We start from the raw sequence: 72,089 nt of genomic DNA on the forward strand, positions 1-72,089 counted from the left end.
ATCATCCTTATATACCATGTAATAGGCTAAGATATTTATGTATTTGTATTTGTATTTGTATTTTTAATGGGCCCACTGCGACACTTCCAGGAAATCAGCATGACATCTGATTTGTTATTGGGGCCATTCGATAGATGAAACAATTGAGACTTAGAGAAGTTAAGAACTTGATTAAAAACATATGTAATGGTGTTAATAATGCTTAAAATATTCTCACGGTTTAACCTGAGCTGGTCATAGTAATAATTGCTTATCACTTATTAGCACATTTAATCTCCATAACGTTTTGCAGTAGTTGGTAGTACTATATCCATTTAAGCAAATTAGAACACCGTAATCAGAAAAGCAACCCAACACATATCCAGGATAATGATGAGACCTCGTTGTGTGTCTGCGGTGTGAGACGAGAGGAGTCCGATTCTAACACACGCACCCCTCCCCCAGCCGTCGCTGAGCTTTTTCACGTCTGGGTGTGGCAGTGACGCGGGCATTTCCGAAAGTGCCAGTGCGATTTTGAATTTAAAGCAGTGCTTGCCTACATCCACATCATCTTAAACCACCTGGTCTTGTAGCTCTGCCCTCCTTTGGCGTTAATCCAGGATTAAACAGAAGTCAAGGACACAGACTTTTAAAGACCCCAGTAAGCAACTAGGATTTTATCTGGAGTCTTCCTTCCCCAACTGCACTTCACACCTTTAATATCATCCGAGAACATTCATTCAGTGTTGACACCATTCACAATTGTGTAAACGACATTATCAGACTGTCAGGCAAATTGAAGCAATTATCTCCTGAGTCTTAAGGAATCCACACCTTGACATATATTTGCCTTTTGATAACAAGGAATGATCTGTCAGCTGAAAAGCAGGTCTATCACTGAAACGCTTCTGAGATATTTATTTCGTTCCCAAGCAAATGACAACTTTGGCAATAAACAGCGATACTCTTTCACTTGAGGTGCGTTTCAGAATCAGAGAGCTGGGTTAGTACTGGCAGCTTGGCATATATTAACATGTGAAAACACTCAGCATTTTGTCTCTTGGGAAGAAGGGTAATTAATCATTGACAAGCAAATTGTCATTCTTATTATGCATTGTGCTGAAGAAATAATATCTCAGCTTCACACAATCTGGGTTTCATTGTGGGGTGGGGAGCTGAGGACCACAAGGTGGGAAGCTCCGGAGCAGTGTCTGAACTTCAAGATCCCGAGTGATGTGCGTCTCAGAGAGAACAGAGTAGATCACGGTGGGGGAAATGATCACGATGAACAAACGGAGTAAGACCCTTTCCCGCTACCGGGAAGAGGGGTCCAATAAGCTCCGCAAATTGTCTCCAATTTGTGTTTTTAAGAAATGCAGTCTAGTTGTGTCACAGGTGGGCGAAAGTCACCAGGTTCTTCGTGATATTGGACAAAGAATTGAACCCAACACAGAGAGTTTGTAACAGAAAGAGAGAAAGCAGATTGACTAAGCAGTCGTACACTCCACGGAACGTTGGAGCGGAACAGGCTGCCTGAGCAGAGATTGACCTCGGAGCTGGAGGACTTCTATTTTTATAGGGTGGATGTTTCCTGGCTACATCAGGGGGCTTTTATTGTGCATGTACAAATAGTTGTATTACATCAAAGCTACTGCACATGAGTTTCCTTGATTGGCCACCAGGGAAGGGGACATCCCACAATGTTAATTTATTATAATGCTATTATAATGAAGCGGTGGCGGGGGGGCATGTAGCGCCTTCTGCACAGGTGCATTCGTGAGTCGCCATGATTGAGTGCTTTTCCAGAAAGTAGGAACAACTGGTCTTAGAACCTGTCCTCTGTCCTGTATCAGGGTCCTTTATCTTAGCCCTGGGGCACTTGCAGATGATCCTCTCTCCTGACTGTCTCCTGCCTCAGTGTAAGGAGAAAGGCAGGAATTGTCAACTTCTGGCCTGTAAAACCAGGAATTCATGGCTCTCAGTTTTAGGTATCCGTAAGTGTGGTTCCTGCCAGTATCTCTCAAATCTTCAGCCTTCATTCATTCTTTGTACAAATATTCACTGAGCCATGAACTTTGCTCAAATGTTGACCATTGGGGTGGCATCAGATGATAAATATATAAAACGGTGTGCTTGTTGTATAGACAACTATAAATCAGATAAGTCCGTTTTTAAAAACAATTGAAATGTACCCATGTGTCCCTAAAGGTAACCCAGGCCTTTGACCCTCTGCTTACTGTGCTAAGTTGGCCCTGTTCAGAGGTACCCTAGAGGCCATTTGGTCTTCCCATCTTTCTATAGTAAGAGAACACGTAAATGCTCTCAGATTATTAGCTCCTTTCCTTTTGTAGAAGTAGAATCTAAGGGTACATTTTAGCATCAGTTGCAACTTGTATCCAGGACTTACCACTGCGATTATTATTAATCTCTTGCTTATAAAAGTGTAACAGACAAAATTTATTTGGACATATTCCATATTATCAAATGATTCTGAAATTTCTCTTAGTGAAAATAAGAAGAAATCTTTTATTTTTTTATTAACAACAGAGTATTTTTTGTTTTCAGGAACGGATATTTACGGCTATAAGATAGGATCCAATTTGGAATTTATATTTGTATTCTGATAATTTTTACAAAATAATTTATATGCACTGTTAACTTTCCCATGAATGATCCTCTCGAATTTGTTCATGTAACAACTTTAACATTTTAAATTACCATTTCAGGTATAATTTTTTTGTCTCTGTGATGTTCAACATTACATGCTTCTGAAAACAAAATGCTCAGTAGAGGTTTGTTCCAATAATTTTAAATGTTGTGATTTTTAAAATAAATGTGTAGATAAATTAAGGACTTACTCTGGATCTGAGCTACATATCTGGTTGGCCGTAGTATAGTGACCCACTATAGTATGGGCCCACTGTGACACTTCCAGGAAATCAGCATGACATGAAACCTCTTCTCCTCCACCACTGCCCGAAATAATGGGCAGCTCCCAGTTACATTAAAGCAGAACACCAGGGAGTTACGTTTCTACCGTGTGTAAACCACGGCACAGTCAGACTTTAAAATGGTGCAGTTCTTTACGTGCTTTGAGAAATAAAGCATAGCTTGTTTTTGAAAGCAGTTGTAAGAAAAACTGCGGCTACTAGATTGTTATAGAATATGAAAAACAGAAGCCTGCTGTCAATTTAGCAACTAATCTATATTGATTAGACAATGGTTAGGAAAGAGGAAGACTTCCTCTCTTGTGTGTTCACAAAAGTCAGGAAAAGGAAATGGAATCAGATTATATAGTTCTGTATAAAAATATATAATATATATTTTTCTCTCTCCTGTATTTTACTTAGTTTTATTGAGATATAATTAAAAAATACAATTCAGCATATGATCATTGTAGAGTTGAATAAGTTTAGCAAGTTAACCCATATAGTAACCACTGCAATCACGACATTAAACATTCCCAGCACCTTAAAATATCCCTTAAACCAATTTGCTGTCATTCTTATACCCCAGCACTGACCTTGGCAAACACTGAAGTTTCAGCTCTTTATCATTTCTAGTGTTTCATATAAATTGAACCATTGTAGTATGTAATCTCTGTGTCTGGTTAATTAGCGTATCACACCTAAAATCTATTCATGTTGTTGAATGTATTAGTAGTCCATTATTTTATCGCTGAGTGATATTCTGTTATGTGAATACATACCATTCCTCTTCTGTACGTTCACTGATTGATGGTCGTGTAGATTCTGTGTGACTTGGGGTAATTATGAACAAAGTTCAGAGAGTATTCATTTGCATGCCACTTACACAAAACCATGTATCTTTGTGTGGATGTATTTATATTTTTGGGTGGGAGACCTAGGATGCAGGACTAATGAGCTGTACAGAAAGTGTATGTTAATTTTATAAGAAACTGCTGAATGGTTGTGAATTTTGATCAGTTGTGTATGTGTGTCAACCCCTTGTCTTTACCAATATATTTGATACTTTTAGATGTCTCTCCTTTAATTTTAGCAACTATACAATCCTTGTAATTGTCCCCTTTTTAATGGGTACCTACTCACATGGAATTGTGGCTCCAATATATAGTGCCTTGATGGCAATGCTGTTTGGCATCTTTTGTGCTTGTATCCAACTCTATTTTTCTGTTAAAGCTGTGGATTTTCTTAATTTTTAAATTAGTTTTCTATGTTTCTCTTCCATTAATTTCCCTTCTAATTTTTATCATTGTCTTTCTTCTGCTTGCTTAGGTTTAGTTCTTACTATTCTTTTATATGTCTTACATGGGAAGTGTAGATTATTGATTTGAGACTTTTCTTCTTAATCTCAACATTTTAGTGGTAAATTCCACTCTAAATACTGCTCTAGTTAAATCCCATAAGCTTTGGTGTACTGTTTCCTTGCTTGCCATTCATGTCAAAGCATCTTGCTGATTTCTCTGTTAATTTCCCCTGCATTGGAAAACATCTGATGTGGCCATTCTTAGCGGGTGCTTTAGAGAGGACAATTGTTGTAGCCTGCACCTCCTTCTCTCCTCCTCCGGATCAGCTCAGCCAGCAGGCTCCCCTTGTTACCGTATCGCTAATTTCTTTTTAGCCCTGGATAATATTCCATTTTCTGGATGTACCACCTTTTAATGTATCTTTCACCTGCTGAAGAACATCTCCGTTGACTCCAAGGTTAGGTAATTACAAGGTTTTGTGTGCACATAAGTTTTCAATACCTTTGGGTTAATACCAAAGATGATTTTTGCTGGATTGTGTGGTAGGTGTATGTTCAGTTTTCTAAGAACTCACCCCACTGTCTTCCAAAGTGGCTGAACCGTTTTACATTTCCACTAGCAGTGCGTGAGGATTTCTCTCGCTCCGCATCCTGTCCAGCACTTGTCATTGTCAGCGTTCTGGGTTTCGGCCATTCCAATGGGTGCGTAGGGGCATCACGTTGTGGTTGTAATTTGCAATTTCCTGTTGACATATGTGGAGGTATTTTTTAAGCTTCTTTGCCATCTGCATAACTTTTCTGATGAAGTGTCTGTTAAGGTCTTGGGTCCATTTTTAAATTGTGTGTTTGTTTGTTTTCTTATTGAGTTTTCAGAGTTCTTTGCATATTTTGCATACAAGTCCTTTATTCTATGTGTCTTTTGTGGATATTTTCTGCCAATGTGTGGTATGTCTTCTAATTCTCTTGACATTGCCTTTCCCAGAGCAGAAGTTTTTAATTTTAACAAAGTCCTGATTTTCAGTTATCTTTCCATGCATTGTGTCTGGTGTTTTATCTAAACAAGGCAAACTATACCAAAAAGGGATCACCGTATCTAGGGCATCTAGATTTTCGCTTGTGTTATCTTCTACTAGTTTTGTATTTTTGCCTTCTACACTTAGGTCTGTGATCCATTTTGAGTTAGTTTTTGTGAATGTGTGTGTGTTTGTGTTCTCTTCCCCCCACGTGCCAGTATCTGTTGTCCTAGCACCACTTGTGAAAGAGACAACCTCTGGTCCATTGCATTCCTTTTGTTCCTTTGTCAAAGATCAGTTGGCTGTGTTTATAAGGGTCTGTTTCTGGCCTCTCTGTTCTCTGCTATTGATCTATTTGTGCATCTTTCACTGGTACCATCTGCCTTTCTGAGTATGTCTCTTGATATTAAGTGTTAAAGTCAGGTAGCACCATTCCTCCAACTTTATTCTTCTCCTTCAATGTCCTGTTCACTATTCTAAGAACTATTCTAGTTCTTTTGTCTCTACAAATAAATTTAAGACTTCAGTTGTCAATATCCATAAACTAGCTGGCAAGGATTTTGATTTGGATTTTATTGAGCATTGATCAATGCTGTAGATGTTTTTTAATTCATTTCATCAGGTTAAAGAAGTTCTGTTGTAATTCCCAGTTTGCAGATAAGTTTGATCATGAATGACTGTTTTATTGATTGAATATACCTGGTCACGGGCCGTGTTTTCTTCCTAATTTCTGTACCTAATAATTTGTTGGTTATCAGATATTGTGAATTGTATGCTATTACTGTGGTTAATAATCCTTTAATGAGTATTGGCTTTTGTACGGGCACACACTACTAACTTTAGATCAATCTGAGGCTCTCAGGTCTTGCTTTAGGTTTTGTGTGGACGGGCCAGGGAGCCTTATTCTGGGATTTCTATAGCCCTGCTTCTGGGACAATACCACTTTGAAGAGTCTGACAAATGCCTCATCTTCTAGGAGGTCTTTTCACTGTGGCTTCTAGGATCACTGACTGTTGCCCAACTTGTTTGAATTCTGATAATTGATGGCCTCTTACCTGCTAGTGGTTCTTTCTGAGACCTCAGGTAGTTTCTTCTTATGTACGTATGGAGATCAGAATTCAGCCACAGTTTCAAATCATATGAGCTCTCTGCCTATGTAACCCCTTCTTTTCTGGTACCATCTCCTGAAAATTCTACTTGCTTCAACCTTCCCAAAGTCCCATCTCTAATGCCCCTACTCAGAAATCTCATCAGACTCTGCTTGTAGGCTTCCTCTCTCCGTTGCCTGAAAATTGCTTCCATGCCATAAACTGAGGCAACCATGGGCTTACCTAAATTTTATTTCTCAATTCAGGCTTGTCGTCCTTTTCTCTACTGTCTACATAGTTACATTTAACATAGTTGTTTAGTTATCTAGTTGCTCAAAGCAAGAGAGAAAACCTATAGCAGATTTTTTTCCCTTGGGTATGAACAGATATGTCTTTCCTATCTGAAACCATATCATGAAAAATATTATTGAAAGTTACGTATCTAAAAGTAAGCGCTACACAGTGTGACCATTTACTTAATTTCTCTGGCTTCAGCTTGTATTCCGTGATGCCAAAAGGTGTTTTGTTTTTTACTTAAATTATCATCTGTGCATGGCTTGACACGCTGTTTTACACACTGTATTCTCCATAAACACTGAGTGAAGGATGGAAGAATAAACGATGGATGAGGATACCATCTCCCCTAAAGAATGGGCAATCAGTTGTATAACAATGAAAGTATCAGAATACTGTCTTCATGGGGGGCTTTCTTTTTTTATTTCCTTGAAGCATGGAAATTACTGGCTTCTTGGGCTGATGATGAATGCCGAAGTGCTTATGGAACACGGAAAAGTATGACACCCATCTGTCCTACTTGGGCTGTTTCCCAGCCACTGCTGTCATAGGAGAGCTGTCATAGTAAGTTCATCTGATGGCTTGCGTTTTATCTTAATGTCACCCTTGAGTAAGTAAACATATATGTTTGGAGAGGACACTTCAGCTCATTGGGTCTAAGTGTACATCATATAAAATGAAGTAGTTGGACTAACTAAAGTATCCACTCACTCTTGAGAACTTGGTCAAAGCTATTAAAGACAATATTTCTTTTCTCACTTATTCATTTTTTATTAGAAGCACTTGCTAGAGAGGGTTGCCTGATATTGTTTCTTTCATCTTGCCTTAGCGAGAACATAAAAAAAGAAATGACTCAAAGAGAAGAAGTAACAAAAATATCAATAATACAAGATGCAATATAACTTTATTGTGTTTGATATGACTTTTCAGAGCAAAAATAAAGCTAGCAGAAAATTCTTTATCTGGTCATTAGTTCAGTGTTCCATTGATAAAGTACTTTAGAGCTCTAAAACTGGGCTGTATCATTTGATCTGAGAGAACTGAATATGAACTTATTAACATATATTACTCAATAGAAATTTTACGTCTACCTCTAAGACTTGCGTAATTAAGTATATGAGAATTGCATGTAATACTCTATTTGTCTCATTTTATATGTTACTTTTAAAATGTATTCCTTAAATTGTCCCCAGGATTGCCTTTGTATTTTGGGAGCAGTACACTTTCAGTAACACTGTAAGTGTAGTGTGTCATAAAGTGAGATAAGCCATATGCATACAATCTACTTGTTTTATAGTTAACTCTCTGATGAGTTATCCATTATATTTTATGATAAGACAAGGCAAAATTATTATGAAACTATAATTCTCCATATTTGAGTTCTATAGTTTTGAAATAAAAGTAACTACCACTTCTTACACTGTTGGGATATTTATGGGTGGGGAAAGAATGTGCTCAGATTATTTTCTTCCTAAACAGGTGGCAATCTAGTTAAACATTGTGATTTGGCTTAAAAAGGCTTCAAACTAACCCTTGATTCATTTATCCAAAAATAATTAGAATAAACATCAGTCACTATCCAAGGCATTGAAAATATTAAAAACAAATGAACTAGAGATAGTATCAGCCTTTACAGAACTAGTTATCTATTGGGGTAGATAGTAGACACATAGTATAGAAATAAACATGCAGAGTCATGTGAACTTTGAGGAGAATCACCAGCGCCAGGCAGAGTGACGTATGTGGGCTGAAGGACAGAGCTGGCGAGTTAACACCAGAGTATCATGCACAGATATGTCTCCCACTGGTGTAGCTGCTCTCCTTTTTCCAGAATTCAGTTCCGCCTTCTCTCCATCTCTGCCTGGATATAGTACAGGCACTTCAAGGGCACCATGTACAAAATCAAGTCTATCATTTAATGCCCACATTGTCTAAGCTTAGCCATATTCCAGCCTTGAAGATTTACTCATATGTATTTACCACCAAAATATCTCTTAAGCATATTCCTTCTCTCCAGCTCCACTTTGAAGTGCTTAGTGGGTATCAGATTCTATGCCACACACTTTCCCAAGTTATATGTATATAATCTTCACTCCCAGGTAGTTACTGTTCATGCTTGCCTTTTGGATTCCAGAGCTTGCTTTTTAAATCACTATTCTTTTAAAGTATGTTTTTTGAACTGATTGGCATGCCTGAAATGTTGGTCTGTACATGCACCAGTTTTCTGATCACCAGTTCAGATCACCAGTTCAGATCACCAGTTTTCTCTCCCGCAAGGTCTTCACTAGTTCAGATCACCAGTTTTCTCTCCCGCAAGGTCTTCTTTGAGATTCCCTGCGTATACATCTTCAATACAGAAAGCTGGCTGGTCATAGCGATCACCTTCGTCCTTGAGAAAACAGTGTGCTATATATGCTATACTTACAGCATACACACACACAATAGTTTATTATATACATTGCTTATGAGACATAGATGACATCTACCTACATATATCTATCTGCACATGCATTTCTTCAAGGACCCAAGTGATCACAATGGTAGGGGTGATCACTCTATGTATATTTGCCCTCACCTTGCATCTGCAGAATCATTCAAGACTAGAAATCTGTATTTTTCATATTTCAGGTGATTGCGATGATCAGCTACCCTCATGGGGCTGGGGGTTCCAGATTGTCTGAGCTTCGTAGTATGAGGCTTATCTACTGCAAATGTTGCCACAAGTTCTACCTTTTTTCTAACCTGTGCTCCTGTATCTCTGAACAAGATTCCGCAAACACACTATCTTTCTGTGATTCCATAATACTCCTTCAAAAATTAGTGAGTCTTTTCACGCTGTCAACAATGCCCATCTTTTCATTAAATTAGCAGGTTCCTTCCCTGCTAATGTCAATCTACATGTACATTCCCTCTTATAGGATTTTTTCCTCCTTGCGTGGCTTTACAGTTTCTTCTTCTATTATGTCCCGTGTAAAGGATTTGATCTGATCATTATAATCAGGCCTCTGCTCCCCACTGAAGAAGGTACTAGATGGAAAATTACATAAGAACGGGGAATTGTTGATTCTGGTGTCCACTCTAAGATTTGCCATTCACTTGCTTGTGATGATGAGGAGGAGGATCACTCAAGTGGATCCAATACCACGTACATTCAGCTTAACATTTTTAAGCAAACATGCTCACCCCTATAACAAGACAAAAATTTTGACAGAACTCCAAATAAAATACAATGAACTCCATTGAATCAAACATGAAAGAAGAGGGCTTGGAAAAGAGCTTGCACGGTGAAACCAATGTTGATTTATCTGCTTATTTTTTTTCTGTCTATGAGGTATTGTGCATAACCGGGACCGATACAAACCTAAGAGGAAGCAGTGAGTCTGGGGGAGTAGAAGTGAAGACACAGAGGTTGAAAAATAGATTGAAGGACAGAACAACTAGGACTGTGAATTCTAATTTCTGATACAGACTGAGTAATTTCCGTTCTCATTAACATTAATCATCACAGTCATCTATGAGATCAATTGCGTTCTCGTTTTCAAGACAAGAGACCTGAAACTCCGAGAGATTGAGTGATTAATTCATGTTTACATCATCACTTCATGGAGTAGGAAGGGTTCAAATTTATATTTAAATCTCTGTCATTATTTTCTCTCTCCCACCATGATTTTTCCACTTGAAACTCTCAGGTTAAAACTGAATCTTTGGTTGGGAGTCAGACAATAAACAATAAACAAAGTAAGTAAGTAATTATTATAGTAGAATGTTATGTAGCACAGATTATAGACTCATGACCATTTTGAAACTGCAAAATAGTTTATTTCTAAAGGGAAAACATCTTAGTACAGAGAAGAGCAAACAGATTTGGTTGTAGAAAAACTTAGGCTGGAATTCCGGCTTCTTCCTAATTAGCTACATAAGATAATCTCTCTAAGCCTCTGTATGTACACTCACACACATGTGTATATGCATTTGCATATGTATATCAGGGAGGGACAATAATACCCATTTCATACATTAGTCATAACTCACAGAGGAAATAGAAGAAATATAAGTGCAATCATGATTATCTCTAAATAAAGAACTTAAGATAGGATTTTTTATTTTATTGTTTTCCTGCCAACAATAACAGTTCCCTGGAGGGAACTGGCTAACGTGAACATTCAGTGTTTAGCTTGTCTTCAGGAATTGATTGGGTAGTGGAATTATTTTATTTCTGTAGTGGTTGTTTGTTCTGAGATGACTATGGAGACAAGAAGAACATCTGAGGGTAAGCAGGGATCCCAGCTAAACCCTCTCCGAACATCTATAATGCTCTCTGGTGAACTAGATGTAGTTGCTAATAGTTTATGGAATCCTCCACTCTGCTTCCCACTTTCTCTCCTTATATCTTGCCAAGTACGCTCTGTTCCGCAGCACTTCTCCCAGGTTACTCCAAAAAAATAGGGTAAATGAAGAACAATTGCTTGGCCCACGGAAATCATTTTACCCACGACTCATTGGAATCCCATTTAATGTATTCTTAAAAGCAAACAAAAAAGAACAAGGAATATCAGACCTGGAGTCACAAAAAATGGATTCCAGTCCCAATGCTACCACTAAATTGCTTATCTGCATAGATTTGTTTTTCTAATGCACCCTCATTTCTGAGTTCTTTCCTGGCGTCTAGAAGTCAAGAGACACAAAGCCGAAAGCATCATTTCTCCTAGAAACGCAACTTCTCCATTTTTGGAGCAATGTGATTTAAGGAAAAAAAATCAATAACTCAGCTCCTGCTTGAGGGCTCTCCTTTGGCCCTTTAGTTCTTTGTCTCCACAGCATGCTGGGACATTATCAGACTCACTGTGGGACTCCGAATAAGAGAGCTGTCAGCACGGCATGTGCTGAAAAGGACTAGTTCATCCCTAAACGGGGGCTTCTCCTTGGTCTATTCAAAAATATTTTACTTTCTCCCAGTGATGTTTTGTTACTATTTGTGTGTGTGTGTGTGTGTGTGTGTGTGTGTGTGTGTGTGTGTGCTTGTTCAGTTAAATAGGAAAAGGCTGGGGAACAAGGGGTCAGAAGAAAGAGACAACAATCAAAACACAAGTGTAAGTTCACTGAGTAAATAAGAGAATGATACCCTTACAATCAGAGAGCTTACGTTTGTTAAATTTCAGGGCTTGTACTTGGACCTGGACCTCGGGATTCTCAAACTGGTTTTATGATTATTACTATTTTTTAATTTTCTATGTTAAGTTCTGCTTGATATAGTAATCATAATACCCAAAAAGTCTGGACTGTTTTGAGCTGGGGTAATTTGGAAAATTTCATTCTATTTAAATGCACAGGAATCTAGTATTCCATGCCCAAAGTAGCGCCCCCTACTGCTTCAAGTATGAAGTAGAACAATCAAAAACCTTAATCACACAAGTGTAACTGTTGTGCAAGAAAATAAGATGCCAGACCTTATTTTCTCGTGTGATTTACCCTCTTGCTTCCCATAACCAGCTAGGATCCTGGAATGCAGAACCAGTGTCTTATTTCCCTTTGCGCTGCACGTTGGGCCCTTTCTCCTGCCTCCCCCCGCCCCTGCCACCACTAAATATTTGGAAGTCTGAATGGAGCATGGACTGTAAAATAAGCACAAGGGCAGAGTCATGAAAGAAGTAAATATTAACTTACAAACATTAGGTGGCAAATTATTGCTCCTCCTCCAGCTTTAAAAGGAAAGAATCTGTCATAAAGCCTCTGAAAACTGGCAAATTTGACTAAATCCTAATTTGTATTTTTTTTTCTTGAGCATCCAATGAAGTCTTTGAGCTGAGGAAGAAAACATGGTCCCTTATCTTGGGAAGACACCTTTGTTTTCTAGATTAGCAATAACTGTAGTCTTCATATTCTCTGTCACAGAGCTTCTTAAAGCATGGTCCCAAGATCACCTGCAAGAGCATTACCTGAGAAGTTAATTACATATGCTAGACCCTAAATAAAAATCTTGGGGAGGCTGTGTTTGATTCTTGTGTACAAGAGCAAGAAGCCTAGTCTACCCTCTAGCTCAATACACTATAAAATCATAAGTAATGTGAGGTAAGCAATGGATCTGAAATAGGTTTTTTAACTGTGTTCTGAAGTCCAAGTCATGGTGGCTTGGTTGCCTCGGTTTGCTCTGTTGAATCCATGTGAGCTTCTGCTCTGAGACAGGGTCGAAATACCATGCAAACATACACAGCAAAATGTGTCTTCAGTGCTGGGTGCTGGGAAGGGCTAGCACATCAGAATGCAGTTTATTTCTTCGGTGTGTCACAACTAGGTGTGTCACATTTGTGTGCACACATAAATTTAACTTCTGGGTCTCATTTTCCTTAACTGTGTGGGCGATATTGAACTCTTCTCATGTTTTAAAGAGCACTTACCACTATGTCTGATATCATGGGTATGAACAAATAGTAGTTTATTCTGTCAGACAGAGGCCTTAATACTAGGCTGCCAAAATCCTGAGAAGCCTGCCTCCTAAATAGTATGGCTCACATCTCCCTTCCCCTCAAAAAGTGTATGTCCATCACAAGGGATGGGAGATGCTGGGGCTAGATAATATTCTTATCCAGAGCTGAGATTGATAAACACTTCTCCATAAAATATTTAGCAATACACAGGGTTATGGGACCAACCAAGTTTTGGAGATTTGCCCATGTTAGCCTTTTTCTAAAAGTTGATAATGCTTACTTAGCTATTTAAAAAGTAATGTAAAGCAAGATATTAATTTTACTTGAATGCACATATATTCTCAAATATAGTTAATCATAGAATTATTTTATTTCAATTTAACAATGTTTCAAAGACTTCTCATTTTGAAGAATACAGTTTTGTAAATGGGAGTTTCTAAGTCCATGGAGAACATTTGTCCAATTCACTTCCCCCCAGGTATTCTCATGCCTGTCTTTAAAAGCTCATTAAAACAGTCATTTGAACCGTTTCTGAAAGTCAAAGAGAAAAGTGATCACTTCCTTTTTTCCTGGGCATCATGATCTCAGCATCACTTTTCAGTGATGAAACCCCAAGAGAAAAACATCAGCCTTCAAATGAGCTCATCACCTATGATGAGACTTGGTTGTTGTTGAAAACTACATATCTATACAGATATATAGTTTTGTGCTGGTTTGAACTCCTGCAAGAATGTGCAGGTATCATTTTCAGAACATAACCTGCACTCCTAAGTTGTGTTAATTGTCCCTTGTACCACAAAAGGTCTGAAGCAGAGGAACCCAGCAAAGAAGGCATTATGAGAACAGTCAGATGAGATACGCAAAGACAATTAAGCTGAGTTCTTTATGGCTTCTTCTTATTCTTAGCATTGAAATATTTCTTGCCATTTCTTGCCATAGAATCATTTGGATTCCTGGTAACATAACCAGGGGTGGGAGGTGGGGGGATATTTATTAAAGAAACAAACAAGAACAAAGTCATAAATCTAGTTCTCTCCTACCATGTGAAAATAAATTGAGGAACTATAAAAAAAGTTTGCATTGTTTGCGTTAGGATTTTTGCAGAAAGTGTCGTTCGCATTTCTTTTCCTGCAAATAAGTCTTTGTTGTCATATTTTAATTGTCCCCACAGGACAGGTTACAGGTAATTAAATCACCTCTCTGCAGCAAATACTTTGAAGCATGTTCAAGAGCCCTCCAGTTTTTATGTAACCTTTGAGAGAAGAAGCACTTTGCAATTGATGGAGTTTGTGTCTTCCTTGGAGGTTTCTCTTTGAAGAAATATATTAGCATCTACCTCCCTAAAGTTTGCGTTCGGATAAACCCAGGTACTCTCAGCCATGTATGTTTCTTCTCCACTGGGTGCTTCTTGAATTGGGGATTCTATTTAATTCTCTGTTCATTTCATCAGTAGAGCCAAGACGAATGAAAGTGCATAGTTAACTTCACAGTCCTCAAGAATGACTTATGTTCAATTTAAAAACCGGGTAAAACACATCATTTTCTCAAAAGGCAGTAGCTACCTTTATGGTTGGAAGAAACAACGACATGGCTGCTCTTCCTGAAGCTGTAGCCGTTTCAGCTACAGGAGAATCTTGAAAAAAGGGGCTGGAAAATATGTGGTTCACTCTCTTCCAAGTTTTTTATCTTTTTCCATTCCTGTACTGCTGAATCTCTGGCTGAGTCCAGCATGTGAATTCTTGTAACAGAGTTCTAAAGTCTTGAAAAACTTTTTTGCCTGTAAATACTGTCTCATACAGGACTTTGTACACAGCAGATTTATGGAAATGCTTACAAATTAAGTAAAGTGTTTCAGGGAAAATGGGTAGACCTCTGGATTTGAAGTGGGAATAATCCATCTTTTCCACAACTATATTTTTGTGAAAATTAGAGCAAGTAAATGAATATGTCTATATTTTTATCTTAATTTTTTCTGTAAAAGAAGACACCAGTGCTTGGTTAAACGCAGAACGTTAATCATTGCCTTTTCTTGACAAGTCATAGGCATTTGTTTAGTCATCACATAGTTAGTTGTTGAGCTTGTTTCACGGGCCAGGAGAGATCAAGAAGACCATCCTTCCCCGAAAGAAGCTCACCATGGGGGCAGAAATCCATTTGTACATACTTCATTTTCTAAGCATCGGGCTTTCAGAGTGTTTTATACCTTTTTTAAAAAAAATTTGGTGCCTTTTTTTAAAGACTTTATTTATTTATCTTTAGAGGAGAAAGGAGGGAGAGAGGGAGAGAAATATCAATGTATGGTTGCCTCTCGTATGTCCCCCGCTGGGAACTGGCCTGCGACCCGGACATGTGCACTGACTGAGAATTGAACTGTGATCCTTTGGTTTGCAGGCCCGTGCTCAATCCACTGAGCTACACCAGCCAGGGCTGTTTTATCCCTTTTAAAGGTTTCTTGTGATTATCATTTTTCATGATGCTGCCTTTAACCTTTAAATTGACTTTTTAAAATTATATAAGTAGTACAGGCTGATTGAGAGGAATTAAGCAAGTGGAAATGACATAAACAAGAAAGCAATAATGTCCATGATTTCACTATTTTGAGTAAATGGGATTTGAATGAGCTATTAAATTTTGAAAATCCCGTACTGAGTTCTGAATTTCTGTACTACCATTTGATTCTCTGTAAGTATTCATATAAGATGAATGTCTGTGTGTGGATAAGAATGAGTGAATATACTACCATATAGAGTCTGATTTATATATAAACATTTGTTGGGGTATTTTCATGTTATTTTCCTATGATATTAAACATGTCTTTTTTCTCATTTCTTTTTAAATTTATTTATTTAATTGTTTTTCAAGTACAGTTTTCTGTCTTTTACTCCCATCCCAGACCACCCCTCCAGTACTCCCCACCTCCCTTCCATTTCCACTCCCCTTAGTTATTGTCCATGTGTCCTTTATACTTGTTCATGTGAGTCCTTCCACTTTTCCCCTGAAATTCCCTTCCCTCTCCCCTCTGGTCCCTGTCAGCTTGTTCTTTATTTCAGTGTCTTTGGTTATAGTTTGCTTGCTTGTTTGTTTTGCTGTTTAGGTTTCTGTTAAAGGTGAGATCATATGGTATTTGTCTTTCACCACCTGGCTTATTTCACTCAGCATGATGCTTTCCAGTTCCATCCATGTTGTTGTAAAGGGTAGGAGCTCCTTCTTTCTTTCTGCTGCATAGAATTCCATTGTGTAAATGTACCATAGTTTTTGAATCCATTCATTTACTGATGGGCACCTCCATTGCTTCTAGCATGTGGCTATTGTAAATTGTGCTGCTATGAACATTGGGGTTCATAGATTCTTTTGGATTGGTGTTTCAGGGTTCTTAGGGTGTAATTTTAGCAGTGGAATTGCTGGGTCAAAAGGCAGATTCATTTTTAGTTTTCTTCTAAACATGTCTTAAAAGCAGAAATTTATTTGTTGCAGATTATATGACTGTTCAAATAAATAATGATATAATTCTAAACCTTTATACTTTAATTTTAATATATGGTATATATTAAATTAACATATTTCTTTAGAAAATGTTCATAAAATAATATTCACAGTATACATAGACATATAGAGGCAAATTCTAAAGTATTCTTTGCATTTTTATAATCTATCTTTTATGGAAGTATTATTCTGTCTCTCTCCTGTGTGAGAGAGAACTTTTTAAAACATTTTAATTTTATTTATTATTAGAGAGAGGGAAAAGGAGGGAGAAAGAAAGGAAGAAAAACATCAATGTGTGGTTGCTTCTTGAGCAAGCCCTCCTGAGGATCTGGCCCACAACACCGGCATGTGCCCTGACCGGGAATCAAACCAGCAACTTTTTGGTTCGCAGGCCACTGTTAATCCACTGAGCCACACCAGTCAGGGCTAGAGTTCTCATCTTTTGTGTCTCAGGAACTTCTTCACAGGCTACTTTTTCTTTTAAAACATTTGGACAAGAAAAAGTTTATCCATGCCATAGTGCCAATAGAAAAAGTTTGGATTCCCCTTTGTTTCATTACTGTTACTTTTTGCCAAAATACTGTTAGGATAATCATCTCTGGCGTTAGGCTAGATAGGACCTCTATTCATGAGCCCAGACATAAGTATATTTGAAATGGCTCAGAATCGTATATGGTTCCAGAATGGCTCCCAGAGGCTGTGGAAGAATTCAGAAGTAGTCTAAAATGGTTCTTGATAGAAGTGTCACGAGTTAGAACAGACCGACACACATTAGTAGGATAATATTGAAGCGCTCGTGTGCCCTGCTCATCACCTGGTCTTTCTGAGCCTGTCCCACAAGCACTTTGGCATCACCAAAAGCAATGCGTAGACCTGTCTGCTTACACCTCCCTCATTGATGTTGCATTATAGTAAGTTTCATCTCTAATCAGATGTACAAAGAGCAATGAGTGTGGGGTGTGGCACAAGCAGTAGCCCCCTAAATGTTTTAGGCGGCTTCAGAAATCAGCTCACTCAAATTAGTGTTGAGAAATCTTTTTTAGTACCTACCTTTTACCCAGTCAAAAAATAGTCCTTCTCTGAGAAAGTGTCAGGCATGGGGACAGGGTTTTACGAAGTCTGTCTGGAAAAAGTCCAGACATTTTTAATATAATAAGAATGGTTTGCATGACATCCATGTAACAAGGAGAGTGTGCTGGAAGACACATGCATGAACAATGACTTCACTGCACTAGTCAGTGGGGGCAGGAGACACCTTTGGGTGAGCATGTGTGCTATGTGTCTGTCCCATTCAAAATGACTGACCCAAGTAGAGCAACATATTTTGTGTTAAGCCTGAACATTCCTCCGTGGAAACTGTTTGGATGATTCCGGCTTTCAGGGGCCATGCAATGAGTTCAGTGCAAATAAAAGTGTGGCACAAATGCTTCAAAGATGGTCAAGAATCTGTTGAAAGTGACCCACATTCTGGAAGGCCTGCAGAGTTTTTTGTGAAACATGAAATCACCCAGGTGAATCAGCCCCACTATAGCCAGATTTGGCACCCTGCAACTTCTGGCTTTTTCCAAAAGGAAAGTCACCTCTGAAAGGGAAGAGATGAGGTTGAGGAAAATACGGTGGGGCAGCTGATGGCGATACCAACAAGGGATTTAACAGAGTATTTTGAGCAGTGGAAGGGATGCTGGGAGAACTGTGTGAGGTCCCCAGCTGCGTACTTTGAAGGGGACTGAGGTATCATTGTCCTACATAGAATGTTTCTTATGTCTTGTAACTTTTTCAGTAAATGTCTCTATTTTTCATAGTACATGACTGGGTACTTTCTGGACAGGCCTTGTATATCCTTGAAAGACCCATAAATTTCATTTTTCCCCTTTTTTCTCTGCATAATGCAGTAGTCTAATTCTGATCTGCTTCACACTTTAGTTAGTGGAAATTCATCCTGAGATTCCCATGGCGCCGATAAATTATTAACCAATATTCCTACTTTAGACACGTGAGTACCGTGGCAATAGAAGTATCATGCTTCTGCAAAACCATTTATTTTCCCCAGATCAGCTTATAAATCTCTATCCAGTTACCACCTAGAGTGATGTTTTTAACATGTGAGTCATGGACACAGCTATCTATGAGTTTTCCCACTGTAGTTCGTACTTTTTCTTTTGCTAGAAGGGCAGGGTGGGGGTAGCTTAAGGGAGACTCAGTGCCCATAAACTCCATCGATCTACTATGCTGTCCCTGATGAAAACATTCAGTAACCTTCTCTAAGCTGTCCCCCTGATCATGGTCCCTCCCACGATGTAGTTATAGTGTAAGTCTATGGTATGTCACTGTGCTGGCCTGCCTGTCAGATACATGCCTTTCATCGGGTTCAACTGAGTGCCAACCATGGTTCCACATCCTTTACGGTCTCGCGTGTATTACACACCAAGCGATACCAACATTAATTCAAGTTGTATTGGGATAACGACCCTCAGGGTGACCCAGTAATGGCAGAGAAACAATGTGTGTATACTGATGCTGAATATTTGTCAGGCAATCTAATGGATACTTGAGACATGAGGTTGATCTTCACATCAACCTCATGTGATAGGAACTGTCATTCTCCTTCATTAAATGAGAAAACTGAGCCTAGAAGGGTAGTGTATTGGCCAAACACTATAGCAGATTGGTCATCCAATCCATCCTCTTGAATTCTCAAGTGTGATTTCTCCCCTGTGTTCCAGAAATGTGTGTGTGTCTCATGTGTTTTACAGTCAGAGTTCTGTAGTGTCCTATTGAGTTCTTCACATGCAATTCAGTAAGTACATATAATGTCAACTTGTACTTTATCTACATTTTACTGGTAAACATATGTATCTAGTAACTCTGCATTTCCTGTGAAGAGAAATAAACTTAGTCAAATATGTGAAATAACCATAGTCACTTTCTTTTTCTCACTAGCAGGCAATCAATTGAAGGTTTACCTCTACGAAAATGTGTTTTTGAATCTTCAAGCTCTAGCTGCTTTTATTAATATTTTCTATATTCCCTTTTATAATGCTTCTGTCCGAGGAGTCCAACACCATGGGGCTTCTGAGATAACAAAACAATTTTGTGCCTTAAATTACTCTTCATTCCCCCAGCATGTAGCAGAAATTGTCACATCGCTTCCTACTAAACTATTTTGTTGACAAAATCCCCCAGCAGAAATAATTGGCTAGACATTCATACATGGGATTTAGTTTGGGTATTAACGAAAGACTATTGTACATCCTTTTGAAAGAAATTTGTCGGGAGTAGGTGCATTCATAGATCATTTTCTCTCTATCCCATCTTTATTTCTAAAATGGAGAAGTAAAAGCCTGCTTCAACGATGAAAATGTACCTTGTTTAAAATCCATGTTAGGTTTGAATGGGAGTTAGTTTACATGTAATAGTGAATTTGAAAGTGATTGACCAGCGGCAGCATTTGCAGGAGAAATAATTCGATGTGTTTCCTCGGTTCAGATTGTAATGGTGTATCTGATATGTCCAGCTAGGAGCTCTGCTTTGTGCATAAGGGGTAGAGATTGTCATTAAAGTTGTCGAAAGTCGTAAAGTCAGATAAAAAGTTGATGATAAATGTCCCGTTCCCCATTTTTCTTTCTTTCTAATATAATGTCCTCTAATTTTTGAGCTTAAAAAAAAAACCTTTTCCAAATTATTCTATTTGCTCCCTTGCTTGTAGATGATAAAAGATGAACTGACAGTAGTTCACCAGAAATACTTCCAAATGCTTTAAAATGCTTCTACTTTGGGGAAGAAAAATATGTTCCGTGCACTATGAGCAAAATTAGATAATTTATTATAATGAAAAACACTGCAAAGAGACTCATAGCCTTCTGTCTCCCTCTCTCTAACACGTACATATAACCCATCCCCTCTGGCATCCAGTCCGGGGATCTCACCAGGTTGATGGTGAACTCCGCTGCCACACTATTTAGGGCTAATGATCCCCCTATTCTCATAGTCATTCCTGTAATTCACCTTTCTAGCACGTGACTTCTGTAACTGTACACTCCTGGTTCTGGGCATGAACTCTCAGATTTTATGATAGGAAATCTTTCCCAGCAACTCCAACTATCTATTGAACATCATAAATTTAATGGCTCACAAATATCTTGAAATGTGTCTCAATAAAATTATGATCTTCCCCCATTTCTTACCCTACTATGCTTTTTTTCTTATACTTTTGACTTTCTCAATGCCTGCTCTTTCTTTTGGTGAGACATTGATTCCCTCTTATATTCATCAGCTGCTGGTTTCTCAAGCCGGAAATCTGAAATTTCTCCTTACCATCTCACTCTTTATAACCTCTCCAATAACCTGCATAAAATATAGAACCAGGTCCCATCCATCCCAACGATGGCTAAACATCTACCAAAACTTCGCCCAGCTTTAGTAATCATAGAAACTGCAGCAGATGGCACTGCTTGCACTCCTGTAGCAGACCGTGTCCCTTTCAGTACTGACACTTTCAGGCTGATCGGTCTCCACTCACTTGTCTACGTGGTCAGCCTGGAATAGGCATCCACACATTCTCCCACTCTAATCGATTTAAAAGCCTCTCCTTTCTTGGATTTGTCCTTGGCACATAGAACTCAGATGCCTACCTTCACTCTTCTCAGTCACCGTCTATCTTAATATGCGTAGCTGGGACATTTCGACTTAGATGTGCATGGTTAGTGACGTGACAATATCTTTCTCCCTGACGAGACTGGTGCCCAGAAAGCTTTCCTGTGATTTATTGGTACCTATGGCAAAACTCTCTAGCCCTCATCTCGTAGTTCCCACTCTTTTCTGCATCAACACTTGCTTAAATAAGGCTCTGAAGCTGTTTTATTATTTAGCCGTATACTCATGATTTTATTCTCTAGCTAGTTAGTTTTTATATTGTGTTCTCTTAGTCCTCCAAGGTTACTGTCCTAAATCATTTTCCCTAATACCTGCTTTACTATGGCTCTAAAAATTAAATATGTATCTATATACATACACACAAACCTGCTTGACCTAATTAAGTCTAACACCAAGGAAAATAATATCAGAAAAAAATTGATGTGAAAACTATCTTTGTTTATTTCCCCCAACCTCTCATAAAGAAAAATTCCCTCTCCTTTCTCCAGCACCCGCCCTTCCCTTTTATTTTGTGCATTTTGTAGCCTTTACTATCAGAGAAGTTTCACATGTCATCTCCAAGGAAGCGACTTCTCATCTTCATTCCAGGAATCAAACTCTGGGCCTTTCATCAGGAATACATAGTATCCTTTCCCAGAATGCTAAAAAACAATGCTTTTTTCCTCTCACCTCTTTGAAATGTAACTTTCTGATGCCATTTGTAATGGACTCTACACTTCTTAAATATTGTTTGTGCAGGAAGTTTTCACTTTTAGTGAAGATGGAGTACACAAATCCAGTTCATCTTGCTCACTATGACTAATAAAAATTCTAGAAAAACCCAGAGCAGCTGCAAGAGAGCTCTGTTCGATAAATAAGAGAAGGAAGATAGAGTAGGGAAACCAAAACTCAAAAGATGGCCATGACGTGGTGTGTTCCCTGTTGGTCTTTTTGCTCTACCAAATCTGTGTTTGTTGTCACTGTTTTGTTTCGCCATGTTCTTGTTGGCAGGAAAAAATGAAACAAATATAAATATAAAAGGCTTATACAATTCAACACCAGGAAGACAAACAAGCCATTTTAAAAATGGGCAAAGGACCTGAAGAGACCATTCTCCAAAGAGGACATACATATATGCAATAGACACATGAAAAAATGCTCAATGTCACTAATCATCAGAGAGATGCAAGTTAAAACTATAATGGGTTATCACCTCACATCTGCCAGAATGGTTACCATCAATAAACCAACAAACAACAAATGTTGGTGAGGATGTAGAGAAAAGGGAACCCTAGTGCACTGTTGGTGGGAATGCAGACTGGTGCAGCCACTGTGAAAAACAGTATGGAGATACCTCAAAAAATTAAAAGTGGGCCCTGGCTGGTGTAGCTCAGTGGATTGAGCATGGGCCTGTGAACCACATGATCACGGTTCGATTCCCAGTCAGGGCACGTGCCTGGGATGCAGGCCAGTTCCCGGCAGGGGACACACCAGAGCCAACCATACACTGATATTTCTCTCCCTCTCTCCGTCCCTTCCTCTCTAAAAGATAAATAAATGAAGTCTTTAAAAAATATCTTTAAAAAAATGGAACTGCCTTTTGACCTCATGGTTCCACATCTGGGAATATATTCCAAGAATACTGAAACACTGATTCAAAAGTAGATAAGCACCCCTATGTTCATTACAGCGTATTAGCAATGGCTAAGATCTGGGCACAGCCTCATTGCCCATCAGTAGGAAAGTGGATAAAGAAAGTTGTGGTACAGTTACACAATGGAATACTACATAGCAGTAAAAATGAAGAAACTCTTACCTTTTGCAAAAGCATGGATGGACCTGGAGATTATTATACTGAGTTGAACAATACAGTCAGTGAAAGAACGATACCATATGATCTCATTTATATGTGGAATCTAATGAACAAAAATAAACTAACAATCAAATACCATTCATTTTTAGAGGCAGTAGGATTGCTATTCTTGGCTATTTGTCTGGATAATTACATATTTTGACAGGTTATATATAGTTATTTGATGCTGATGGTACTTCTTAACCACTGATTATTTTGTAGAGAAAGGGGAATTTTCTATAATGGGATACAGAAATATTTAAATATGAATTTTTATTTTATCTTCTATTTATATACACACATATAAACACACCTGTACACATACCTTGCATATTTTTATGGAAATATATATCAATGATATGATATTACATAATTATAAAATATTGTTACATATACAAAAGCAGGGGATTATAGTTTTTTCTTTGCTAGTTCCAATAACAGAAGGGATATTATATTTCAGGAGAAACCAAAGACAGTCCTCTTCACTTTATATTTCTCAAGAGGAACATCTCTGTTTACTTTTAACCTAACTTCAAAGTCCAGGAGACAAAAACATGCAGAGTCAGTGATGCAACTCAATGCATTAGACTGAAAAGGTCAAATTTCCAAGGTTGGTTATGTGTCAGAACTCCCATTTAGGCTGAGAACGCCCCTGTGTTCACAGCTACATATTCCCAAATTACAGTGGATGTTCACTCGCGTGGCAGTAATAAAGTCTTTTCCAGAAGAAATTCTGTGTCAGAAATGACAGTGTGCCTGGAATAATTGTCTTAAGATAAGAGCTCTAAATAGACTGTTTTCTATTTCCCCACTGAATTATCAACTGACTGGGGAGGGGAGTCTCGCTGTCACCTCTCGAAACCTTGACTTTTCTGTGGAAGATAATAAATATTCAACCATTCACAAATTCATTACACAGATATTTATTGAATACTGGTTATGTGTTAGGAATTGCAATAGGCATTTTGGATGATTTTTTTAAAGGAGAATGGTGAAAAAAATCCATAAATATTCTAATGAAAGTCATAATACTCAGGCTTTTGTTTTGACTGGGTCATGTCTTAGCTCTGTGATGTCAAAATTCAGGTTTCTCTTCTCTGTTCGTTTGCTCTGCTTGTTGGAGTAGAAAGGTAAGCTGGAAGGATATATGGGGCCCATTTGAAATCTAAAATTTGATTGTTACATTAACACTTATTATATAATTAAATTCTTGTAAAATTCTTGGGTCCATACTTCAGTTTGCACATTTGTTTCTAGATTGGGGAAATTTCACTGAGCTTCATGTTTTCTAGTGGCCATTATCCTTTTTGAAGCCTAAATTAATACCTCAGAAAACCTACTTTTATCACAAGGAATTGGAACAGCGGAATCTTCCCTCCCTAGCTTCGAGTTGATTTAGTATAAGTGATTAACATTTTCCCAAGCCTTCTGCTATCCTGTCTTATGATGACCAAATATTTGATACCCCAAAAAGAAGAGCGCTTCCTCCTGAGGCTATATCTATTTATTGTTTCACTTGCTTTCGCAGGAAGCAATAATATCCTCGCTGTGAATCTAGACCTCCTGTCCTGGCTAAGGCTCTCTGGATTATCACTGCAATGTACTTTCAAAGTCTGCAGTGTGGGCTGCTGGTAAATTATGTAGACATCTATATTTTTCATCTTCTTTGGACAGTTAATTTATGGTGACTAGAAGTGTAAATCCTTCACAGATGTAACTACTTTTAGTCCAAGGCTGGGATATTTACTGCCCTAGTAAAGCCCTGTTTGTCTGTCTTTCTGGCCCAGGAGCTGAGCAGGCAGGCTGATCAGCGTGCAGGTTGGTGTCTGCCACGGGCTCATCAGGCAGGAAGGCCACTCCAGTGGGCTGGCGTTCGAGAAAAGAGCAGAAGCATGCTTTTTCCTTGCATGTCGACAGATTGTGTCAAGGAAGACAAAAATGTTTGTCAAGGCTACTCAGAGGAGAGTGCTATCAGAATGTGAAAGATCCTTTACTGTCTTGGTAAGGTCAGACTGTAGGATGAGACATGCTGTGAGTGGAAAGAAATAGACAGCAGCCATTAGAGAGGTGACCCTGGAAATGAGTACAACAGTACTAGTTGCTCGTGATGGTCCAGGGTATATCTTAACATGCCAAAAACCATTATCAGAGCTTCCAAGCATCGGAGCTGAGTGGCCGATTTTAGGAGGAAAATCCGCACCAATAGTCAACTCACAAGCTGAATCAGGCATCAGTCACAGCTCTCGAAGACTGGCTGGCATGCACAAGGAAGTTACAGCATACCCAGAAAGTGAGACAAGTCAATCCAGCTCAGGAGGAGTTGCCATAGGAACTGTTTCTCCAGTTCTTCTATGATTAAGGACAGGGTTGCTGACGTCGAGAGAGACTAGGGATATCCCATACGTTTTTGATTGCCTCCCCAGACCTTATTTCAGGAAACCTTACCCCTGTTACCCTTAGCTCATAGAGTTCAGTGGTACATTGGTGTCTTTAATTAAAACATAGTTCTAATCCTGTAGCCTGAGTGAACTGAACTAGAGATAGCAATGTAATTCAAGCTGACACACTCAGGATTCTTTTACCAGTAATTTGGCCATTGGAACCGTGTGAGATGATTTCTCTTTTCATTGGCTAGATATTTAACATGTAAGTTAGGGACTGTATGTGACTATACATTGGGCAGTATGGAATGGAAAAGGCAAAGAACGTAAGGTGGAGCAGAAAAAGAACCAACCACGAAGGCATCAAGGAAGGGCACCAGAGGAGGTCCTCGTGATGTTGGAATCTCCGATTCTGGTTTGCTTTTTGACACAAAAGTCTGGATTCCATGGAGCATCCTGTTTTCTTATAGCACATTTTCCACAATTCGTTAACTTAAAGCTGTTAGTTGTAGATTTAGGTGGCTCGAACAACAGAAATTTGTCTTCTCACAGTTCTGGAAGCCAGGCAGGCACCTAAGATGCAGGTGTTGGCAGGGTTTGTTCCTTCTCAGGCCTGTGCCTTAGGCCCAGCTTCTAGAGCTTTGCTGGCAATCACTGGCCCGGAAGCACCGCTCCATTCTCTGTCTTCCGCTGCACCTGTCGTTGGCCAGGAGTGTATATCTCTGTGTATATCTCCATACCTTTTACAAGGACGTTGGTCATATTGGGTCAGCGCCCTCTTAATGACCTGATCTCAGTGTAACTAATTATATCTTCAGTGGCCCTGCTTTCAGATAGGTTCACTGTCACAAGTAGTAGGGAGTTAGGATTACAGCATGTTAATCTCTGGGGGACACAATTCATCCCATAATAGGGTGCCTTGTGGCTGGATGGCTTCTCACCTTAACTCTTTACCTGCAACTCGAGTTCATAAAACTGCTCTTCGGGCTTAGAGATACTTCGTATGAGGAAGATAAATCTCATCCACATCCCTTTCCTTCTTGGTCCCTCCTCCTTCTCTGGCTGTTGTCTGCTTTGTCTGTTCGCCCTTCCCCCCGAGTCTCTGCCATCTCTTGCCACAACGGCTTCGTAGGGAGATAGTTTGCGCTGCTTCCCTGGTACTTGGGAAGGGGGTTTTGCTGACCACATCACTTCCCTCTCTTCTGGATGATTCAACTTCTTTTATATTCTGACCAGGCTGTCAATCCAGCATTATATTCAGGCAATTGCAAAATCGGTCTGTTCACATATTCTGTCAAAGAATAAACCAATCTGTAAATTTTACTGGGAAGAGAGTGTGTCTCATAAATTTCTTTTACAAACATCATAAACAGTCATGCTAGGAAGGAGCTGATTTTAATTTATTATTTTTATTCCATGTCATTTTTCTTTTTAAAAGAGATTTTCTAAGCTGTCTTCTGGCTGGCTTGTGCATTCACTGCGAAGTTTGTGACTGCTGAGTCAGCACAGAGCCTATGGGCGCCTCAATTGTTTCTCTCCTTTCCAAATGTCCCGATGCATGAAACTTCATCCTGGAAGGTCCAACCCAGTCTCCAAGTACATGAAACCAAACAGGCATTAGATGTTGGTAATAACAAATCCAGAGACATGGAAATAAAGAACAAACTGACAGTAACCAGAGAGAAGAGGGGAGAGGACTATCCGGGGAGAGGAGAGGAAGGACCTATGGGCGTGGACAGTGGGAGGGAAGGAGTGAATGTGGGAGGTGGCAGGGGCCCTGGTCGGAAATAAATGAGGACAACTGTAACTGACCAACAATGAAAAAAAGAAAAGAAATTGATGATAAAAGGGAAATGCAGAAAACTCAGTTTAGGGTCAAACTTAAGCTCACATTTGTTGTTGCATTTCTCAACTTCTTGTCTTCCCTAAAACTTGACTCCTAGATTTTCCTCTCACTTGGCATTCCATACATTTCTTTGTAATCCAAAGATCGGTAGCATTTATTTATCTTTGGACTTTTGATCACATCCTTGACATAAATTCCTGTCTTTTCATTGGTCCCTGTGAATTGTCTTCAATTAGCACCTCCTCAGATACTTCACACTGGTTTAGTGCTCAGCCAAGTGTTGTATAGATCCTATAAAGAAGACAGCTGTATGCATTTAGGATTATAAAAGATACATTAATATAAATATAAATAATATAACATTCTCTTCACAACTGTATGTGGAAATTAAGAATACTAGTTCCATAGCTCTATTATTGCCCACGTGGAGCAAATTTATTTTATATTTATAACTCTATAGGCACTGTAATGGGCATTTTGTCTGTTAAGTTTCCATTTCTAGGTGAGACATGTCCTCAATCTTCTCTCCTATGTAATAATCTCTTATTTTAACTTTGGCCATCTGAGTAGTCAAAATAATTTTCACAAACATCATGTATAGCTTTTAAATAAATGTCCTAAATTGAACCTATGCATATATTATAAATGCATTTATGTTGCCATTATAGATGTTTGTTATTTGGGTTGGAATAAGGAGAAAAAATACCCTATTTACTTGGAAGTGGCCTCTTTGAATTATTGAATGTGTTGGGAATGTTTCTAAATACTCAGGCCTCTTGTCTGGGGTCTCTAAATTAAACTTGAATTGAGTTTTGGAAGAAAGAATTGAGATGGCCAAGTGTTAGGGTCCACGGACTTTCATTATTAATGCCATGTATGAATTTTAAAATACTTGTGTGTTTCTTAACATTGTAGTTTATGGAGAACAGTCTAAGGAAAATCTTTGATTTTTTTAATACCAGAAATAATGTACTTTATAAACAAGGAAATATAGCGTTATAAAATGCAAGTCGTTTCAGGGGAAAACAGAATAGTGGGTAGGAATCAGAAGTCTTGGTTTTCATGCACTTGCATGTTATAGATGAGAAAATCTACATTCATTGAAACCAAGCAAAAGTTCTGAAGCCATAAAGGAATTTGAATTCTGAACAATTACTGAAAACCGAGGTTTCTGAGTCCTAGTCAGTTACATATTCAGTTCCATATATCCATGGCTTTGGATATATTTGGTCATGTTTTTTCCCCCAAATTATCTGATTTAATGGAACAACAATAGATAAGTTGTTAGGCCAAGGGAATCAATCAAATTGAAGCAAGTCATTTAATTTCCTAAGAATATAAATTCCAAGTCTGTGCTCTGCATGTAAATAAGAACACTGAAGGCTGTAGTGTAATTCAGCCACAGTCCCTTCCAGTCAGGAAGGTAATGACTGATGTAGAGACATAAGTTCTCCTCCCCCTGGTCTCTCAGGAGTCACAGGAAGCTCAATGGCGTTCCTTCTGTGAGAAGAGCAAAAGATACTCTGGATGTAAGTAAATAGATTTTGATCCACAAAAGCTATAATGGTCCCTGTTTTGCTCTGTTTGCACTTATTTATTTTCATTTATTCTTTATTCCTACCATTCAACTGGCTTTTATGCCAATTTAAAATTTACGTAAAACTATAAAACAAAGTGATCAGTATAAGATTAGTAAATTAATATTGAAGTGCCTTTCACATAAAAGAAACTATGCTGGGTATTTTCATATATCTTTCCCATTAATTCCTCACAACAACACTGAATTTGGTTGACTCGGTCACAGTTGATAAGAACAATTATTGATGCTATGAGCTATAGAGGCCAAAATCAGAGTAGTTGGAATTCTAAAAAAAAAAAAAAATATGTAGTGAGATGATTGCAGAGTGATTTAAGAAAATCCAAGAATCTTTACTTACATTTTGAAACACTCGTGGAATCTCTCTTCATGTACTTGTCCTGGAAGCACCTTAATAAATACCTTGTAATTCTATGGTTCGATTCTCTTTCAACTTCAGAATACGTTTTGAAGATTTCTTAGATCATTAAATTGTGACAGGCCAGAAATATTAACATAATCAATTTCAAATGTCCCAACCAACAGAGTTAGCTAAGAGAAAAAAAATCCATAAGTATTTAAACTTGAAAGACGCTTTGTTGCTGATCATGAAATATGATGTGAGGTTTCACCTAGTCCATGGCTTTACTTAAGCAGATGTTGTGTGAGTCTGTCAGGCCATAATCATCCTAATCATTTTGTTTATTAGGAAGGCTCCAGATGCTTGACTGTAGCCATAGTAATGTTCTCAAAAAAGTATCTTATTTCCATTGAAATATAAACAATGAAATAAAGGAACTGAACTTTGATGCTATGGTAAGTGTAGTAGCCATACGCGTTGATCTATCCTGGCAAAAGGACTGTAAGTAATGAACGTGTTCAGGCTTTTCACAAATTTGATCGTGTCTGATGAGCCCCACCCTGTGACAAGCAGCAGTGATGGAAGGATGGATGAAGCATGAGCCCTTCCTTCAGGGAGTTTGCCACCTCTTCACGTAGGTCCACTTTGAAGAGCTGACTTAGAACATATGAAGATAGGCATTAAATAAAACCGTGTCCTCCCAGAGGGGGAAGTAGGTGTGTGATAGAGTGACTGTAGCAATGCATTTTAACCTGTATGGTACTGTATGTCAGTGTTTTAAACAGTTTATGTCTTAACCCCTTTCTTCCCAATTGAACTCCTGTGATGGGTACTTCATGTAAATACTCTCTTTAACTCACACGTATTTATCACACTTTTACACTAATTAGCCTTGTTTTACACATGGAGACGGCAAGGGTTGGAACAGTGAAGTTATCTGAGGCCATGCTGTTGATTGCGCAGGGAAAATGGGTATTTTGAAGGAGTTTCATAAAGAAGCCATCTAGAAAATATGAGTAAATTCAGAAAAACAACAAGGAGAGTGCTGTACCACAGGACTATGATAGTTATTCATTCTTCACTACATCCCCCATTCCTCAAGGAGGAATGTGGAGTTTTAGCACCCCCCTCCTCTCCCCATATATGGGGTCAGGGAGGAGGAGGGCATTGAAGGAACCTGGAAAGGTGGCTGGACAGACACCTGTACCTGATAGGAGACATGGTGGTTGGTACGGGGTCACTGCCAAATGACAGAACCCAGGAGGAGAAGAGCCAGGAAAAATAAATATCCCATCTCTCTTCACGGGCTTGAGATCTACTGCTGACACTTCCTCATTCTAGAACCCCCTGGAAGCCTGGGGTCAAAGGGAATTTATGCAGCCCTAAGAAGGACTGAGATTGGCTGGGAGTACCTGTGAGGTGAGGTCATGGGGTCTTCCCAGAAAAGTGGAAAAGAACACACATTCAGAGTCCAGATAAAAAGGACAAGTAAATCTGTGATCACAAATGTCATGCTAAATATTTTAAAAAAACACAGGTTACTATGGGAAAAATCACAAATGGCATGATGAGTATTTAAAAAAACACAGGATGCTATGGGAAGAAGAGGAGGATTTAATGTTTTACAAGTATCATTCCAGTTAATTCTCACGACTGTCCTATGAAGGTGTTATTTTTCCTGACATTTACATATGAGCTAAATGAGACTTAGAAATGTTAATGAATTTACCCAAGATCTGACAGCAAATAATTGTCCCAGTTGTATCTGATTCCCAGTCTGTGTTCAAACTCCTGTTATAAAAAATACCTCCCTTTGTATCAGGCAATGATGAGAGATGATTCGGCAATACCCAGGAAGGGAGGGTAACCTGTGGCTGTGGAGACAATGGCATGGGTTTTAAATAGGTCATAATATTTCCCCTGTGATGTACTTGACAGTGTTCCAAACGTGTCGTCAGTTATTGACATTCCCTGGGGGAAAAAAAAGACCATGATGTCCAATCTGATTCAGGTTCACCAAAGATATATGAGCATATGGTCCATTCTGCTCATCCAGTTTCACAGCCCACCACCTTTTCGCTGTGCTCAGTCCTCGTGTTAGAAGTTATTTATGTCCCTGGCACATTATCTATTATCCACTGTGACCATGTGAATGCGCATAATCCTTCTTTCTTGGTTCTCTATGCTTTCAGCTTTTGTCTAATGCCCTTTACTTTTTCTAAGCAAAATAGGGAGTGTAACTCTTCTTGAGGATAATTCTCTGCCATCAAATATGAATGAGTATTCCCCAGCTAACTATGATGGAAAATATTTAACCCACATTATGAAGTAGAGTAAATAGAGCTCAGGGAGTTGTCAGTTCTCGGTGCGTCTCCCTACCCGATTATGATGCCATATTTATGTCATTTAGTCACTGAACCCCTTTAACATGTAAAACAGGGAGCTTCTTTCATGCAGTTAGCACTCCGATAGAACACACATGTCTTGCTGCTACTTGACTTGGGTTTTAATTTTGCAAAGGATAAGTAACTGTAAAAGCCAAACACTGCTGTAGAAAAACATTAGAGATGGGAAGAGCTCAATTTTAATCAGCACCGATGCTGTTCCAGAAGATGTCGTTGCTATGATGGTATCTATGGATGGGTGATGGTTCAGAATCAAGGAAATGTGTCCACCAGTTGTTGTTTTCTTCTGCATTTCCTAAATAATTCATCCAGTTTCCTGTTCACCATTCTGCAAGGGTAAGTCCACAGACAGGAATAGATGGTTTAAAAGAGAATATGAGGGCTTTTAACAAATAGAGGCTTCTCCATTTCATGTAGAATTTGTTATCATATGCCCCACCATTGCTTTTATTTTCGCGTCTGGGATTTTCCCAAGTGATAGTGTTCTCACTGTCTTCCCTTTTATATTAGATATTCCATGTAAGTTTCTGCACCAAATATTACTGACTTTTTTTTTTAGAAATATTACCATTTGATAGCAAGCCCATCACTTTCCCTGATTGGCTTTTTTCCCTTGGTTTGATGTCTTATTTTAAATGTGATTTTTATTCTTTATTGGCACTTTAACATTGTGATTCTGATTTTCCCACTGGTGATAGGCACAAAAAGACTTAAATAATTACACCAAGTTTCATATAAGATATTTTTCATTTGGGAATTTCAGCTACTCTCCTCTAATTTTGTATCATTCATTAAAGTTTTGTTAATAGTCACAAGTTATTCACTTTTAGTTCAATGGAACAGTATAATATATCGATGTACGGGTATTATCATAGAAAACTTTGTAGAAAAGTGTGATTGGAAAGAAACCAAAAAAAAAAAGGAAAAATGCTTGAGAGACCCTTACTGTCTCCACCTCGCTATTGTGAGTTGTTGTATGGATACTGCAAAACTTGATGGAAGTATTAGAATTTAATTCAAATTCTAAATGAGTAAATGAACACCTTTGCTGGTCAATGGTTTCCTTTCCGTAAGTACTTATGTTTGGGGGAGAGGATGACAAATAGAAGAATTCCTCAGAAGAGGGTCAGAAAACTGAAGAAAGAAATTATTGTAATGTAGGAAAAAATGTGGGACACAGTAATATAAAATTAATTACAGCAACAAAAATAAACAAGCATGGTTATACTACATACCCACATTTATTGTGAGTATATGAGCATATGCCCCATATACTACATCCCCCATTCTCCTGGAGGTCCAAATAATTATAACTCATAGGTCATGTCTTCAAACAAGTGATTTTTCCTTGGAAGTCAGGGCTGAGACAAAAGCCAAGTGCATTAAAGTTCTATTGATGGAATCTAATAGGATCAGCGTCAAGTGTCATGGAGTTTAAAGAGCAAGACCGTTGTGAAACGACATGGTCACAGAGCAACTCCTGGGGGACTTGGTGTCCTAANGGGAGGGGATGACAAATAGAAGAATTCCTCAGAAGAGGGTCAGAAAACTGAAGAAAGAAATTATTGTAATGTAGGAAAAAATGTGGGACACAGTAATATAAAATTAATTACAGCAACAAAAATAAACAAGCATGGTTATACTACATACCCACATTTATTGTGAGGTCCTTATGATAGTTATTCATTCTTCACTACATCCCCCATTCTCCTGGAGGTCCAAATAATTATAACTCATAAGTCATGTCTTCAAACAAGTGATTTTTCCTTGGAAGTCAGGGCTGAGACAAAAGCCAAGTGCATTAAAGTTCTATTGATGGAATCTAATAGGATCAGCGTCAAGTGTCATGGAGTTTAAAGAGCAAGACCGTTGTGAAACGACATGGTCACAGAGCAACTCCTGGGGGACTTGGTGTCCTAAGGATGTTTAATAGCAACTCTAACAGTGACAATAGATATTTTTGAGCATTCCTTTATGTGCTAGACAATGTTTACTATACCCATTTCAGAGACGAAATATCCATGAATTCAATGGATAGATCAGATAAGGAACTACCCATGTTTCAATGAAATATCCATATAATTCAATATCCATTGAGTCACACAGGAAAAATAACTGGCTCACAAAGGATGAGGTGAACAGTTACTTTGTTTGGGGGCTAAAGCAGGGGTGTCAAATTCATTTTCACTGGAGGCCACATCAGCCTCGCAGTCGCCTCCAAAGGGTCAAATGGAGTTTTAGGTCTGTATAAATGCAACTACTCCTTAACAGTTAAAGGAGAACTCAGCACTGCCATTGGATGCCAGGCCAGATAAAACAAGGTGGAGACTGGATTCAGCCCGTGGGCCTTGTGTTTGGTACCTGGGGGCTAAAGGATGAAGAAAGGAGTACACAGGTGATGTTCTTGGTTTGCATCGTGTTTCTATGGTTACTCTTCATCATCCAAGCAAAGACTTTGTATGACGAGCAGTGGATTCTTAAGTTTAGAGATGCACAGATGATGACTTTGAAAGATAAGCAGAGGATTAAAATATAATCAGGAATCAATACGTTAGAACAAGTAATAAAGCCACAGGAATTGCAAGAGTGTGAGTAGTGGGTGACTGATTCTTTAGAAAGCGAATTCTATTAAAAATCAGATTTTAAACTTTGACATTGAGGACTGAGAGGAACTCATAGTCACGATAGTAAGATTTCAAAGAAATGTAGTAATCAAAAATGTAAACAGAGGAACCAAAATATATGCAGGACAATAACTTAAAGACAAGAGTGAGGAGAGGAACATAGGCGTGACATCTGTGATGCAACAAACGTTAGTATTAATTAAATCATAACACCTCTACTTTACCCTTTTCACAAAGACTCCGTGAAAGCTATTCATATTTCTAATCAGTCAATAAAAAATAATATGACTCAGGGAATAACCTGCCAAAGTCTGTGCAGCCTTGTGGTGGGAGAGTCAGATTTCATTGAGCCCAACCCTCTCTCACTCCGAGTTTTTCCCAATTTTCCAGGCATCCCTTCTCAGCCTCTGCAAGGTGCTGGGCTAGGATTTTTCTTCTTTTTTTAATAGTTTATTGTTATTGTATTTCCCCATGACCATTTATCCCCCCGTACTACTTTCTTGCACCTCCCCCAATCATCACACTTGTGTCCCTGAGTTCTTTCTTTGTCTTTTTCCCTCGATCCCTCCACCCCGGTCCTGCCCCAGAGTGCTTGGCCCACCCTCAGCTATATAGTTGATCAGAGAATAGAATATCTTCCATGTTCTCTGCAATGTACATTTTCTGACATCATCCTTAATTACATGTTTCCATCGATTGAGTGATCTTTATATATGTTTTTCCCTTACTTTGTGTTGTTCTTATTGCTATAATACTATTGGAACCATTTCCATATTGGACCCCAAAGCACTCTGTGTAGGAAGTTATGGCTAGAACAACCATCTTAACATTTCTTCTCCGTATGGAAATGCAAATTCTCTCTCGTACAGCAAACTAATTAAAGTCCCTTTCCAACACAATGTATAAATGGCACATAAATATTTAACGGCCTGATTTAGCATTTTTATTAGATCCTATGACACATCAAAGTGTATACTGTTTAAAGGCGGAATTTAAATGATATAGCGTTTTCAAAAACCCCATCACAAATGATATATTTTACCAATAAAATTTAAAGAAAACATTTAGGCTGCGCTGAGAATAAAGTATTATTCTTTACTTATTCTGGGACTTGCACATTCACCAATAACTCATTGTGCTTTTATTAGTAGTAAGTGGTACTGAAAGAGCCATAGAGGTTATAAAATTACACTGTGTAATGTGGCCAGTCCTACACCTTAAGAATTCCCTGCGGGCAAGCCTAAGAAAGTGTTCACTATCTTTTACTTTATCTCCTCAAAGGTACTGCCTCAGCCCTGGCTGGTGTGGCTCAGTGGACTGAGCTTGGGCTGCGAACCAGAGGGTCACTGGTTCGATTCCCAGTCAGGGTACATGCCTGGGTTGCCGGCGAGGTCCCCAGTAGGGGGCATGTGAGAGGCAACCACACATTGATGTTTCTCTCCCTCTCTCTTTCCCTTCCCCCTAAAAGTAAATGGAAAAAAAAAAAAAACGCCTCATAGTTTGAACTAACTGTACTAATCGTCTTTCTCGTTGCTCATTCTTCATTAGTCTCCAGTTGTTACTGCATTTAATTCTGTCCTCTAAGGCTTCAGGTCATTCAGGATTTTTTGGTTTTGTTGTTGTTGTGGCTTTTTTTTTGGGGGGGTAAATTTTCAAATATCCCCAGCTGCCACAGACTACCAACTTCTCAGCAAGGTCTCCCCACCACGATGACCACGTAACCTTTGTCACTGTCTTGGTTCACCCCACTACTTGTCCTGTTCTTTCAGACAAACCCTACTTAGGAGTACCAGTTACGTGAGCAGCCTTCAATCTTCCCATGTGTTGTAAATCTTGGCAGGTTGTTTTTGTGTGGTCCTAGATGTGATTTGTGTGGACTGTTGACAGTGAGGTGGAACCAAGATAAGCCAGGGGGGTATTCTTCCCACCAGTTTCCCCTTTACCCTCCTCGGGGTCTTACCTCCAAACCTAGTGCAGCTGAGACGATAAGCAGTTAATACAATAGGAAGGTAATTATATTATTTGTTCTGTTTAAGGAATCGGCATTCTCAAGATTATTTGCGTTGGACCATTTCAACACTGTCTGATACCATAATAACAGTTGGAGGAAAACTGGTAAAGAGTAATGAAAATTTTGTGAGCTCCAAAATATAGTTTTCAAAGAAGGGAAACTAGGTATGTGGTTCTAACATCAAGCATCCCAATATTATTTTTCTAATTACATTGTGTTGCCAGTTGGAAAGTGTCCAAGGAGAGGCCTGAGGAGTGGTGTCGTCAGATATCTTAAGTATCTCATGAGGCAAAGTCATGAGATTTTTGAGAATCTAAACGGTGAAACTCTGAGCGTGAGTGGAAATCAGGGACACAGATTTTGTGATGTAATGAGAGTTATAGGTGTTGTTGTTTACTGAGAAGCCTCTTTAAAAAGTGTGATAGGACCACCCAGTCACTCCTGGGTTGCCATTCCATGAAAGTGTCACGGTCAGGAGCATTAGGGTGCGTGGGGCAGAGGATGAGGTGGGTGAGCGATTACAAAGCTTATCCCAAACCCGAGAGTCATGAGTTTCCCCTTATAAGTGGTTTGGATTGTTCCAGCACGCGTTTTAACCCTGTAGTTGGTGTATCAGGATTTTTTGTCAATTGTGTCATGCTGATTGCGGTTCCAAATGCACCCCATGAATTCATGTCTTTTTTTTTCTTCTGTCTTGACTAATGATGTTTCCCTCACCTGTCTTACCTTACCTTCCTTTACTTAGTTAATTATTTTTTTTTCATGAAGATTCATGGGAGCAGTCGTACATTGGCATTGTTTTTTCACAGCGCGGTGGGCCTGCTGTCCTGGCTGGGGTCGCAGTTGTTGTTCAGAAACCATCTGCTTGTGTGACTTTTATTGTGTGTCCTTCTCCCTGAGAAACCTTCTCTGGCCTCACCCCCTCCATTCTGCAGAGATGCAAAGCTTGGTTTTGAAACTGTTACTGTTTTCTGGTCATCATTGTTACTCTTGATATTATTATTATTAGATATCTCTCAGTGATAATAGAGAATCACAGATTAGACAAGTGAGACCATCTGTAGGAAAAATTATGTATATACACAGATATTTTACGAACTATCACAGTTCTTTGCAGGAACAGTCTTGTTAACATATTGGCTTTCTTGTGGCATTTAGACCATCACTAACTTTTATGCCCGGGCATAGGTCTGTCCAGCTCACTTCTACCGGAAGCCCTATCTGTGTATACAAGACTGCAGCTAATACAAGTGGGAGTCTGTAAAAAACAGTGCAACTGTTGCTTCCTTCTGACTGCTGTTAGCCAGGTACCTTTTCCCCACCCACACCCTTTGAATCTGTGTGTCTTTATATTTAAAGTGGATGGTTTCTCCACACTGTATGGTGGGATCATGGTTTGGATACCCCCTGACCATATCTGTCTTTTAATGTGTGCATTAAAACTGTTGACATTCAAATCCAATCTGATATCTCTGCCTTTTAGATGGTACGTTTTGCATATTTTGTCTCTCTGTATGTGTGTTTCCTAGTTTTTCACTTGAATTCCCCTCTTGCCTATTTAGCTTTTCCTTGTCGAGTTCTTTTCATAGTGGTTGTGTTGGGAATTGCGATACGTATCCTTTATCACATTAAAAACTCTATTACATTACTTCACATAAAATGTAAGGGTTGTATAATTTTTGTGTGTGATTCTACTTATTCCCTCCCATCCATCATTTCTGCCCTTCTCATACCTATTACACCGAACTACACCACAGCTCCCCCAGCACAGAGGCGTCCTCTTGCTTGAAATAATCGTACTTCATTCAAGAGGGTAAGACAACAACCTATATAGAAACACAGATTATTTGACATGTGCCTGCATAGGTAGGCCCCTTCCTATAAATCTGACTTTCCATCTTGTGTCCTTTTCCTTTTCCCTGTCACCTGGTATAGGCTCATGGAAAATAAATAATAGCGATTTGTGTTTATCAGAAAACATCATTATTCTGCTTTCATTGTTGAGGCCATTTAGCTGCACATGGACTCCCGAGTTTATGCTTTTTAAAACATTTACTCCCAACGCTATAATTCCATTGTCTCTGGTGCCCCCTGACCTCTGTTAGCCCTTGGTGGTATCCTGTGTCCCATGTCGGTCGCATGTGTTCATGCTGGCTTTGCTAGTTTACTTTTGGTAACTTTTTGCTTTGTAATAATTATTGATTCACAGGAAGTTGAGAAAATAGTACAGAGTGGCCATACTCATTTGTTGCCTAGCTTTGTATTATATCTTACATAAGTATAATCCATCAATAAACCAAAAGATTAATTGACATTATACGAGTTGTCTTGCTCAGATTTCATTTGTTTTGACATGCACTTTCATTTTTTGTATGTTTGGCATGCTGAGAAATGCCCCCCTCCTAAGAAAATCTACATCTTAGTTCTGTGAATATTATCTTAAATGACAAAAAGGTGGGAGTTAGGGTTGTTTTCTCACAGTCCAGTGAAAGGAGTTCTTTCTGTAGCCCAGAAACAAGTCTTTCATGGGAAATATTTACAAATATTTTCTCCCCGTCAGCAGCTTGATCTTTCATCTTAACAGAGTTTTTCAGATAGTTAAGGCTTTTAATTATTACAAAGTTGAATTTATCACTTTAAATGTCTTGCTTTGGTGTTTTATCTAAAAAATTGAGGGAGAGGTCATTATAATTTTTTCCTATAATATCTTCTAAAAGTTCTATAGTTTAAAAACTTTTACTTTTAGGTCTCTGATCCATTTTGACTTCATGTTTTTAGAAGGTATAAGTTTTAAGTTGATGTTCAATTCTGGATATTGATGTTCAATTTACCCCATACCATTTGTTGAAAAGACACTATTTCCTTCTAAATTATATCTTTATCTTGGGTTTTATCATTTTGACTATGATGTGTCTAAATCTTGTATTCTTTATATTTATCCTGTTAAGTGTCCTGAGCTGTTTTTATTGCCCAGTTCATGCTTATCATTAAACATTAGAAATTGGGGGCCTTTATTTTTTTCTATTTTTGCCCACCCCATTCACTCTTCCCTTCCTTCTGTGGGTTCAACTACAGACATTTCTAATCATTTGATATTGCCCTACATATCTAGAAGGCTGTGTTCATTTTTTTCTACTTATTTTATATATGGAATAACTTCTATTGTTATATCTCTAAGTTAACTGGCAATTTCCTGTGTCATATCTATAATATATAGCCTTGAAGCCCATGCAGTTTTTTATTTTTTTTTAGGTGTTGTAGGTTTCATTCATTCTAATAAATTTTGTTTTGTTCTTTTTCGTGGTCTATTTTTCTCTGTTGTTAGTCCCACTAACTCTTCCCTTACCACTATTTTCTCTGTCTCTTGGAACCTATTTATATTAGATGTTTTAAAATCCTTTATGCGAACTTCAACATCTAGATCATCATGATGTCATTTCTGTTGGCTTTGTTACTTCTCTTTTAAGGAGAACACTGTCCCGTTTCTTCCCTATGCATAGTAACATTAAGTAACTGTGGACATTACAAATGGAAAGTTTTAGGGATTCTGGCTTCTTCATCACCTTCCTTAAGACACCATTAACTTTTCTTCTATCAGGGAGTAAGTAGCTTGGCTAGCCTCGAAACTCCCAAGTCTATTTTCTGTGGTGAGCAACAGCTGAATTCTCTGCTCGGTTCTTTTATTGTTTCAGCTCTTGTTTCCTACTCACTCTTTGGCATTTCTCCAGTGTGGGCACGACTCAGGTGGTATGCAAAGAAGTTATGAAATCCAAAGACCTACATCCAAGACTGCTCTATCCAGCAAAGCTTTCATTTAGAATGGAAAGACAGATAAAGTACTTCTCAGATAAGGTCAAATTCAAGGAGTTCATCATCACCAAGCCCTTATTATATGAAACGTTAAAGGAACTTATCTAAGAAAAAGAAGATAAAAAATATGAACAGTGAAAGGACAGTAAACTAACAGTTATTAACAACCACACCTAACACAAAGCAAACCAAGAGGACAGCTAGATCAGGAGCAGAACCATAGAAATGAAGAACACATGGAGGGTTAGTGACAGGGGAGTGGGAGGAGGAGAAGGGGGAGAAGGTACAGAGAATAAGTAGCATAGAAGGTAAGTAGAAAATAGGAGGAGGGCAAGAATAGTAGGAGAAATATAGAATCTAAAGAACTTGAGACACGTGGTCATAAACTAAAGGAGGGGAATGGTGGGGGAGGGGGAGTGCCGGTGGAGGGGAATGAAGGGGGGGATAGAACAACTATAATGGTATAATCAATAAAATATATTTAAAAAAATAATTAGAGCAATACTGATATTCAGATTTTAAATCCCCACACCTGTGGATCCCTAACTTTACAGTTGCTTTAGCAGCCCCAAACTTTATTCTTTTAGTCCTCAACTCAGTGGTGCTGTGATCTTTATGCTGGGGTTTAGGCTTTCAGAACAACGTGGATCATCCTCAGGTAATAAGCATATGGATAGGATTATTAGTTAGTATACCTGCTCTTTTCCTAAGTTTGATAACTGTCCTGTCTTTCTTCTTTTTATTTTCCTGTACCTTCAAGTAATTCTCTCAGTGAGTGTATGTTTATATGTGTGAGTGTGTAAATTTACATTTAATTTGGAGTTTATAAATGTTACCTGGAAGATGAATAGCTTTCTATGCTGATGCTTCTTAAAGCAGAATTGCAAGGATTTTTAATTTTATGTAGAGAAGATGGGAAACCTTTGGAGGGCTTTAAGGAGTGTGTGATATTGAATATAATCTTTATAAACTGTACTCTGCGTAACGATATATAGAGAGTGTTGATTTCGTTTTGTTTTGTTTTGTTTTGTTTTGTTTTTTAAGTGTATGATTAGGTGTAGAGGGTCAAATGTAGAAACCCAGGCAAAATATGGTAATAACATGGGTATATCTTAGAGTAATGAATATGCATAAAAGGTAATGCTACCTGAAGTCACTAGTTTGTTTTGGAAATTTAATAAAAGAAAATGTGCATCGCATTAGACATTGCCTGATACACAATAATACTCCACAGAATTTAATAATTTACTATGTATCTATCATATGCCAAATACTTCATGTTGAATGCAAAATTATACCCCAATTCATGTCTAACAATGGAGATTAGACATTAATTATACATTGATCAAATATCAAATAAATATATAAAAACTGCAATGAAATAATTGCTATTGATATGTTTATGATAACATGAGATTAATAATAAGATGACTAGACCTAGTGGTGGGAATAACATGTACCTATAAACATAAAATTAACTCTAGATTATCAGTAATAATACAAGGCTATCCAATGAGCTGAACTCCATATTAATGTTAACGAGAAGGGTAAGTATTTCTGAGAAACTAGAGCTGAAATGAGATCTACATAAAAATAACAGTTGTTCAGGTGAAGAATGTAGGTAAGGTTTCTTCCTACATGTAAGCATCAGAAACAGTTTGCTAAAAGGTCCCAAAGCAGAAGAGCCCGGAACCAGACGCAGTACTGGAAGGAAGCCTGGAAGGAAGCCGTCGTGGTTGAAGCAGAGTATAAGGGTGATCATGCTGCACGTGGGGCTAAAAGGTGCCAGAGCCAGGCTCTGCGGGGGTCTTGCAGGCCATGGAGTGGTTTCGTTTTCTACTTTAAATCAAAGAAAAACTTTTATCTGAGCTTTAGACAAGAAGCTCAAGCCAACTCCAATGTGGAGAACAGATTGGAGAGAGACAAAATTGGATGAAGCAAGGCTCATTAAGTACAGAATAATAGATGATGTAGATATAATGACGGTGTTGCTGCTGCTGCTTCCGTTGTGTTTCCCTTATGATTTGGAGAAAGGAGAAATGGTAGGAAGCAGATTGCCTGGCTTTTTTTTATTTTTGGAGGGGTGGTAATTTCTGTTATGTCTGATACGCAATGGCCGAAAACAACGTGCAAAAAAATAACCAAGATAGCACTAGCTGATTTCATCCTTCATTAACACCCAGAGTAGAAGGAGTTGCTGAGTCTTCCTAAACATTGCCTGAGCCTTGCGGATAAGCAAGAGTTGCTTGGAGCCAAGTATGAGAGTTTCAGGAGTATTTGAGATGTCCCCACTTAAATAGTGAAAAGGGGGTTGGGTCACATTTTATTTTAACATAACATTATCTTGACAATGGCTTTGTTATATCCTACAGCACATTAGATAGAATATATTTTTCTTCACTTTGTCAGACTGAAGTTTCTGCGTATCAGTGAGGACGTAGGGCAACTGGACAGAGATGATCGTCATCATGACGGTCCCCACAAGCATCTGGAAAATTATTAAGAACCAAAGAAGAGGCTACTGAAAAGATCACCTGTAGTAGAAATTGCGTGCTTTGGTCTTTGTCTCCAGCTATTTTCTTTGTTAGTTTCTTCCGCACAAACTGGCAAAAGCATATGTATTAAACAGCCACTATTTCCCCAATGCGCTTTATCTCCAGGAGACCAAGGGTAGCATGGTCTAAAGAAGCAACTCATTAACTTCCTTTATCATTTCTCTTTAAGTGTGTGTGTGAATAGAGGACCTGATTAGCCCTCTCATTTTTTCCACCTTCACACATGTGCACACACACACACACACACAACACCCATAAAGGACAGAATGTCAGGATCTCGTGAGAACTGCAGTATCCACAATACATAGGGTTTCGGACATTTCTATAGTGTTTCATTTGTTATGTTAACTTTACTTCTCTTGGATCGTTTATATGGAAGTTGATCGATGCTCCCTGACCCATGTCAACTCCGTCTAAACGTAAAAAGAAGAACAGATAGCGCAAAGAAGTAATTTAACCTTTCAGACAGAAGGCACTTGTCTCTGTAGGAAAGTATTGAACAGTTCCAACTGCATGAACATCCATTGATGCTACCGACTCAAAATGCCAAAACAACTGATGTGAACCGAGGAAAACCCAAGTCACAGCTCAGTGGTTGGACTCATGTTGTCAATGCCCATGAGTGCTGTTGGGGAAATTGGTGGTCACAGTGGGTATCTTGGGGATATAGAAGCGACCCGCTCCCATCCCTGGTAACTTCGATTGTAAATATGTGAAGTGTGTGTGTGTGTGTGTGTGTGTGGAGAGAGTATGAACATGTTGGATTTTGATCACTAATGAAACAATCACACATATAGTTACTATAAGCATCAACAGTGGCTGAGCAGCTACATGCAATTTGCTATAAAAGAAAAGTTAAAGCTCACATGAGATACATGTTTCTGACTTCAGTATGTAAATGGGTCCTGATGCCTCAGGATTTATAATGTGATTGTTGTTTTCTTTTTTCACAAAAGAAATAAGAGCAGATACTTTATAGCTCTTTAGGACCATAATGAGAAATACAAGTACTCTATCTTTGCTTTTTTAATTGAATTCGTTTAGACGTATGTATAATATGTTAATGTGTATATGTCACCTTCTTCCATAATTATGTATTATCAAAGCCATCCATGTGACGAAGAAGGCTCCTTTGAAGTATCTTCAAGTTGTCCAGGGATGCTGATGCCTGAAACTGAGAAGATTGTCATTTATGGTCCCCAAGAGAGTTTACTGGCCTGCCAAGGGCTACAACCATGATAAAAAAGAACTTCTAAGAGACCAAATCAACCTATTGACTCTGCCAACTAGATAAAGAGTCTGTATTTTATTCACAGTTGCATTAAATTAGAAAGGAAAGGCATAAACCTATGGTGGAAGGTCAGAAGACTGTGCACATACAAGATTAGTAAGGCTCCTAAATAATGGTCTTAGGTGAATAACAAGTGTTACAGATTAAGCAGAGAATGATAAGATAACTGAGATAGTCAGGAAAGACATATCAGAAAGCTGGGTCTTAAAATTAATGTCAAGAAGGGCTTTAGAGGGAGGAAGTGTCCTGGATGAACTCTGGTGTGTCGGAATGTGAGTGATAAGTCTGTGGTCAGGATGTGGTCCTTGAGGTAGAAATGAAGGCATGAGTTTATAAGATAGGTCAAAACATTAGATAAATAAATAAAATCTTAAAAAAAATAGAAAAATGACCCCTTTGTCCTTCAGCAAATCCATAAGAAGCTTGCTGCAGGGACTGTTTCAAAGTTCTCAAGGGAAAAGGAGTGGGCTTGATGGTTGACAGTTTCAAGGTCAAGTTCCAACTCTTACACTTCTAAGTTCTGTGACTTGCAGTATATGACGTCTGTGAAGTTCAGTGCCACTCATATAGGAGGGAGACACTATTTCGCAGGGATGAGCCATGTAGCTTGTGGTTGAGAGCACATACTCCAAGTAATCTTTCCAGGTTCAAATTCTAGTTCCACCACTTACAAGATCTGTACCCTTGATAATGTCTTTAAACTCTGTGCCTTTTCCTCAATGTCATGATCACATAGAGCTGTTGTAAGTATTGAATACATAATTTCCTGTAATAGTGCCTGGAAAAAAAGTGCTTAAAAAGCTGTTCATTGTTAGTGTTTGTGTTAATGTCATTACCCCATGGGTGGTTCAAAAATTAAATTATGCATGTTTGTATGGTGTCAGGCACAGTATGTAGGACATTCTAAAGATACAGGGATGCTATTTGATCTCACTCTTGTTTACCTGCTAAGAAATGTCCAGGTGGACTCTTCCATGTGCCATTTCCTACAGGAAATCTCAGCAGCCTCCCATTATTCTTCTTTGTTTTTTAATATTTTATTTATTTATTTTTAGAGAGAGGAGAAGGGAAGAAGAAAGAGAGGGAGAGAAACATCAACGTGTGGTTGCCTGTCAGGCCTCCCTCATGGGGCACCTGGCCCACAGCCCAGGCATGTGCCCTGACTGGGAATTGAACTGGCGACCTTTTAGTTCACAGGCCACCACTCAATCCCCTGAGCCACATCAGCCAGGGCCCATTATTCTTCTAACAGTAAGGCTCCCCATTGGAAATCTTCCTACCAACAGTTACAACTAGACTTCCCCAAGGGCCAAGAATGACCTTTCTGACCCCTTAGTGAATTTGACTACTCAAGTCCCACAGAGTGTCGGTGACAACTCAATTTCTATATGGGATCACTCTTAGCAGAAACCTATTACCACAATGATTCATACTGAGCCATCGATCAGAACAATGAACTCACCTTACCTAACACAGTTAAATCTCTTTCCTAAACACATTTATGGAACCATGCACATCATCTGCCTTTTATTTTTATTGTATATTTTTATCACTATGTAAGGAAAAATATACAGCTTTCTTCTCAGTGACATACTTTTTTTTTAGATTTTATTTATTTATTTTTAGAGAGGGGGAAGGGAAGGAGAAAGAGAAGGAGAGATACATCAATGTGTGGTTGCCTCTCGTGTGGCCCCCAGCTGGGGACCTGGCCCACAACCCAGGCATGTGCCCTAACTGAGAATTGAACCAGTGGCCCTTTGGTGTGCAGCCTGTGCTAATCCACTGAGCTACACCAGCTAGGGCTCAGTGACATACTTTTAAAATATATATTGGAAAGATTCCCAAATTTCATCTCAATTCTATCCATGTAGAGGTAGTAAACAAACATCAGACAGGTTAACTTACTTGCTTAACAGCTACTGACATACTAATTTATAGAAAAATAAATAAACTTTATTTTGTTTTTTTAATTTATATTACTTTATATTTAAGAGGAAATATTTTTAAAACACAGTGTGCCCAAAATAATAAGCCACATTAACAGTCTACTAAAATTAGCATATTTCTTAATCTTGTTTAAAAACCTAAAATTGCTGTAGCAGCTTTATAAACAATTACTGTTTTTTTTTTAAATAAATGTCACTGAAGTGCAAGAAATTGTCTCAACTGAGGCAGTCTCTTGCCATCTGCTCCTGAGAAGCCATGTAGACTTTAGATTTGGTAAATGGTTCATCATCTCCGTAGCTTCAGGGACATCAATAAAAATGTCTGTGGATAACAGATTATCTGTCAGAAAACTCCATGTGTTAACTATTTTTCTCTATCACATTTTCAGAACTAATTAAATATTTAGGCTGATCAGATGTCGAGAAACTTTTTGATGCAATTTGTGGAAAATACAGTATTAACCTAGGCATTTCCCGACTTTTCATTGCTCACTGTCTGAAGGTAAAGTCTCTGTTTCCGAATGACACGACCCTTAAAAGTAGTTCAAAAGTACACTTGACACATCATCAATGTGAACAGTTTTGCACATTTTTTTTCTCTGCTGTAGCTGGAAAAATGAATGGAAGCGGCATGTAACAAGTCAAGAATAAATGAGAGACACTGGAGGAGAGCAATGATATTCGTCTTTAAAAGCAGTGTCATTGTAGCCCCTTCGTAAGAAACAGACGCATGCCCCTCACGTAGGGGCCCATAGGTTTGAATCTTCCATCACGATTCTAAATGTCATGATCAGATCCCAGCAATGTTGCATAAAGGTGGAGTGGAAAGCATTCAAAGAACTGAGAAAAAGATCAGAAATTAACTTGCTATGCAGCCTTGGAAAATGTCCTTTCCCTTTCAGCGAGTTAGTTTAATCTTCACTTGGACAAAAAACTTTGGATAGCTCAGTGGTTCTCAATATTAGTTTATTAGCAACCCTCCTAATCCAAGCCATTCATGTGTTCACCATAACGTACTACTCAGGTGCTGAAATTCTGATGTCAGGAAGCTGTATCAAGTAATGCCTATAGTGGAATTCAAGAGAATCAAAATAGCAACAATGGGTTTTAATTAATGCAAATATATATCATGCAGCCTCAAGTGAAATGTAGCCCATTGTCAACTGATGGTACCCAACCAACCGTCCTGTCATAATGGAGCCATTGAGAACCATTGGAACCATTGGGTTGGCTAATTTTACAGGTAGTTCTTACCGTGTTAAAAAGTCTCTTCCTTTCTCCTTCACTCCTTCCCCTCTCTTCTTCTTCCCTTCCTCTCCCTGTCTCCCCTTGTTCTCTCTCTCTCATCCTGACTTTTTTGGACTTCGTTTAAACAGTATTAATTGCTATAGATCTCTGATTAATTCATTGCTAGAACTTCTAAGTCACTTAGATTCTGGTTCAACGGGTTGCTGGTTGATCCATCATCTCCACTATGTGTCAGTTTCAAACAGAGAGATACCTGAATACTGATCATTTTAGTAGATTTTTCACAGGAACAGCAGGAGGTAGTCTAGCAGTGGTCAACAATCAGATGGAAAGAACCAATGAAGAGGGATATTCCAGGTCTCATGAGTATGGGAGGCACTGGATTCATCTGTCACAAGGAGCGAGGATCCAGCCTGGTGAAGTTACCCAGATTCCTAAGGACAAATGAGGAAGTAAAAGACAGATTGGGCTCATCTAATAAGCCTGCAGCCTGGAGATTGTAGGAGGCAAACTGTGACAGACACCAGTGCCAAAGGAGAATGTCATACTAAGTGTGAGAGAGAAGACTGGGCTGGGTCTCCTTCAGTCTCTGCTCAATCAGATCTCAAGAGGAGTGAAACAAAACCTCCTGAATTGGGTGAGAAGGGTTATTGGCAAGTGTTTCTCCTGCCTTCATCCCTCCATCCCAAAACTGTCCTGCCTCTTCTGCATACTCCCAAGGTCTGTCCCTACCTTCCAAAGAGATAACAAGCTAACCTGTGAAATATGTTCTCACCCTGGCTGGTGTAGCTCAGTGGATTGAATACGGGCCTGTGAACCAAAAGATCGAGGTTCAATTCCCAGTCAGGGCACATGCCTCGGTTGCAAGCTAGTTCCCAGCAGGGGCCAATTCCCAGCAGGGGATGCATGAGAAGCAACCATACATTGATATTTCTCTCCCTCTCTCCATCCCTTCCTTTCTAAAGATAAATAAATAAATAATAAAATAAAATTAAAAAGACTAAAAAAATACTTTCTCCATAGATAGTTACTGAAGAAATTATCTACTCATTTTTGCATGGATACTTATTTTTTAAATAGTTTATATTCATGCTTATGGCAAAGAAAGAAAAGAGAAAAGCCATGAGGGAAAATTTGTAAAATACAAAAGAGTTAAAAGTAGAAAAACAAAAAGAAATAACCCCAAATCAGTTTAAGAATATAACCATTTTGGTGTGTTTTCATCCAGTAACTCAGGCATGTTTATGGAGTTGTGAACATGTGGTGTATAAAATTTTATTTCCTCATTTCCTTTTAAAATTGTATCAAGGATTTTCATGTTGTTTTATATAATTCATAAGTATTACAATTGGCTTGTATTTAATTCAGTTAATGTTTTATCATGGGTTTAACCGTTATCTTATTATTTGTTAGATAATTTAGGGTTTTAAACACATTTGGAAAAACCATGGGCATTATATATCTTCAATTTTTTTTCTGCTCTATTTCCTCTCCTCTTGGAATGCCAGTAATGTATATGTCCATCCAATTAAGATTGGCCTGCAGCTCACTGAACCCTGTTCATTTGTTTTTCTCTCATTGTTTTCATTTTGATAGTTGCTATTGTTCTGTCTTTAAGTCCACTAAGCTTTTGTTTTGTGCTATCTAACCTGCTGTTTATCTCATACAGCATGATTTTTTTCAGAGAATATACTTTTCATCCCTAGAAGTTCCATTTAGATGGCTGCCTGTGTTTCCCTCTATTCTGACACGTGAAATACATGGCAATGTTTTAACATGCTGATCTACAGCTTCCTTATCTCTGTCATTCGGGGTCTGTTTCTTTTGACTCATTTCTCCTGGTTATGGCTTATATTTTCCTGCTTCTTAGATTTGCTTCATGAATTCTATCACATTTCATTAAATATTGCTGTTCTTTGTTCATGAATGTGCTTAATGTTATTTGGATTTAGTTGAACCCTTTTGAATATTACTTCTAATTTCATTAGGAAAGTCTAGAGCAGCTAATATATTTCCACTAGCGAAGCGACACTTTTCGGAGGACTCCACACACTGATCCGTGCACTGCAGAGTCTTTCTCCTCTGGCTGATGGAAGTGTGGACTTTCGGCCTTGCATGAGCTGTGTGGATTTTTCTGTGTATTCCTTTCTGGTGTCTCCTTCTCAGGGCTTGAATTCCTCGCATGTACATGCAGAAAACTATCACCTTGTAACTCAAGGGGAACACTCTGCGGGTCTCTGCAACTGCTTGTTCAATTCATTTCTAGTATTTGTTCCTCAACTTTGAGCCAACTTGGCCTCTTCATATTCTAAACTTGGTCTCTTCAACTGCTCTGTCTGAAGGGGCCTGAAAACCCTCTTGAGTGAGTGAACTGGGGCTATTGTAGGCTTTACTTTTTATTATTTTATCTAGTGATCATTATCTTGTGCTGCCTGTTGACCAAGATGTGAATAATGTTGTTGTATGTAATTCGTCAATGTGCCTTAAAGCTTATCTTTGGCCCTTTACTCTATATTAACATGCACAGCCCTCTTATGAAGAGAAGATTGAGTATTAAAACAATATTTTACCTGGCCGGTGTAGCTCAGTGGATTGAGCGCGGGCCTACGAACCAGACGGGGGACTCACGAGAGGCAACCATAAATTGATATTTCTCTCCTTCTCTCCTTCCTTTCCCCTCTAAAGATAAATAAATAAAACCTTTAAAAAAAACCAATATTTTACATTTGTGAAGCTCCCCCTTTTAAGACACCACTCTCCTTTTATTCTTTATTATATGACTCAGTTTCCATAAAAAATATAGTATTTTTCTCTCCTGACCCACCCACCTTCCTAGATCTTACATATTTAATCAAAACATTGTTATTATATTTTATTGATTTTGCTGTTTCAGTTCTGATTTTTCCTTCCTTGCCCCTCTCCACCCAGCTCCCCCCACTTCCTCAGGCAATCCCCCCATCATTGTTCATGTGCATGGGTCATGCATATACGTTCTTTGGCTACTCCATTTCCTACACTGTACTTTATATCCCCATGGCTATTCTGTAACTGCTTATTTGTATTTCTTAATCCCCTCACCTCTTCACCCATTCCCTTATGCCGCCCCTCTTATCTGGCAACCATCAACGTGTTCTGTGTACCCATGATTCTGTCTCTGCTCTTGTTTGCTTAGTTTGTCTTATAGATCCAAATGTTGATAGATAGGTAATTTTTTGCCATTTTATTATTCATAGTTTTGAGCTTCCCTTGATCCTTTCATACCATGTTTTGGTGATGATGGACTCCTTTAGATTTTTCTTGTCTGGGACGCTCTTTATCTGCCCTTTGATTCCAAACGATAGCTTTGCAGGGCAGAGTGAAGCCAAGCTGTGAATGTAGGCTGGACGCTGCTAGGGCTGGGCCTGGGACTCCCTGAGGCCAGCTGCTGGTTGTCTGGTAGGACTGAGGAAGTCGTGAAGCATGAGCCAAGACCATCCATTCATGTGGACAAGCAGCTGTGTGGGCCCGTTAGTTGGGTGGGGCGTCGCTTTTGGGGATCTCCAAGTGGGTCACACAGTGTTAGCCAGGTTGATGGATTCTCAGATATGGCTCTAGCTTGCTAGATCTTTGTGGGGAGGGTTCAGAAAGCAGACAATGGCCTTTGCTCACCTTGATGCCAGACACTTCAGTTTCTCCCTGTATGCCACTGGTGCTTTTCATGCTGCCACCCTGATGCTGGAGCTCAGAGGGACGGAGTCTGAGTAGGCGAGTCTGTATGTGGGTTCTTTGTGAGGAAATTCCTGGGGCTCCAGCAGTTTCTTCTACCTACTCAATCCTCGCTTATTTTTGCAGCTGGAAGTTGTGGGGACTTATCTTCCTGGCATTGGAACCCTGGGCTGTGGGGCCCAGTGTGGGTCTGGGACTCCTCCCTCCTGAGATAACCCTCCCGAATTTTTACCCACCACACACGTGTGAGAGACCTGCCCCTTCTGCATCTGTGTCCCCCCACCCATCAGGAGGGATGTGGTTTCTTTAATTCTGTAGTTGTCAGGCTTTTCCATTCAACTCCGTTTCTGACGGTTCTCTATTTCAGTTGTAAACTTGATGTGGTTGTGAGAAAAGGCAAGCCATGTCTGCCTACACTGCCATCTGGACCGGAAGTCCTCAAAATGTTAAACAGTATTTCAAGATGCTAAAACTGACTTTTAGAAAAATTTGTGTCTGCCCAAGTTCTCAGGAGCTCTGCTTCTCAGTAACATGAATCCCATCCCCCCTTAGTTTTTATACTTTTTAGATATATATTTACATTTAGGGGCATTTTTCTCAATAAAATTTTATTATCATTGTTTTAAAGTTGAAGCTCTTTATCTGGTTTATCAAGTGTTGGGTTTCTTTATGCATATTTTCTTACTTTTTTTCAAAGGAAAGGAAAGGGATTCAGGATATTTTAAATACAGTGGAGGCGGGTACCGTGAAGCAAATATTTTTGAGATATATTTATTTCTAAAAGTTCAAACTTTTTAAAATGTGTGTGTATATGTTGTTATTAACTTATATTCACAAATATCCTCTTGTATATAGATATTCCCTTGCATATACTTGTTTTTACATTGTTGAGAGCCTTGTTTAATTCCTGAAAATGTATATATTTTTTCTATTTTCTATTCCTAGAGCCTATTTGCAACAAATAACCACCAAAGAATATATATATTCTTTACCACTTATTATATATATAGTGGTAAATATATATTTCTATAGAATTTATACATATAGAAATATATTTATATATTTTACATACTTATGTTTACATATTTATATATTTATTTTTATATGTGTATAAAATCTATAGAAATTATATACATATATTTCTCTCTATATAAAATCAGTGGTAAAACTGGAAAATGATATATTGTTTCTACTCTGAAGCATCTACCTTATGTAAGGTAGATACTTACTAGCATTTTAAATATCCTTTAGACAGGAAAGTGCATGTGAAGTTTATGAGAATTCATTTCATCAAAAGAAAATCAGGTTTAGGAGAGAAAAAATAAAATACCATTAACACCAAAGCATTGAGAGAGGAACTCTACCAGGAAAATAGAGACTCAGAGTTCAGTTCAAACAGGTAGCTCACATTATTTCTAAATGGAATTTTTAAATCCATTCTGTGGTTTTGTGTTTGTATTACTTTGTATAATTAAAAGGTTTCCTCATGTGCAGAGTTTCAATTTCATTACTTGTGGGCTTAATAGGCAGGTTTGGAAAGGAAATATGTTTCACAATGTTTTGGAATGATCTATTGCAGACGGTTTTGTAGAAAACAGGTATCTCCAGTATAATATGCAATTTCAATTATCTTAGAATCATGTGATCTACACAGCACAGAACATTTCAAATCTGAAAGTACCTTTTTATCCTATTCTAATTCCATTTAGCCCACTGCTGTAATTTGTTTTATGTCTGTGTTTTAATTTTGTTTATGTGTCCTCTAAAAATGTACTTATGCACTTAATATCTCAGAGTGTTTTGCCATAAGCTCTAAGAAAGCCATCCTTTCATTACCACAAATGAATTAATTTACATAGGTTTTATCCTCCATATATTACATTGAGTCTTTTTTCAAAGCAGAGCCTTTCTCTCTCTCTCTCTCTCTCTGTGTGTGTGTGTGTGTGTGTGTGTCTCTCTCTCTCTCTGTCTCTCTATCTCCCTCATTGTCATACACCCCCCCCCCCCAACCTGAGAAAAGAGACAGATGGCAATTGGAGACCTGGGTCTATCGGGTTGCTGTCCTGGAATGCATGCGTGGAGCTGTCTTAGCTGTGTATACACACAAAACATTGAATGATTGATACACACAACATGAATTTGGGGTGTAGGGCCATCCCCTTTGCAGATCATCATAGAAGTTTCTTTGGGTGTAGGCTGTCTTGCTTTGCTTGCAATAATTATGAGCCAGAGCCCACTTTTTGAAAAGTCACCTTTTTTTGCAGTTCTTTCTCCAAAGACCTAGCAGAGCTTGCGCAAGAGCTAGGTTACATTTCTACAATTCTGTGTCTCTGGCAACAAATCAATAGAAGCTTCACCAGAGCGCTTATTTTCCAGAGCGGTAGCTACTGCGTCATACTGGAGCAAGGAGACTTAGACCCCTTGATGGAGCTCTATTATAATATATGCAGTGGAAAACTTTCTTGTCACATTTATATGGGTGATGGCAACACAGGGATATTTTGCTGTGTCCTGTGAACCAAGAGAAAGTAAATCCATTGCAAACAAAGGGACCTAGCACTACTTCGATTCTAGCTGCCCCAGTGTCTGCCAAGGCACTCAATTTTTAGGGCAGTGTAGGGTCCCGCAAAGGCTCTTATAAATGCGTAGGGAGACAAATGGCATCCCAAGAAAATGGTTCCATGGTCCCAGTAATATATATGACTCTCCAAACTTAAATTGGGCCGTGTTTATTTTCCCCTTCACTTGTCCACAGTTTTCTCCCATTTCATTTAGATTGTTCAATTACCATTAATTCCAGGCAATCTGTTGTTTAATTGGATGGATTTCAATTGCAAATTAAGACTGCTGATTTCAACCAAGAAAGCTAATTTAAACCTGACAACAGGTTTGTTTTTTAAAAAATTGGGAAAATGGTATGAGAGAATGGAGAATAGCATAGACATTTGTTTGTATGTTAAGGTGTCACTGGTTTGTTTAATTAGAGCAAAACTGTAGTTTTCTACCAACTAACTTTCTAAATTGCAGGAATAACTAGCTCCATGACTCCTCTTGTGGGGAATATCATCATACAAGACTTACCCAGCCATTAACGGTTCCAGAACTGTTTCTTTCTACCGACGCAGAGTCTGTCCTTTGAACAAGCTCTATGTTATACCCATTCTCACCAAAAATCAAGGTGAAGATGAAGTTACATGATTAAATAGGTGGCACTGTGTATTAAGGTGAAAAAAGGGAGGAAGGTACTTTCTGTTTCATGCAAAAGGAAGTTCTTGAAGTGTTGAGTTATGCCATAACTCTCAGGAAATATGAAGGGAAACTCAAAGGCTGGCAAGAGCCTATCTTCAAGTTCTGGCATATACCTGTGAGAGATAAAGAGAGAAAACTCTTCTATTTGAATAGTATACAACATTACCCATGATCCTTTTTGCATGATGAATCAGTGTATTTTAAAACCATCACATTAAACCCATTACCCAGAAAGCTTCTAATAAAGAGGTAACAATAAAACAATATGACTGTGAGTCAACAAATTATTTTTCTCATAAAAAATGACATTGACCAAAACTTTCTAAGGCATTTTTAACACTTCTTCTGGTTGTTCCATCAGTGTCTTGAAAATGTGCTGATGCAGCGTAGAATAGACAAAAACTATTAACGAAGATTCAGAATTTTTAAAGCGCCATGTGGTGGTGAGAAAGAAGGATGTACAAAAAATAGAATCTCGTGGCCTGGCACTTTCAACAGCAGGAAACAGAATGAGCTGAGAGGAAAATGTTATGTAGATAAATTTCTGGACTGAAAGTGAGTCATCCGTGGTTGTTTTATTTTCCCACGTTGGTGACACCGATCTTCCATGTCGTGACTTCTGGGAGGTTTATTTATGACGTGGTAACCATAGTGAAGGCTTTCCAATACAGGGATGCTGACGTAAGGGGGCGCTATTGTATTCCAAGTAAACAGTGTTAATGTATGATGACAAATGGGAACAAGGGACAGTAGGTTTCATAATGCTTATTATAACCAAATAGGAACATGAGATATCAAAATAGAGATTACTTAAGGATAAATGACATTGCAATTAGCATTCCTGGTTGGGCCCAATCTGGGTGTTAGAATCTCAATTACATTACTTCCAAAAGATGAGCCTACCTTGTCAGTTATCAATTTATTACAATTTCTTGGTAATACTAAGGATAAACATTGCTTAGCTGAAATTGACTAGCCCATGCTATAAAATAGAAGTTATAATCATTTTATTCTATAATAAACTTTAAGGACTGTTTAGAAAAAAAAGTAGAACCCTTATTGCTTGTGGTTCTGATATCAGCTCCTCATTCTTTTGTAGAAAATGATTGGTGAAAATTAATTAAAATGGATGACTAAGGGAAAACACTATTTTTCTTGTGCTGTGAAAGTTCCATTAATCATTCACTCTATCATTAATACTCTTCATAACACATGAATAATACTCGATCTATTTTTTGAGGTTTTGAAATTTACAGGTAATTTTTTCGAACTTCTGTTGAATGTACTGGGGTGGTGTGGTTAGTCAAATTATACAGGTTTCAGGTGTACAATTCTATAATACATCTGAATATTGAGCAACAGCACCTCTTTCTTGTTTCAGAGTGATGTTATATATGGGAAACATTTAATGTTAGGCTTTTGAACCTGCTCAAGACTTATCTCAAATGCAACCATTGTGTTGGAAATTTCAGAAATGTTTTGCCACATCTAAGAGGTTTGCCTTTTTCAAAAAACTGTACAGCATTCAACTTTCTGAAGTTTTTTTTCTAATTTGTGGGTGTCATCTCTGTTTTCTGCACCATTTCTGATCTGCAATGTCATTCTCCCAAGTGGATGGAGGGTGGTTTCTATTGCTCTCCCATGACGATTTACCTTCTATGGTCAGAGAGGAGAAGGTTCCCTCATTGTGTGTTAACTGGAAACCATGGGCACTATCTGTACAACACTTTTAAAGATCATTTTGTAAAAATTTAGCCATTTATATCTGCTTTCATATAGACTGCATTTACTATAGTAGTAAGACTGTCCAAAGGATGCTTATGAAATCACATCCTAACGGTGAGTCCTAGTGCAACAAAGTGCATAAATGCACAGTGATGACAAAAGGTGTGAGTTTTCCCCTTCCACTCAACCACACCAAGAGAGAGACCTCAAGACTACATATTCTTTATAAAAGTTGGATTTGGATTAATAACCATGTTGAACTGAAAACACACGCAACGAGATTAACCCACCTGTTCTACAGAGCACTTGTTCTGCTCGTTGTTAGTGGTACAACCTTAGAAAATCCTTTAACATATACGAGTCTTATCTATAAAATACAGTTAATAGCAAGCCCTAACGTCTAGCATTCATAAGGTAGAAAACGTATTTAAATACGTAACATGGTAACGGGCACACTGAAGAATGTGGAATGACGGGTAAGGTAAGGCTCATAAAATTAGACTATGATGATCTGGGAAAGTAGCCTTGTAAAAAGAGTAGCGCTATTTCTTTAATTATGTGAAACTCTACCTTGCTTTAAAACAATTGCTAACAACATGAAAAAAAATTCCTGGCAAGGATGGCCTGTGCCAGTATTCTCCAGCAACTCCAGCCCATTGCGTCAGGGAAAAATAAACAAAAAACAAAACTACATTTATAGAAAAAAAACTCTTGCCCCCTGAAACTCAGTGGGAAGCAATTTCATCCAGTGGGTTAGAACAGTGATCTGTGGGGAGCCAAGGAGAGGGCAGGGCTCCCAGAGGCCAATGGGTAATGACTTACTAAGCCTTTCAGTGGAAGAAGTAAGTGGACACATGATGCTTCCTAAGGGCTACATCTCAGACGCTCTGAGTGCACCGAAAGCTTTGCCCCTTGGAGAGTCATTAAATGGTCCCAGGGAGAACAGGCGAAGTCAGACACAGCGTCGGGGGGGGGGGGGGGGGGGGGGGGGTGGGGCGGGCGGGGGGGGCGGATGAGGAACTCCTGTCAGGTTCCCCTAAAAAGTGAGGCAATGGACTTGGACTCTCCTGGTCACAGACCTGTTGAGACAGCACTAATAGAAACTAGATCACACTGAGACTTCGTCTGCTACTTTTCTCCCCCAGTTAAGGAAATTAAGATTTCGACAGGGAAGGAGGAGGTACGGTGTGAAATGAGAACATTGTACACTGGAGGAAAAGAACCAAATTTGTTCTTCAAAGTAAAGAAGGGAAATAGAGGTTGGGCAACATGTGAAATGAGGAAGAACATGGCTGGGGCTTGGGACGTGGCCCCCTTTTTTAAAGAGTAACAGAGGAACAGAGCGAAACGTGCACAAACTCATCTGTCTGCCGCTTCAAAGTCAGAGCGGCGTGCCCTGCTAGCAGAGCACCAACACTACAGGCAGTTGTAGTTCTGCCTTTTCTCAATACGTAGGTCCCCATCAAGACAAACAGTTGTGATCGGTCCTGTGTTCCGAGCAGGCAATGAACAGGGCAAAGGAAGGGGGTGGCAGAGCTAGCAAAGGGGTCGCCCTGGGCTGTCATCTAAGTTCCTGTGTCACAGCGGTTTTTGTTGGGCTTGCCCAGTTCTCAGGGGAAGCATGCGTTTACTCAGCTCCATGATAAATTGTTTCAGGTATCTCTTCAAATATGTGTTTAGAGCTTTACTCTATATTAGAGCTTTTCCTGATCACCCCATTTAAAACGTCCTCAAGATATTCCTGTCATTCTCTGTATTCCTTTTTCCTTCTCTCCACTGCTGCACACACGCACATTTGCTTATATATAAAATATTTATTTTATATATAAAACATTTGTTTCACATATATTTATATATACTTTGTTTTATATATAAAATATTTGTTTATATATATATATATATATATATATACACACACATATATAATATTTTACCTGTCTTCCTGGTTAGAATGTAAACTTCCAAAGTTTATTTAATTCTAGTGACAGGCACCGACCCGGGACTGTAAAAAGGCCTGATAGTAGAGTACAGGTAAATATTTATTATCAAATTAATAGAAGAATAAGTAAATAAAGGAACCATGTAAGTAAGCATGTAAATAAGTAAGGATGAATTCATGAGCTATGTCTTATAACGGAGAAAGATAGCCCTGGCCAGTGTGGGTGTCGCTCAATTGCTTGGGCATTGTCTCCAAAGCGAAAGGTTGTCAGTTCAATTTCTGGTCAGGGCGCATGCCTGGGTTGCAGGCTCACTCCTCAGTCAGGGCACAAGGGAGAGGTAGTCCAACCACAGGCATTTTGGACATGTAAAGCACAGACTACAAAATGACATACAGAAATGGGATGTGGTTTGTTTCCTTGCAGGGCAAGCTCAATGTCATCAGGATTTGGCACAATGGTATATTCAGCTAAATAGCAATTTAGTTGAATTTCACGAACTCTTTGTCCAAATTTGAATGCATTTACTGCCTCTCCTATAAAGTGTTATGTCCACTCCACAAATTTACATGCAAAGCAGAAAAGTTTATAATAGTTCTAAAAGTTTGAGCCCTCCAAAGGATATTTTTTGTGATAATATTTAAACTGGCTCAGAGGGGAGCATTTTAAACCCAAGCTTACATGACTGTTTTTTAGTCACATATTTCTTTAAAATTTTTTAATATGGAGTAGCCATTTTTTAAATTTGTTATATTCCTAAAACTCACAGAATAACATCAAAAGTCTCTGTTAGTAAATCTGCAAAAAACTTTTACTTGGTGAGTGGTACTTTCACTCACATCATTTTATTCTTTATCTTCTATAGAAACAGAGCTGGGGATAGAGATTCCTGTGCAAGTGATTTTTTTTAGAGAATTATCTCAGGAGAAACTCTAACAAGGTAATGGAAGCAGAATACACAGGAAGGAAGCTAAGCAAATGTGGTTTGTCTGAAAGATAACAACTGAGAAGAAGCCAGCGGTCCCATGGGGATCTCTGGAGCATGAATGGTACCCTAGAGTTGTCTCACCGTGTGTACCCCATATCCGTTAGTAATCGGATACAGTCTACCCCTGAGGGTAGAGCATAGCCTCTCAGGATCGTCACTGTTGATCCTTCGAGGTGGTCCTCCAGAGAAACATACAATCATCAGCCCATAGCAACCATCATGCACAGAAATGAGAGCATGTTAAGGAGAGCTAGGCAGGACTTTTACAACTTTACTGGCATTCATTTTATTTCACCCCTGACATTTCTCAGGTCTACTTGCTTATATTCAATTGCTTCAGGTCCATCAGAACCTCTATAGGGTTTTGAATAGCGGTAATTTCTGGGTGAACTTAGTCTCTGCTGCCATGAGTAGCCAGAGTTCTACCTTTTTGTGATAAGTCAGGACCACTTGCACCTGCCAGTTTGATAATTACTTCCCTTGCTTTTGGGTTTAACTGACTTGAGGAGGGTAAAATGATGGGGTAGCTACAATAATGTTAGGTTTGGTGGGACACTCTGTTTTATTCTGGGAAGCAGGATTTCTAGACCCACAGGAAACAGTGTTGCCAGGGCAAGAAGAACAAATGACTGAACTGGGTCACGGGAAATGATCATGAGCAGGATCTTTTCCACTTCCATGTCTCAGTTCATGGGCCCCTATATTGTAATTATTGGGCACCTAGTGCTGTTTACGGACCATTGGTGTAAGTTGTATATTGCATTGGGAAGGGTAGCACCTTATCCTCTTGGTTTATCCTCTCCAACAGGGTGTCTCAGGTATGTCCCCTAAAGACTGTTTCACCAGTAAATTAAGCAAGAACTTCTGGATTGTAGGTATGGTAGGAAGGACACTTAATAGGTAAGTTGCATGGAATCTACTTGAGTTAGTTCTATGGAGCTTCCATAACCAAACTGAGTAGATTGGACGACATAGCAGGTATTCGTTTTCTCCCAGTCTGGAGGCTAGAAGTCAAAGACCAGGATGCAAACAGGGTCGCTTTGTGTTAAAGCTTCCATTCCTGGCTTCTCAATGGTTTCCTTTTTGTTGTGTCCTCACATTTTCTTTTTGTACAGAGAGGTATATATCTAGTGTTTCTTCCTGTTCAAATAAGACACCAATCCTATTGGATTGGGGCCCCATTGTTTTAGCTTTAATTATTCCCCTAAATGCCTCATTTTCAAATATGGTCATATGGGGACTTTGGGCTTGAAAATATGATTTGGGGGTACCATTTCAGTCTATTACAATATTTAATTTAGAGCAAGCCAATGCTATTTTGAGCAGAGAACTCTGTACCGTTCTAAAGTATCCGGAGGTAGAGAGCAAGAGCCTTAACCAGGGTATATCAAGAGATCATACAGACAGAACTCCCTCTTGTGAGCTGGGTGCAATTAGCACCAGGAAATCCATGGTAAAATGAAAGTGATAAGTGTGCCCTTGAGCTTGAACAGCTCCAGAGAGCATAAAGATGGTAGCCTGGACCTTCATGACTCCACCTTGGTTACCCTGGCTCCATTACCTTAGTTTACACCTATGGCTTGTTGACCTTGAACCGATAGGAATACAGATATTTCTCCAGCAAAATAGGTTTATTTGGAAACAACAAAGAATGGCAACTCAGGCCATGAGGTCTAATGAACCCCATGCAAGTACAGAGAACCATAGGAGAGGAATGCTCTTTTAAAGACTTTAAGGAATCTTCCTTCTGCTATGTGGCATCACTTACTGTGGGGGAAGCAAGGTACCTGTCTTCCTGTTGGGGTCCGTAGTGTGCTTGATGTGGCCTGTGTGTGAGTATGCTCTCCGCATCCTCCTGACTCCACTTTAAATGCGGTTTCTGTTTATCCAATTTCATTGGCCTTCTATGGCATTACCGAGTATTGGCTGAAAGAGTAAAACAAATCATGAGCTTCATTTACAAGTGGCTTGGCCAGATATATTGGTGTGACCTGAAAACTGACTGATGCTGAACCACAGTTTCACTGGTGGGAGATGAGAAGAAATCCTCCTCGTGGGCAGAGCTGTGGGTGAGTCACAGAGCCCAGTGTGGTGACTATTTTCAGCGTCATTTAGATGATCCTGTCTTTCAGACCGGAAGCAGAAGCCCTGAGTGATCTGCCCACTGACAAAGTGTTCTGATGAACTCTTTGGTTTTCTTTATGTTTTATGGTTGCTAAACATTTTCCAGATTAATTTGAAGTTTAATTTTCTGAGGCTGCTAATTGAAGAAGCCATGCTTTAATTCTTAAACCAAATCACTGGTACTTCTAATCTGGAACAGAAAGGGATATTCAAAATTCTTTTGAGACAGATTTTTTTTTAGATTAAAGCTACCTAAGTTTCCTGTTGGGTTTTTAAAAAAAATCATGACTCTGTTGCAGCTATCGGATGGGTCTCAACATAGATAAATGACACTCTACCATCATTTAAAACCTCTTTGAAGCCTTACTTGAATAATGAACGGGTGATAGGATCCATTCTCTAGATGAATATGCTAGAACACAGTGCCTTGGTTAACTGAGTTTATAACTTTGGGGAAGACAGACTGCTTGGTTAGAAACACTAACAGATAGGAGCCCTCTGGTCACATAAAACTCAAAATGAGTAGATCTTGATATTGCTGCCCCTCCATAGCCAGTAAGGAAAATTCCATTTTACCAGAGGAATACAAAATAAAGCCACCTACTTTATTGGACTAAAGAGCATTCGAGTGACTCAGATTAACCCAAGCCGTGTTTTCCAAGGGAGTAACTCCAACTATCCAGCTAGAAAGAATGTTGATTAAGAACTCAGTTTGATGTAAAGGGAAAGAGTAAGATAATTAAGTGACACCTGACCATGTTTCGAGGGAGGTTTGGGATGGAAAACAGTATCAGAAAATGGCATTAGAATTATGAGAAGGAAACAGGGTCTCTCCCACTGCCTACAGGGAGCAAATATAGTTGATGTAACTTTCTGAAGCACTCAGAGTCTGCAAAACATTGTTGTTGCTGTCCTCAGAGGAAAAAGGTGGTAAGAAGATGATAAATCCAGTTTGGTACGTGAGATACCTATAATAAATAGATCTAAATCTCTATATTTGTTTCCCCCAAAACAAAACAAAAGCCTCTGTGAGAGATTGTTTGCTAACATAGCCACACTTAGTTTACTTTCTGCATGAGCCCCCTTTACAATGTGAGCGTTCTCCGATCGAGAATGAGTGTCTGTCTCCACCATTTGACTCTGAGACACTTCTGTCTTTATTGGTGGGACACAATGTGGCAGATGTGACATCATGCTGGTTAACCTCATGAGGCCATGCAAGCTGCTGCCTGCTCTCTTCTGTCCCCCACGATGCCCTGAGAGCAAGGTCTTGGCTAAACTCTCTGGAGGATAAGGGATGGTCAGGGCCCAGTTTTCCCTTTCGGGTGAGTGAGAGCACTCAGTCAATACCAAAAACAGGAGAGCCAGTTGCCAGGTAAACTTTTATGTACGTAGGGCGTTGAGACGAGCTGATAACTCATACTGCCTGGGACCAAAGCGCTGCCTCGCTGATCTGCCAGCTGTGGGCTGATAAATAGTTATTATAGTAACCTATGAAGCAGGTTCTCGGTTTGTTATGCCACAATAACTACTAATCATGCAGCAAACATGAGACATGATAAAGTATAACCCACAATTTTAACAAAGGGCACCAAGTATTTTAATCATCGTAAAAACAGTCTGTTTCCTGGCACTAATGATTTTATAAATGGACTAGGTCAAGAAGATTTGTTTCAAAATCTTAACATTGGGTCTAAATTATTGTGCCCCTCAGTACATTCTTCTCTCAATGCTCCTGTCATCTATATTCTCAGAGCCCCTGTCATCAAAACGTATTATTCCATAGCACGGCATCCATCAGTATTTCAGAAAGGCTGAAGGTAAAACTGCATGTGAATCTACTTTTTTTATGTAAAAATAAGTTAGACCCAAATCCTACACCAAACCGGGAACTTGAAGTGTGAAGGGTAGTCTGATAGGAAGAGTTAGAATAATACAGTATTAGAATTTTTGTGTCATTTCACACAAAACTGTTTATTTCAGAGAAAATAGAAACCACATGGATTTGAAAACACCAGGGCACAAATGTAAGAGTTCCCCCTCTGATGCTCCAGATATTTCATGGTTTGCGTGATGGCTATGTAATGAAGTCCAAACTCCTTAACAGAGCATAGAAGTCTTGTATCGCACGGTCTCTTGTCTGTGGCTCCAGACCTGCCTCCCATCACTCACTTCCAAGTGCATGCACTTCAGTCACATTAATTTGCTAAGAGTTTGGCAGGCTTGTTCTCTTCCATCCTCCACAATGCCCTTGAGTTCATTTCACCACTGGTGTGATATACACATACCTGTTATGTCAGTCTAGAATGCTCTTATTCATCCTTTCTACACATCATAGGTAGCCTGCCTTTTGAAGACTTCCCTGGTTTCCCAAAGAAGTGCGATGCTTTTTTTCCTGTATCTTCCTTGTACCCTGTTTATCAGGGGTGCCAAACTCACTTTCACCAGGGGCCACATCAGCCTTATGGTTGCCTTCAGAGGGCTGAATGTAATTTTAGGACTGTGTAAATGTAACTGCTCCTTAACTAGGGGCAAGGAGTTCTACATTTGGCCCTTGGAAGGCAACTGTGAGGCTGATGTGGCCCCCAGTGACAATGAATTTGCCACCCCTGCACTTCAGGCATACCATTTGTGATACTGATTATAGTGATTACTTTCAGTATCAAATGACCTCATTAACCTGAAGACAATGCTGTGCCCTATCAGTTCTGTAACACCAGCACGTAAGATAGGGTCATAAACATATTATGGCACCATCTTTCTGTATAGGACATAGTCTGCAAATTATGTCCTCTTGGGTTTATGTCAACGTGTTCACTAAATATGAGCATTACATTAGCATTTAGGAGTTTTCTAATTGTGTGTGTAAAAGATGAAGGAGAGTATGTGAACATTTGATAAGAATATGCTGAATTAACTTACTTAATTAATTGCTGCTTTAAGATATGTAGCAACTATAAATCCCATTTAATAGACCCAGACATGCAGATAGTAATAATAGCAGTGACAGTAATAATGAGGAGAAGGAGAAGGAATAGCCGCAGCAACAGGAAAATACAGGTGGTTTTTTGTTTGTTTAAAGTCTTCATTTTAATTGGAAATAAAAATTTAGTCCAAGTTATTTTACAATAACTTCTTGCAAATGTAGAAACGCATTAGTGGAAAAAGGGCACTTGGCTTTGACCATATGGAAATATCAGGGTCTAACTGACCCTCTTCTTGCCCTTACTAGGTCATTGAACAAAATATAAGAAACTTATATAAGGAACTCTTTTTAGGTACAAGATATGCTTCCTCACCGGACTGTGATCCCTGAGGCAAGGGGGGAAATGTGAGGCAAACACCCTGAGTTTTATGCTGATGGTGATTGTCAGACATCAGGAGAAGGATGGGGAACTCAAGTGAAGGCCTGTCGTTTTGCTAAATAGAGGAAAAACTGGTGTTTGTTAGGATCAGGGTAGCTGGAACAAGTAAGACAGAGTGCTATAAGAGGGGGAAACAGGAAGGGAAAGAATATCAGATACACACAAAGACATCTCCTTCTGTATTTGGCTCAGTACCATCTGGAGAAGCAGAGTGAAACTCTTGAGGTCTGGTATAAACCACCTTTTCAGAAAAATATAATTGCCATGGAGCTCTAAGCCGAAACACAGGACCAAGAAGTGTTCAAGTTGCCATCAGCTGGAATGCAGGGCCCTCTGGAAATGCAGGGAGCACTCAGAAGACATTTGAAAAAGGGCAGATCTTACAGCGGGAGGGTGAACTCATGCCGTGCAGTGACTGCTAGAGACACTCTAGAAATGTTTTGTTGTATTTTATTTTTAAGTATATTTTATTGATTATGCTATTACCGTGGTCCCAATTTTTTTCTCCCCTTTATCCCCACTCTAACCTGTGTCCCCCCACCCTTCAGCATCTTCTGCTTAGTTCATGTCCATGGGTTGTACATATAAGTTCTTTGGCTTCTCTGTTTCCTATACTATTCTTAACCTCCTCCCATCTGTTTTATGGCTACCAATTATGTTTCTTAGTCCCTGCCCTTCCCCCCACCCCATTCTTCCCTTCCCCTTCCCCACAGATAACACTCCATGTGATCTTCATTTCTCTGGTTCTGTTCCTGTTCTAGTTTGTTTGCTTGGTTTTTGTTTTTTAGGTTCAATTTTTGATAGTTATGAGTTTGTTGTCTTTTAACCATTCATGGTTTTTGATCTTCTTCTATTTCTTAGATAAGTCCCTTTAACATTTCATATAGTAAGGGCTTGGTGATGATGAACTCCTTCAACTTGACCTTACCTGAGAGGCACTTTGTCTGCCCTTCCATTCTAAATGAAAGCTTTGCTGGGTAGAGCAATCTTGGCTATAGGTCCTTGCCTTTCCTGACTTTAAATATTTCCTTCCAGCCCCTTCTTGCCTGTAAGGTTTCTTTTGAGAAATCAGCTAATAGTCTTATGAGCACCCCTTTGTAGGTACTATATTTTTTGGACTATAAGACGCATGCCCCCCACCAAATTTTGGAGGAAAAGAGGGGTGCATCTTATAGTCTGAATGTAACTTACCTGGCTTGCTGTGGGGGGGGGGTGGTAGTGGAATGGGGTCACAGGAGGCAGGAGCAGGGTTGCTGCTGCATTTTTCTCCCAAATTTGTGGGGGTGCGAGGTGAGGGGAGATGCATCTTTTGGTCTGAAAAAATATGGTAACTGTCTCATTTTCTCTTGCTGCTTTTAAGATTCTTTATCTTTAATCTTGGATAACTTATTTATGACGTGCCTTGGTGTGTTCTTCCTTAGGTCCAATTTCTTTGGGGCTCTCTGGGCTTCCTGGACTTCCTGGAAGTGTATTTCCTTTGCCAGATTGGGGAAGTTTTTCTTCATTGTTTGTTCAAATTCATTTTCAATTGCTTGTTCTTTCTCTTTTCCTTCTGGCACCCCTGTGATTTGAATGTTAGAGCACTTAAAGTTCTCCCAGAGGTTCCTAAGCCTCTACTTATTTTTGTGTTCTTGTTTCTTCATTCTCTTCTTATTGGATGTTTTATTTCTTCCTTGTGTTCCAAGTCATTTATTTGAGTCCCAGTTTCCTTCCCTTCACTGTTGGTTCCCTGTGTATTTTGCTTTATTTCACCTTGGGTAGCCTTCATTTCTTCCTTCATTTTGCGACCAAGCTCAATCAATTCTGTGAGCATCCTGATTACCAGTATTTTGAACTCTGCATCAGGTAGGTTGTCTATCTCCTTGTTGATTAGTTCTTTCTCTGGAGTTATGATCTTTTCTTTCATTTGGGCTGCATTTCTTTGTTTTGGGGAACCTGCTCTGTTGTAAGGGGGGGAGCCTCAGGTATTCTCCAAGGTGGGGCAAGCCTCTGCTGCCTTGTGGCATTGTCTATGGAGGAAGGGTCCAAGAGGGAACAGTGCTGCTTGCTCTGCTCTAGCCCTACTTTCCAATGAACTCTCCTGTGAGGCTGGGAGTTTCTCCCACCATAGCAACCCCTGCAGTATTTTACAGCTAGTTTTGAGTCTTTAGTTTCCCTTCACCCAGCCCTGCCTTGCCCACGTGTTCTGCCAACTTGCTGTGTGTCCTCTCTGCCTGTCTCTGTCTCCAACCCTCCTACTGGGGTGGATGCATGTTTCTTTAACTCCTAAGTTTTTAAAAGCCATGAAAGAATCAAATTTATCCACAAGTCAGTTAACTATTTCCAGAACAAGTTCTAGACTCATAAGGCAGGACAACAAAGGTTACCACTCTATAATATAGAATTAATAATGCTCATAATCAAATAAAAAAATGCTAGACATATGAATGAACAGAAAAAAATCAATAGAAATGGACTCAGAAATGTACAGGATGATATTGGCCTTCAAGGAATTTAAAATAGCTACTATAAATATTTTCAAAGATTGAAAGAAAAACATGAATATAATTGAAAGTTATACAAAGGAGCCAAAAGAGGCATCTGGAGATGGAACATTAAAAATCTGAAATTAAAATATGATGGGATTAACAGCAAAGTCAAGAGTGCAGAAGAAATTATCATTGGTGAGAAGATATGCAACAGAAACTATCCAAAATAAAGCACAGAAAAGAAAAAAATAAAAAATAATGATGCACACAGATACAGTGAACTGTGTGACAATATCAAGTGTTCTAATACACCTGTACTAATAATCTCAGAAAGAAGGAAGGGTACATCAAAATACTTGGAATAAAATAATAGTCATTTTCTTCCCTACCTTGATGAAGTCTATTAAGTCACTGTAGATGTAGACACATCCCAAAGTGTCTGCGTTCCAATCCCTGGAACCTGCCCGTGAAGAGGCTACCTACACAGCAAGAGGTCTTGCAGATGTGAGTAAGTCAAGAAACTAGAAATGCAGAAGTTATCCTGGATTGCCAAGGTGGGCCCAGTATAAGCACAAGGCCCCTTGTAAGAGGGGGGTAAGAGGTTCAAAGTGAAGAGAGAAAGAGAAAAAGAGGGAGAGAGAGAGAGAAGGAAGCAGAGCTTGATGTAAAGTGTGTAATGTGCTTTGACTTTAAGGGGGTAGAAACCACGGAATGTGCGCCACTACTGGGAGCTGATAAGACAAGGAAGTGGATTTTCTCCTGGAATGGGAAGGAGGAACACGAGTTTACAGACACCTTGGTTGTACACAGGAAGATCCATTTCACATTTCTGACCTTATAAGGGTAAAATCATGAATGTGTGGTGTCTTTAGTCACCAAGTTTGTGGTAATTTGTTACAACAGCAACAGAACTAATGCAATCATAGATAAAATGATAATAAACCCAAGCATAATAAAAAAAGGAAAGAAAGAAAGGCACATCATAATCAAATTGCTGATAACCCGCTTTAAGACAAAACAAAACAAACAACCAAACAGCAAAAACTTTAATAATTGCTAGGAAAAAAGGCATAGTATGTATAGGGAAACAAATAATTTTACAGTATACTTATTTTCATAGAAAAAGGAAGCCATAATACATGGAAATGAGAGCTTTAAAGTGCTGGTAAAATGATGAAAAACTATTTCTAAAAAAGCTCAATGTAGAATTTTATAAGCAGAGAAAATTTTTAAAACATTTTCTGACAAACTAATGCTGAATTTCTTATTTTTTAAAAGATTTTATTTATTTATTTATTTATTTATCTTTAGAGGGGAAGGAGAGAGGGAGAGAAACATCAATGTATGGTTGCCTTTTGTGCGTCCCCTGCTGGGAGTTGGCCTGCAGGGAACCCACCTGCAACCCAGGCATGTGCCCTGACTGGGAATCGAACCGTGATCCTCTGGTTCACAGGCCCGCGCTCAATCCACTGAGCTACACCAGCCAGGGCTCTTGAATTTCTTATTACAAAATACTATCAATGAAATTCTAAAAGAAGTTCTAGAAGGCAGATAGAAAATGGTCATTGGAAATTTGGATCTACACAAGAATACATAACAATAGAAATGATGAACATATGGGTAAATACAAATATTATCATTTTTAATATTTCTTATAAAATAACTTTAAAAATAAAATAGTGATTTATTGCATATATTATGTATGTACATGTACACACACACACACACACACACACATATATATATATACATATATAGCCTGCCACTCCTCAAAAGTGCTTTGATTTCTTTTACTGCTAATTGCAGTATTTAGACTTTTTAAAAATATATTTTATTTATTAATTTATTTTTAGAGAGAGGAGAAGGGAAGGAGAAAGAGAGGGAGAGAAACATCAATGTGTGGTTGCACTCCATTCTGGGGACCTGGCCTGCAACCCAGGTGTGTGCCCTGACTGGGAATCGAACCAGCAATGCTTTGGTTGGCAGGCCCATGCTCAATCCACTAAGCTACACCAGCCAGGGCTAGACTTTTTAATATTTCATGTAATAATCAATATGGCTTTATCTCACTTAAACTTCTTGCTGTTTTTCTATTTGTTCTATCCTTTTTTTTGCTTTTGCTTTTTTTCCTTTTTACTTATATGTTTACATCCTTCCATGGTGTAGCTTTTGTATTCCATTTTATTTCCACTAGTGAGAAAGCTGTAGCTCTTGATTCCTCTAGGATCTAAAATACATGTCTTTAGCTTGTCTCAGTTTACCTTCAAATAACATTTTGCCATTTCAGCACTGCTGCTGCCAGTATACTTGCATTTCCCTCTTCTGTCCTCTATGGTACTATTGTTATACATTGCACATATGTATATGGTTTTTTTACTTGCACACACTCTGCAAAATCAGTGAGTGTATCAGTTACCATTAACTGAGTACTTGACAAGTTTTATTGCATTTGTGTAAGAATAACAAATCATATTTTTAATATTTAGAGGAAGGAATATTAATATTGCTTGTTAGGTAAAATTACTTCATCAGAACACATTTGAAATATTCAATGGACTTATGTTATTTTTCAGTGTTTCCTCATAAGTAAAGTTATTAAATTCCCTTAAGTGGCCATATTTTTTCCATAGTAAGTCTCTAAATACTAACTTTAATAATGTAAGGGTTATGCTAATAATGATTAAAGATACAGTTAAAATGGGGATAAATGTTTCAAGACAATAAAACTAAACTAGAACCTGAAAAGCACTGAATTGCACAAATGTTTGTGAAATCTATGAATTAAGTATAGCTCATCATCTCATAGTAACCTTTGATAGTTCTCATTAAAGCTGAAGCAATAGAATCTGTTAGGGGCCTCCAGAGAGACATTATGTGCAAATGCAGGAATTAAAAATGAATATTGAATGATCCTCTTGCGAAATTAAGGTCATTCAATTCTGTTAATGGTGGTAGAGTATCGGATCTGTGTTTTTCATCAGTTCCTTTAAAAAGAAAATGAAAGTTTACATCTAATTTACAGATTTAATAAAACATAATTCAAATAACACCTATTTTACATCATAATTAGCATTAGAATTTTATAAACTATTATATATAGTGATATATATTATATTGTGTACACATATATACACACACATATATAAAAATGTGACATTTGGGGGCACTACACTTGTCAACTTACAATGTAATTTGACAAAGTAGTACCATTCAGCTTAACCTTTCTGTTAGAATAACCTGGGTAAGATAAGATGTATCATTTTAGGTCTCAGATTTGCATAATATCAAAATTAATATGGTACTCTACTTGAAAAACAATGATTCCTGGAATACATAGAAAATCTATTTTTGTCACAATACACTTTTAGAATTTCAGAGAAAATTAAATCTGAGAAGGCATCCTGTTTTCTTATTCTATCCAGTGTTTTCTTTCTTTAATTGAGAATGATAATAAAACACAGAGAGGTTGAATGTTTTATAGCAAATAACTCAGCTAGTTAATGAGAGATCTCGAATTAGAACCCAAACTAGTCAAGATCACATTCCTCAAAGCCACATGACTTTGTCACTTTGCTTTAAAGGCGGGTCAGAAATCACATTTCATCCCAGAAAAAGAAAAACTAGTCCTGAATTGAGGAAAACAGTGTATCATGATATTCCTCTGGAGTCCTGTATTCACTTGTTCTTCCACAGACAGCACCAGGCATTCAACGAGCACTGGGGAGATGGAGACAGAAAGTGGCCCTCATCTCAGGAGAGAGACTCATTCCCCAGTGGTGTAGCTACATAGTTGGCCAGGCACAGACCACCAAGTGCCGTGAATCTACTGGCTGCAAGGTCAGGGAAGAAAGCCTCACTTAAGTAGATAACATCTGAACTGTGTAGACTGTGTCCCAAACTCAGGAGAAGCGGGAAGTCCAGACAGAAGGAATACCAAGGAGCATTTTGCAAAGGTCACCTATGTTTGAGGTTTTTTTTTTTAACATATTTTATTTATTTATTTTCAGAGAGGGGAAGGGAAGGAGAGAGGGAGAGAAATATCAATGTGTGGTTGCCTCTCATGTGTCCCCCATCAGGAACTGGCCTGCAACCCAGGCATGTGCCCTGACTGGGAATCGAACCGTGATCCTCTGCTTCACAGGCCCGCGTTCAATCCACTGAGCTACACCAGCCAGGGCCTATGTTTGAGTTTTACCCTAAAAATAAAACTCTTATTAGGATCTTGTCTGTTTCAACCCAGTACTTTAAATACTGGGGTTCAAGGATGGTACTCATCAGTGAAGGTGAGGTTTCTACTCTTCCCTGCTGTCATTCATAAAGAGACCCGGTTCGGACCCTGGTTGTGATGGTGTCTCCTGGCTCAGACCTCTTCCGGTGAACTTGCTAATGAGGCACCTGAACTGGGCTTTCTACTTCTTGGCCACATTATGAACATGAGCAGAAAGAAAGCAGAGAACACCTTCAATACTGCCAGGCAATTGTTACACAAAGGAAAGTAGCTCATATTTTAGGACCAAATTATCCCAGTCATAGCAAAGTCTCTTTATTAATTCATCACATGAATTCCAGCTTTCAAGGCAAGTTTTATGAAAAGGAAATGTTTATTTTTCTTTCTGTGGTAGAGGCATTTGGATTGTCACGAGCCACCTCGTCCTTTGTTGCATTTTTGATGATGCTTAGCTTGGGAAATGCAATTTTAGATCCCAAGTACGTATAATCATGTTGATGGGTAATGGTAAAACATCAGTCAGGCTGTAGGCCAAAACCAATCTCTGAGATGAAATAGGAATCTAAAGCTGTGTGAGACAGCCCCCCCCTCTCCCCTTCCCGTGCCTCTACGCCCAAAGCCCACACCGTGCTCTCTACACGCATCTTTGTCTTAAGCTACTCTGCACGTGCACTAGGTTATTTAGGCTACCTGCCCAAATACCATTGCCAGTGGGCGGTCGGATGCTCAGCCTATCCAAAGATCCTTCTGTAACAGACTAGTGGAGCTATGAGCTTGTCTATTCTTTTATTCAGTTATGCAAACACGATATTTACTGTCGTGTTAATCACCAGTGGAAATAGAAAGTTGGTTTTTTTGTAATGTTCTAGGGGAGCAGTTAATTCCTTTTCCCCACTCAAATGCTTCCAGCGGGATGCTCAGTCTTTCTTAGTTTTCTCTCCCCACTTATATATATGTGTGTGTATATATGCGTAGACTATTTATGTATATATGTATATATATACTTAGAACATATCTATATGTTCTAAGTATTTTCTGTGTCTGTAGACTGTGAACTGGGGTTGGGAAACTTTTTATAAGAGGCCACATAACAAATATTATTTTATTTTTATTTTTAAATATGTTTACTGATGAGAAAGAGAGAGAGAAATCTTGATGTGAGACAGAAACATTGATGGGTTGCCTCCCACATGCACCCCTATCAGGAATCAGTCACAACCTCAGTAGGTGCCCTGACCAGGAATCAAACCTGC

Source organism: Sturnira hondurensis, unplaced genomic scaffold (genome assembly GCF_014824575.4).
Source record: "Sturnira hondurensis isolate 20B ecotype Veracruz unplaced genomic scaffold, ASM1482457v3 Scaffold0003090, whole genome shotgun sequence".
In the NCBI taxonomy this organism is placed as follows: Eukaryota; Metazoa; Chordata; class Mammalia; order Chiroptera; family Phyllostomidae; genus Sturnira; species Sturnira hondurensis.